The sequence below is a fragment of the Patiria miniata genome, unplaced genomic scaffold, assembly GCF_015706575.1.
Source record: "Patiria miniata isolate m_02_andy unplaced genomic scaffold, ASM1570657v1 HiC_scaffold_10, whole genome shotgun sequence".
In the NCBI taxonomy this organism is placed as follows: Eukaryota; Metazoa; Echinodermata; class Asteroidea; order Valvatida; family Asterinidae; genus Patiria; species Patiria miniata.
The window spans coordinates 5,584,218-5,656,306 of NW_024037048.1; the positions used below are offsets into that span (position 1 = coordinate 5,584,218).

Consider the following 72,089-nt stretch of genomic DNA (forward strand, 5'->3'; position numbering starts at 1 on the left):
ATTTTGAGCCTTAATTACCCTGCCAAAATTTCAGACACTACGAAGGAATGTTTGCAGGAGCCACAATACACCGTCAAAGAGAACTTGTTAATAACAGTAATAGCATGTTTTAAGATGTTGTATTAATGTAAAAATACAGCTTTTTTTAAGTTGCGTGTTCCGAGCTCTTCAACAAATTCGATTTTTTTTCTTATTAGTAGGGGGCGGGACGTCTGCACCCCTCTGAAAAAAAAACCTGTTTTGTTTTGTGCATAAACAGATCCGCTTTGCGTGCAAACTGGCTCCCGGTCCGTACATTATTGATACTGCATGATTGTGGGGCGGGAACCAGCCAAGGGAATTAGTGTCTGGCAGCCATTACTTCGAAACCGTCCAGTAACTAATCAATGTAACTAAACATGGACCGATTTTTTTTTCGGTCGATAGAAGAAGCAATTCAGAAAAGGAGTTTATTTGCAGAAGGAACTCCAAACTAGCACGAGGAACGCAACTTTAACAGTGTATAATACTTTCCCGAAGTTCCAGGGTCTTTTAAGTTATTTTTTTTTTAACGAATTAAACTTCCTAAGAAGAAAATCGATTACTTTTAAAACTTGCTTTGTATTCTAGAACTGCATGTGGATCGTGGTAAAGCATACTGGTTTTCAGGCTATTGTGCTATCCACACTACTATACACCGATCAGTGACATCTCCATAACCTTATTCTGGTTTCCGACAGTCAATATCAACATTTCAAAAGTGTATAAAAAAAGATGCACAAACCAGATAAAAAATTCCAAATATTCAAATTCACACGAGATTTACATTGACAGTCTAAAATACAAAATTATGAAACACGTATTTTTTACACCATGGTTTTTATTATTAATTCCTTTTCATGAGTTGCACTAGCTTGTTGCCATAGTCTTTACTACAGGGCTGTACCACTTATTACCCAAATGGAAGCAAATTCGTTTCTACCCTCCTCCACACAAATGTTCAACAGCGCCCTCTTGCGGTGTCATCCAAAGAACAGCTATATGAAGCGACACAATCGAGATTTTCCCCCAGACAACATTAAATTAGAACTTGATTGACTCTCTTTCACTACAGATATAATTATTGCAGTCAATGTGTGGACATGCGAACAAAAGAGGTCCACACGATGCAGCAGCTTATGACGTTATGACTTGCACAGATCCACATAGTGATTTCCACTTTCTGATAAATAGTGTTGGAGGCATATTAAATTTTGGGTAAGGGTCGTCCGTAGCAAAATGAAGAAGATCTTGAGCTTGAAGGAAATCAAGGTCAAAATTCGTCTTGAATAAATTTTTGAAGTGCAAGTGGCACCGCTTTTTAACGGTTATTTCTTAACTATCACACCGTGCTTGTAACACAAATACATGTGTTAAGCAATGGCTTTTGGGTGATTTGTTTTCCTTCAAAGATCATGATTACCCCTTAAAAGTAGTCATGAAGCCTATCGACAGTAAAAAAAAAAAAAAAAAAAAAAAAAAAAAAGGTTCCCTCCACTCCATCGCAAAAACGGAGAGACTTTTGGGTCTTCTTCCATTCCAAACATCTCAGAAATGCAAGTTCAAAGACCGGTTTAGAGCTCGGACTCTTGGTTGCCACGAACTCTCAACGGCAGGAGACGCACACGTCTCCATTATGCAAGAAATCGACAGTATACACACATTGTGATTTGGTTTTCGTATAGTTAATTGTGGGCATTCTGTATAACTTTTTACCATATAACATAGCCTTTATGGTTTCATACTCATTTGGGTCGAGGTTGTGATTAAAGTTGCAGTCAAATCTGGCCCGGTACAATTCAATCACACTTAGACTCAATTACGGAATCCAAACGATACCTGGATGCCAGCAACGTGTATATAATTAGGCCCATCGCTCCAAACGTTCGGTCAATTCCTTTAAAGCATAACTTGATCGATGATTCTACCCCCTTGGAATCGTGTTTTCTTTCTTCTGTTAACCATCAAAACTCGGTTAAATATAACCCTTCCCATGGCGTCATTAAAAGCAGTCGTCATCCGTCGGGCCAAAGGAACTGCCTGAACTGAGCCTGAAATGACCTGGCTTGGCACTGCTATGCCATGCTCAATTAGACTGGAAGTGTTATTGTGGAAATAATCAATCAAGAAAGTTCATCCGAGCGGCTTCCATGTTGGTTTTAGTTTCGGCAGCTTGAAAAGTTCAGTAGGGGGATGCATGCAATGACTAATATCAAGGCTCCGTCCGGGTAACAGGCCCTAAATTAGTAACCACAAGATTTTTTTTTTTAGTCAGCAAAAAAAATTGATGTAAAAATGCAGGAGTGCAATTTCTGCATGAACATTTTAACCTAGCGGGGAGAATTAATATAAACAAGTACAAATCTTTAACCGTATTGGGTGAGAGATCATGTAAATTAAGAGATATTATGTTTTATTCCTGTAATAAACGTAAACTGTTAATGTACTTATGGTGATTTACAGATTAAAAAAAAGGTCACAAACCTGACTTTTTATTCGATAAGGAAGAAAAGTAATATTAAAACCTAATTTTAAACTACTGTGTCATCTGTTGCTTAAAACAAACATGTCGGTGCACATTTTCTACATGCTTTGGCACAACTTATAATATCTTGTAATCGATAACAACTCTTCAATATCGTATTAAGGGAATATCTCCAAAGTTTGTACTTCCATTTGTTTTGTTCAGAATGAAATTTCACATGGAGTATAATAGTTTGCCTATAGATAATGATTTTCTTTAAGACAATTACCAATGTGTACATCAAACATCCATTCCGGGAATTCTGTGTGATAACAGTGAAGTTTCTTTTGCGAATTTAGCAATTTGTACAATTGTCAAATTGTTCACTATTTTCTAAGATGCGACTGCTGCCTATTTTTTTTAATGTAGAAAATATCGTCCACTTAAAGTTAAAAAAAAAGCTTTTGATATCGATTACCGAGCTAAATGGTCTATTTTCCTAATCTGTGCTTTTATTGGTCTACATTCCTGACTACTTCCGATAATTTAAAAAGAAGCTTTCTCTGATTTGTAATTTCTGTATACACTCGCCCTCCTTATGCCGTATTCACTTTCTTTTTTACATAGACTACGAACTCGTATACATTATATCCACACACCATAAAGATAAAACATGTTTTTTTTCATATATAGTTACAGATAAACTACACTCAAGCTTGAAAGTAAAAAAGCAAACTCAAAATAAAACTGTATATATACATATAAAGTTTATGACACTTTTCCAATATTTTATAATTTTTTACATTAACGAGGTAATTGAAATCATGATAGTTGGTACAAAAACGAAAACCAATTTAGCAAGGACAAAGCCTGCTGTTTCAACAAAATCACAATAACGTCCTCACCCCTAGTGTAACAACATTGGCCCCTCATAGATAGCCACAATAATCTAAAAAGTACTTCTGTTATAACTGTTTATAAAAAAAGGCAGCCATCGTGGAATCAACTATGGGGTTTACGGAATCTTGGCTTCGCCTCCGGTTCAGCTTCGACACCAAATCCTGTTACAAAACTCCATGCCAATGGGAAACTTTCGTTATTAGGTTTGAAAACATGGCAGGATTCTCATCAATTTTGGACTGGAAACAAAGCCAAAGCCGGAGACGAAGCGACCATCTGGTTCTTTAGTCCTTCTACATTCACTACCCCCCCCCCCTTTTTGGGGGCGAACAAAACCATACCCTGATCATAGAGCAAGGATGAACTGTCCAAGATGGCTGCCACATTCTGACATCTACTGCCCGAGGTTTCCGTTAGCCGCGCTGCCATTGACGTTGATGATGTTATCATTTTCATCCGGTGTCAGGGGTGAAGCTGACGATGAGGTCGTCGTCGATGGGGCCTCGGGATGCGATTCGGGCTCCTTCTTAGCCTGGGGCAGGCTGGACCTCCCGCACATGAAGGTGAAGCCCATGTCCACCCAGGAGGTGGGCAGGGCGAACAGCATGTGCAGGATGTACTGCACGGCGAAGGGCGCCGCCACATACCTCTCCCTGGGTTGCTGAACGGTGAGGGCGTCCTCCACCGCTGTCAGGACAGGCTGCAGGTCGGATGAACCCTGACCCGACCAGGAGCACATGGACTGCAAGACGTAGTCGAAGTACTCGGTACCGTACTCCTCCTTCAAGGAATCCGACATTTTGCTCCAGACTCCACGCAAGATCTTCTCGATGTTCTCCTTCTTGAAGAAGTTGGTCGCCCCTGTCAAAACAAAGTTCAGTATTTTGGTTGAACAAAATTGAACAAAGATACTGACTGCGGGGACAGTACTCCTATCAGTTCTCGGGGGCTCCTCAAGGCAAAAACCCCATGTGTTCTTAAATGTTGCCTCTATATGGCCAAATCTCGAAAAAGTTCATTCATACGGTAGTTGCTTTGGCGTTTGAGCCGTAATACCTGTATATGTGAAGCATTCATGCACTTCAATGAATACAATATTCGCGCTAACTCAATTAGCATCAAACAAGTCTCATTCAAGGAGAACAGGGATCAAGATTTTCAATGTTCCAAACTCTTTAAAAAACCCAAAAAAAGTCCCAGGGATTGGTCTGACACTTTATCTGAGTCAAAATTGATACTTTTCTCGAGTATTGATACTTTTCTCGAGTCAAAATGACTCTTCTCTGACTCATAATCCTCGGCAAAAGTGTCATTCTGACCCAGAAAAGTGTCAGTTTTGACCCTGAATCGTGTCGAGCCAAATAGAGCCTGGATTCCTGGTCATATCTGACCAGGGATTTTTTTAAGAGTGCACATTGCCTATTTTTTCTCCTCCAGATTGTTTGTCCACCTACTGCCCTGCTCTACACTGCCTTCCTCTCCAATTTTGTTCGATAATTTTGAATTAGATCTTCCTGCCCGTCAGGCTCACCCAGGACTAACCTGCAGACCCCCTTCCTATAAGCACCTCACCCAAAATGTGTTTTCGACCCCTGCCAGCAGACCCCTTTGGCTCCTGAGCACCCCATGGCCGCAATTTGTTTTGCCGCTCAAGCCCTCTCCATCGGTCTTCCAATTCCCACAGCACAAGTTAACCTCGTCCACTTTTTTACAGTCAACTAGGTATAACACTGCCCATGTGTGAGAAACATCACGAGATTCACGTCATATATCATGCGATTTTGATAATTTTTCACTGAAATTTGAATACTGTGTTCAATCAAATCATTGTTTACAAAACAGTAAATTCATCTTGTTCTGCCTTACTTGTGGCCGGCGCTGAAAATTGCGTTTGAAGGGAATCAAAGTACGAGAGCCATCCCAGTGGCGGATCTAGCGGTGGCGGTGGGGGTTGCAACCCCCTCCCCCGCCCGTCCCCTTCAACCGATGCCTAATGTTGTGATACTAGTAAAATGGGCCACAAATAATAAATGAGTTGAACAAAATTGACTCAAAGTTCCTTAATAAATTCTCAAATTGCCATAAAAGCAGGAGAAAGCATCGTAGATTTCGAAATTTTCCGGGAGGGGGTGTATCAACTCCCTAGCAGGGCGTGCCATTGGCACGTCTTCACTCAAATATCACAAATCTATCATTGGATCCGCCTATGCATGCATTGCCAATTCTGACACGTGTGCAGTAACAGAACTCGGTTGTAGAAACAAAAAAGCTAGCTTCCTGTCCACCCTCAGTTAATACTCACCAGCAAAGTTTGCCGGTTCCACCAGCACCACTTTGACGTCCCACTTGTACATCTCGTGTCGCAGGGAGTCGGACATCGCCTCCACCGCGTACTTGGTCAGGCAGTACGGGGAGTTGCAAGGGAAACTCATCCGGCCACTGATGCTGCTCATGTTGACTACGCGACCTGCAGAAGACAGCACGGCATTAACTAGAGCTTACAGCCACTTCTACAACAAAGAATGGCATGACAGAACCCAGAGCTATTCTATAAATCAGTGTTGTCATAGACTAATATTTTACATCCACCGCCAACATTTTGTGGTACACATAACATTGTAGGTGGCTTATCGCCATGTTCAAGGAAAGTCGTGCGCACGCGCAAAACGTCGAACCAGTCACCAATTAAAGAAAGTCAATTCATTGAAAGCCTGAACAAAATTCGTAGAGGTTACAAGCATAAGTTTCCTTCTTTTAAAAAAAAAATGTTATACCGTCACTGCCGTAAAACCCCAACTTATATACCAAAAGGGTCGGTCTTGGTCATGCTATTGAGGGCGCTGTGAAGCTGCAATTTTCCGGGTACAGACAGTAGAAGCATCACGTTTATAGATGCAAATAAGCAATTTTTCTCCAATCTCAAAGTTAACAAATTGTAAAAATGTAATGTTACATTCGCATTTAAATACAGCCAATTCTTTCAGAGGAAACAGAACGTGACTCTCTTGGAGCGATAGTGCACTAGGGTCTATGAATTGTACCCTGATGTCCACCCTGAAGTTACTCACAAGTCGATTGATTCAAGTGATAATTGATTCACACGAACTGTAAAAAAGGCTGTCATTTGTTAATGATCACCCCTTGGAACATGTGACTTGATATGGGATTGACTAGATTACAAATTACTCTGCTTTGTAGTAAGCACACCGCAGAAGAGCAGTACAGGTATAGCAATAGGGACGACCTTATCACTTACAAAAGTTATCGCCCCTAAGTTCGAGCCTTAGAACCAAGCCTCATTATGGACCGAATACCTGTTCCCATTTTGCTGCTTTGGATCCACCATCGACATGAAAACAACGTGGAGAGGAATCTAGGTGTCTAAAATCAAGGCCTGGCCTGTCGAAGCTTATAAAAATCGCGGCTGCTGAAACTATACAAGAAAATTCGCGATACAGTTACCATTGTTCGAGTCAAATTATGTGTGCCGGGCAAAATGGAGCAAACACCTGTGGTTGATGATATGAAGCCTGGAACGCGAGTCTAGCCTTTAGTGACCGATTACAAAAAGCAGAAACAAAACACTGCACACCTGTGCCCAAGAGACTCCGTGATCCCCTTTTGTCTCCGCCCGATGACCCATTTAGAGGCACTTCTGACCCCCTAGGCTGACCCCTATAACACCTGGTTGAATCTACCCCTTTTCCTGTCATTTCCCCCAACTGAACTCGGGCCTAATTTTGAACTCCTTCCGGGGCAGGATTTATCGCTTCGCGGCTCTGTCTAAACTTAGAAATCCGGGTAGTTTTTCTCACAACAGAGGTTATTCCTTTGTGTTTGCCCATTTAGGAAACTTCCGCATCCGCTGAGATAAAGCAAAAGATTCGTCCTTTGCTCGGCATTGCTATAAATTAATTAGGTTGCTGACCATGCGTAAGAACTCATTCAAGACAGTGATCAAGTTAGTTCAGTGATCAAGCCAGTTCAACATATCATTCAGTGTGGACACACACACAATGATGAATGAGCAAAACTTTTTAGTGCAGCAAATGGATTCTTAAATTTGAAATGATTCGAAACCTCCGATCAGGCAGGCCCGGGTTAAGTGTTTCGTAGGCCCCAGGCACCATGTGTTCCGTAGGCCCTACTCCGCCCTAGGCACCAGCACAAATTACATGCTATTAAAGTACAAAGCACTGTAAAAAAAAAAAATCAAGCCGGGGCAAACTGGTGTAGGTCCTAGCTCTAAAAGCCTGTTGGCACAAAGGGCGTCAATCGTTTCTCCACAGTGGAGAAGGTACATACACATGTACATGTGTATCTTGATCAGAACTAATGTGAGTGCAAAGCTTAACGGCATGGGGGCTACATGCATGCCTACATACTGTACAGCGTCAGTTGGTGAAATCAAAAATTCCGAGAGAGACCCTCAAACTTAAAAAAAAAAACCTTTTCTCTGCGTATGGGTGTGTGCAGGGCAGGACTATTTATGTGTATGCATTTTCGTAGGCCCCCGAATTTTTCGTAGGCTCTATAGGCACAGTGCCTACTATCCTGTTGGATAATCCGGGCCTGTAATTTTGCTCGAAATTTAATCAGGCTGCAAATTTCGTGGAATTGCTAAAGGTGACCGACCAGGTTCAACATTGTTGGAAACTTGTTATAGAAATAAGAGCTACCGATATATCAGAAAGTTCCTCCTAAATATTTTATAACGGTTGCAGGAGAAATTATAGTGAGACTGTAATAGTCTAGGTGAATGTAATCGCGTAAAATTAATAGCGTTATGCCTATACTGACTTGACTTGAGACTTATACCAACAAATAAACTGCCATAGACCCCAATGATAAATGCCCCCATTTCAGAAGTTCAGGAAAAATACTCACAACTCTCCAAGGTGTTCGAGACACACATCACTTATTTCATCACCTTTCATTTTCTTTTCAATTCTTTTTGGGGGTAATCTGATGACTTTTGGGATAAATGTCCATCCGAAGATGATCACCCCATATAGTCCTGAAGCCCATCGCCATTTTGAAAAAAAAACGGTGCTTATACTCCATTGCAAAATAGAGCACTTTCAGGGCCCCAATATCATCCAAAATGTCACAGAAATACAAGCTCACGATCCTGTGCACGGCTTCCGCCCTCATTATTTTGTTTACAAACCCTCAAGTTCATGGCCCACAATATGCTCAAATACTGAAAATTGGAGGGCATGCAAATCGTGATTTGGCCAGCGTTGGCAATTTTGGAGCGATTTACTGGCGTGCACCCCGAAGGACCTGTGACGAACTTGGACTTGCATCGACTCGACTATAGCACTGGGACTTGACAACTCCTCTGAAAAAAGTTGTTGTTTTTTCTTCAACCCCTCTGTCATCCATAGACAAACCTCAAGCATGACGCTTTCCCTTGGTCAACCCTTCTATAAACCAACGGTCGTTCAAATCAACCGCACTGCTCCAGATAGCCACTCACCTTTGCTCCGGCGGATGAGGGGCAGGAACGCCTGAATGACCCTGATGCTTCCCCACAGATTCACCTCCGTCACCCACTTGAACTGGTCCAAGCTGATCCACTCCAACTCCCCCAGACCGTTCACGGCGGCGTTGTTGACCACACCCCACAGACCTGCCAGAAAAATGCGCAAAGGTATACACAGTTTAACGATGTTGGAAACTGAATTCGACTGACTCATTAATTAGGGAATATAACAAATAGGTGATGGGATTGTGCCTTTGATGATACAAGTCTGGCATTTGGCACACTGTCAGAGTTTGTAATGAGAAAGATAATAGGCTATAGGGCCATCGCAGATTTTTCCTTTGAAAAAAAATATAGGTAGAAAAACAAGCTGTGGCAGCCATTTTGAAAATTTTGAAATTTTGAAAATTGCTTGTTTTTCTACCTATATTTTTTCAAAGGAAAAATGTGCGATGACCCTGTAGCCACATATCTTTCTCATGACATACTCTGACTGTGTGCCAAATTCATGCTTGTATCATCAAAGGCACAATTCTTCCAAATATTTTCCCCATCTGCCCCACTGGGCCAGGGTAACCATCCCCTGTTAAATCACCACTTTTTCCTCGGTTACTTTATCGGGTTAGGTAACGTGCATTTCACATCGAAATGTCGAGATGTAGATACGTATATATGCCTGGTGAAATCATTTCACAATTTCATGATGAAATCGAAAATGTGTCACAAGCCATAGGCCTACGTCCTCCGCAATCGCATCATTTCTAATCTAGTGATGTGAGTGCGGAGGATGCATCAAGATCGGGAAAAAAGTTAACAGTGCCATAATGCCGCGTATTGTCCTCCACGTGCATCACACTTTACTTATAATGTCTTGCAGGCCATTATGGTCAAGTCTGTGAACGCACGATAACAACTTAATGGGCTGCACTTCAGGTGTTAATTGAACTTTAATAATGCATCTATACATTGCATTCCTTTTCTGTATACATTGCATTTCTTTTATGTTACATGTACATGGCGGTCGTGATGACACTGAGTCAGCAAAACAGTTCGGTTGTTAGAATTTGTGTTGAAAAGATCTTTGGCGGTTTATTGTTTGAAAATAAGGGAATATGGTCGATTCCTGCACATGTTCCAGGATCGGAAGTAATTTACCCGGGTTTTTGTTTTCAAACACTAAAACAAGACTAAAGGTAAAGCTTTCAAAGGGATGCGTTGTTTCAGGAGCAAAATTGATTTTTTTTTTCACCCTAAGACACATCACGGATTTCCAACTGAATTTGACCTGAGAAACTGCATTCTTTCAAACCAGCTGTTCTGCAAAAGAACGACTTTTCGAAGTCTGTTTACGAAAGGGCTATATAGATTATGATTATTAGTGTCGATAGTGGATGCAAATAACCAGTCACCACCGGGTTTATCTATTAGATCCTCGGGTTTGGTTGAAGAACTCTGGCTATGTACTTCAACCATTTCAAAGTCCATGTAATTACCTTTTTTTTCTTTAATGCGCTATTTTTTTCATTTCATAAATAAATATTGTAAAGACCTGAACTGCTATAGCAAGTGCATGGGGCCTGGAAAAAGCACCAGCTGTAGCCGGGATGAGGTACCGTGCCTCGACGGTCGCTGACACGCCGGTCGTTCAACCCGTGTCCTGCTAAACCGTACGAGCGCACCCGCTGCCCAAAACAGTTTTGGGCAAGGGCCTTCAGTCTTCCATTGTGCTGGCATCATGTACGACAACAAACGGAGGGGCGGTACCCCCTGAACCCTAAGAAAAAAACCGTCAAGGTCTACTCTTGAAAAACTTGACACCAACACCCAAAGAGGAGATATAGACGGGGCCTGGAGTGGCGGGGTTATGGATACCCCCGGTGTCTTTTTGTGAAAGGTGTTGCTGGGCCCCCGGGGCGGGGTTTGCGACGGAGCTGAACGGCCTTGTATCCCCGGTCCACGCGGTGACGGTGCAGGTGTGCAAACTCCGTACTCGCTCATTGGTTTCTTTTAAATTGAGGACCAGCCGGTACTTTTGGCCCGGCAGAGAGGGAGCCGGTGCAATGTCCTCAAAAAATTCCCACTCTTTCTTTACTTTTAAATAAAAAAAATTAAAAGGTAGAATGATTTGTAAAGTAGCATGCTTGCGTATACATGGTGAGTAAAAAAAAAAGAAACCCAAATGTCGGGACCATTGTTTTAGTGATGTTCTGCAGGTAGCACTTTCAAAATATAGAATATGAAAGCCAAATTCATAAGCTTTCTTTTAGTATATAATAATCATTCAAATCATACTTGAAATTTTGAAGTTACGGACTTTTAAACACAACCACCGTTTTAAAAATCTGTCCACGGATCACAAAAAGGTAAGTGTTCTTTCAGCAAAACGAAAACAAATCACATAGAGATGTGAGTGAATTGTTTTCGTTTTGCTGAAAGAATTTACACCTTTTTTGTGATCCGTGGACAGAACTTTAAAACGGTGGTTGTGTTTACAATTCCGTAACTTAAAAAGTACATGAGTGGTTTGAATGATTCTTGTACTAAAAGAAAGCTTATGAATTGGGCTTTCATACCATTGATTTTAAAAGTGCTACATGTACATGCAGAAATTCACTAAAACAATAGTCCCGACATTTGGGATTGTTTTTTTTTAACTCACCCTGTACAGTAACTTGGCGACTTGATAATACATTTTCGGACTTTCGTTTGACTATACATCACTTTTGACCAACCACAGGCCATCATCATTGATTTAGAAAAACTAGTCAAAACAATTTATAAAAATAAATAACATTAAACTACCTAAAACACTGAATTATCAACAACCAACTTCCAAAAACCAAACACCTCTATATTTAATACCGAGGGACAAAATACGTGCAATTGTCGAGTTTCACCCCAAAATACTAAACACATTTTGAATACTTTCGCAGTGTAGACTGGTTCCCATCCCTATCAGGATCAATAACGGGGAGACCGGAACCAGTCTATTTGCAGGGCGGTCTGGATCTGATAGTGCGCAAAAGCACCCCAATTAAATGCCCTTTTTTCATCAGGTTGTCGTTTCAGTAGAGTAAAACACAAAGATCGAAATTCGTAGGGAGAAAAAACAATTGTACCTGAGAGAAAAGGATCCACCATTTGCTGCTTTGAAAAACCTAGAATCGTTACTATACTGTAGAAGTAATGCGAAGCGGCCATTTAATAGAGCATCTTTTGTTATTTTATTACAGCAACAATGAATGGGGCCCCACCGAACATTATGGCCAAAAATTGAAACGCCCGTGAATATAGGAAACTATATAGGAAACTATATAAGAAGTTACTAGCACACGTTTATAGATTGGAATTATTATACATTATCTAAACCTAGTTAAATGTCTTGCTGATATACTTCTGAGCTGTAATGACAATATGCACCCTAGCCTGCGCCAGTGCCCCAGTCAAAATCAATTCGAAAGCACGATTTGCAACTCGATTGCTTCAGTTTTGACTTCGTTGTCAAATGTGTAGTTCTTTTGGCTAGTGGATTTACGAAGCCATGGGCGTCGCCAGGATTTTGTTCTAGACGCCGGCAAACATATTTTTCCCAACACAATCCTGTATTTCTCAACATATTCTCGATTTAGGGGGGGGGGGCAGGGACATTTTGCCCCCCCCCCCCCACCCATTAAATTTACACCAATATGACTTCGCACCTCTTTTTTTTTTTTTTTTTTGCTTTTCTGAGGGTGGGGGTGGGGGCAAGCCCCCCACGCCCCCCTCCTCACTCGCGACGCCCATGTACGATGCCATTAACTTCAAATCAAAACGTAGCATATAGATATGGTGTCAAGTGTACGTCCACTTTAAAGAAGGTCATTAATTAAAATATCATAGTTAACTCCAATAAGCTATACACTCATTGATATAGCTGGATAAAATATAACTAACATATGCCTACACGTATTCCGGACACATACATGTATATACACTGTTCCTGTTACATGTACATGTACATGTACATGTACATGTACATGTATATATATGCACACGAACGGTAAACGCTTGTTTCTGCGATGATTGATTTGTCCACACAACCCCGAACGGGATATCAATAAATCACCGACACGTACACGTCGGAAAAATTCTTTTATTAGGGTGTTATTGCCTCCTGACTTTTTGAAGGTTAAAGCGAAGCTTCCCTCCCCACTAGTTTTCGGCTTTCAACTTATGAACAAAAAACACAGGCATCTTTACAAGATAGCAGACGAAGCGTGAAAAGACGTGCGCCACTCTGGGGCCTATCCTGTCGTTTCCTTTTCATCTTTAGTTTTCTCACCCTTCCAAACGAACTTTGTTTTGTTTTGTTGTGTTGGTTGTTATACACGTTTCCTCCTGGTGAATCGCTTGACTGAGTTTTATTACATTTTTTTAAATACCAAATGTATGCCCAAACAAATTGGTTTAGCCTACATGCATTGGGCCCTGTAGGCCCAATGCATATAAAGTATATACATTTTGTACAACTAAAGCATGCCACTAAACATTTCATAAAAAAGCACTTGCAAAGATGACAAGCAAAAAAATACATCATTGCAAATCTTTGGTATGGAAACACACAAAAAACGATACATATTTTGTGCATTCTAAAAAAAAATCACAACTTATTATATAATTCGTTGATTGCAGTATAAGGGGAAAACCTGTCGAAACACTTTTGCACGCATGGGGAAAACCACAGAGAACTTCAGATCCTAATCCAAACTCTCATGGCAACCACGTTTGTCGTAGATCAGCACAATTGATGATTTTTTTAAAAATTAAAACTGATAATGCTTATATTTTAGTCGGATCATTCATACTCGATTATTCGAGTGTTGTATACCAGTTGCCACTGGTATCTCGTGCTGCTGAAGCTTGCCGTATACTGTGCATGCAACGACCACAATTTTTGCTGTCCAAAATTGTATCACCGCAGTCGTTTGGAGGAGTTTTTCCTCATACGACTTCTCTTGCAATAATCACATAAAGTCCATGATATTAGCGTGGAACGTATTGAGCTGCAGACCCATACATATACATATACACGTGTAGACCGACTTCAAGTTCAATGCATTGCAATAAGATCAGATGTTCTACAGCATGTCGTGGTGAAGATCTGGACGGGAAAGTGAGTAACTGGACGTAGAGGGCGGAGAAGAGGGGAGTGGTCAAAACTTAACTTAGGACGAGAAAAAAAAATATACTGTGCTGAACAAACCTCTTGCAGCTTTATAAGCGCAACAAGATTCCCCTTCAGTACTTCGAAGTTTCGAATCAAAATGGGTTCACTAACTGAGCGATATCTAACCCTGGACACATCGCTTGCGACCCGTAACCGTTGCCCGTCCGGGCACTGAAACCCCCATAACTCAAGTAGCCTATTACTAAAGCACAAACAAACAAGTCTTCTTCTTTTTTAAAGATAGCTCAGTTAGTTTCAACCGTAGTAAATGGGTAACTCTAAAAGCAGACAAGAATAATCCCAGTATGACGCACGGTCTTTCACGCCACACGCATGGTCGACTTTTTCTTTGTACACGTAGGCAGAGTTTGTCTTTTGTCTCCTTCGCGCAAAGCAAACACAAAGCAAAGCAAACAGGGACACGGAAGGCAATGACATTCAAAAAATAAAAGAAACCTTGGACATCAGTAGGGTGTCTATTTGTTCAATTTCTTTTCAGACCGAAGTTGTTCACCTGATGAAAAAAAGAAATGGTTCAATCCCTCTCGCACAAGCGTCCATTGACTTAGTTTCGGGCCTTGGAAAATCATTATGTATGCGATGGTGGATCGAGACTATACTATTTTGTCACGATATCGGTACTTTAACTTACTTCCAATGCATACTTCTGACTTGTCGGTCATTAGCCTAACATCTTTATGTCATAGAAGGCCAATCCAAATTCTGGCGCCAAGGATGGCTTTATGATTGATCGTAATAAAAAAGAGATTGTATATTCCTGTCAAGGCCCGAAACTAAGTCAATGAACGCCGGGGCGAGAGGGATTGAACCGTTTCTTTTTCTCTTCAGGTGAACAACTTCAGTCTCCCTAGTTTGAAATAAAGTTTTTTTTCTGTGAGTTGAAATCAGGCCAATTCGAATTGTGGTGTTCACGATAGTTTCATGGTTTATTACAGAAACATTTCTTCTTCTTTTTCAGACTTCTTAAGACATTGTGCAAAATATGGACAAGGCTCCCTTGCTCTAGAACGAAAGCATATCTGCATCTCTGCACGGCTGAAGTTATAAGAGGACATCACAACATTGGCGGCATGCAACAGAGACAATCCGACATAAGGGAGATCGTGTCAAGTAGGCACGGGTGCGCCTATCCGAATGATCGCTTTGCTGGCAGTATATATAATGAGCCGACAAAAGTCGGTGCATTTTATACCAACCAAATATTCGGCAAAATCAAAAAGGATAATGAAATCATAACGTGTAATACCTATTAAATCAACAAAAGTGTACTCTTGATTGAACACCGTACTCGTACTTTTATCAAACCTATAGCAAACTTTGAAAACTTATCTGGAAAAATGGACCTAGCTTGTGTAGCAGTCGTTCGCATCTTAGATGCTATACATTCAAGGGCGGATCCAGAACATAATTTTTTGGGGGGGGCCAAAAATTTTTTTGGATTCTAGATGCTTTGTGGTGTGATCTGAGGCGATTTCTGACCACTTTAACCAATGGGTTTTTTTGAGGAAAAGTGGTGGTGTACTCATTGCCTGCCGTTATTGCGATGTCACATAAAAAAACAAAAAAATTGATTTCGTTTTTTTTTTTTGGGGGGGGGGCATGGCCCCCTTTGGCCCCCCCCCTGGATCCGCCCTTGTATACATTTTACGCAACTAACCACTGTAGTTTTGTATAAACGTAGGTTACCGAAGGCAAAACAAAGTTTGCCACCCGTAAAGCCACATACGTCGCATTATAACTCAAAAAAATACCTTACACAAATTGTAAATCGCTGTGCTAAATTGGGGCTTTATTATTGCAGATCAAGCCCCCTGAAAATATCAAAAAATGGGACAACAAGGCCTGTTTGCAGAGAGAACATCGAGATTGGATAGATATTAATAAATATTAATTGTTTTTCCTTAGGAAGGGCATGACTAAGATGTTGTAATGCGGTGCTCAGAATCTCACTTCTGAGTAGGCCAAAGCAAAGCCCTGCCTTGCGGCGATTTCCCAGCAGTTAGATCACACCGAGTTAACTGTGATGCAAGTGCGCAGTCATGGACCACGCCATTGGCCTGAAATCGCTTCACTAGCCCCCATCGATTTCTGTCGGCCCCTGGGCCCACTCTGATCTGCCAGGGTGTATTAACCGTGCATTCGAGGTTTTTTCCCCTCAGCCTCTGCTTCTGAACACGTGCCCGTTCAATCCTTCTCTTTATACCGGCATATATGTCACACCTTAGACCCGCCGCGAGCGGGCATGGCAATCAATGAAACGCTCAGGTCATAGGGCAGCGACCAACTCGACCCCTCGGCTCAGATTTATAAGCGCCTGTAGATTTGTCGGCAATTAGGCCAGAAGCGCGCGCGTACGCACCGACCAACATTGCATAAGAGAATCGTATAACAATACCCAACAGACAAGAAATCACCAACAATGCCTCGCCACTAATCTCTAACTCTCTCCCTTCTCTCACAAATATACTATGCATGTCATCGCGTTCATCGCATATCCATATATTTCTGTCAGTGTGACATAAAGTGACATGTTACGTGAAAACACGTCTCCCTGTGGTCAAATTAAACGGTCATAAATCCATCAGCCTGGCTGGCCCAGACGTTTCATCAAGGCGTTCCAGACGCTGTAAATAAGTCAGGTTGCAGCCCCGTAAACTTGTCACTCGGTACAATGACGGCCGGGCTCATACGAAGGTCAGCAACTTACAAACCAGACTTTCAAAATCCAATAGCTCTGTATTCAGTTTGTTTTCATCAAAGTTATGTTTTACACAATTCAATCCAAATTGTCCCCCAGAAGTTATATATAAAATATCTCAATTAACAGCAGAGTAAAACAGGAATGAAATGTAAGGAGCAAAGAATACTAAGCAGAGTATTATATAGAGCAGAGTAGCTGAGCTGAGCAGAGTAGCTGAGTTGAGCAGCTGAGCAGAGCAGAGCAAGTAGCTGAGCGGACCAGCGCTGAGCAAACCAGCTGAGCACAGAAAACAGGAGTAGAGCTGACTAGCAGAGCAGAGTAACTGAGCAGAGAGGCTGATCTGAGCAGAGCAGAACAGAGCTGATATGAGCTGAGCAGCTGAGCAGGGCAGAGTAGCTGATCAGAGCACATCAGCTGAGCAGAGCAGAGAATAGGAGTATAACTTAACAGAACAGGGTAGCTGAGCAGAGCAGAGCAGAGTAGCCGAGTAGAGTAGAGTAGCAGCGCAGAGCAGATTAGCTGAGCAGGGCAGAGCAGGGTAGCTGAAAGGGGCAGAGCCGAGTAGCTGAGCAAAGCAGAGCAGAGCAGAGCAGTGATGAGTGGTTGAGCAGGACAGAGGAGCTGAGCAAAGCAGCTGAGCAAGGAAGAGCAGTTCCTGAGCAGAGCAGAGCTAAGCAGAGCAGCTAAGCAGAGAAGAACAGAGTAGCTGAGCAGAGCATAGCTGAGTAGCTGGGCAGAACATAGCAGTGGTGAGTAGCTAAGCAGAGCAGAGTAGCTGAGCAGGGCAGAGCAGAGTAGCTGAACAGGGCAGAGCAGAGTAGCTGCAAGGGGCAGAGCCGAGTAGCTGAGCAGAGCAAAGCAGTGAAGAGTAGTTGAGCAGGACAGAGTATCTGAGCAAAGCAGTTGAGCAAGGAAGAGCAGTTCCTTGGCAGAGCAGAGCTAAGCAGAGCAGCTGAGCAGACTCGGAGGAACAGAGTAACTGAGCAGAGCAGAGCAGAGTAGCTGGGCAGAACAGAGCAGTAATGAGTAGCTGAGCAGAGCAGAGTATCTGAGCAGGGCAGAGCAGAGTAGCTGAGCAGAGCAGAGCACAGCAGAGCAGAGTAGCTGAGCAGGGCAGGGCAGACCAAAGTAACTGAGCAGAGCACAGCAGAGCAGAGTAGCTGAGCGGAGCAGGGCTAGAGTAGCTGAGCAGAGTAGCTGAGCAGGGCAGATCAAAGTAGATGAGCTGCGCAGAGCATAGCAGAGCAGAGCAGACTAGAGTAGTTGAACAGGGCTGAGCAAAGCAGAACAAAATAGCTTAGCAAAGCTGAGCAAGGCAGAGCACATTAGCTGAGCAGAGCAGATCAGACTAGAGTATAGCTAAGCAGAGCTGAGCAGAACAGGGCACAATATCACAGCACAGCACTGCACAGGTTTGCACATCCCTGCCCAGCACTGCAAAGCATATAGAAGAGTAGAGCGGAGCAGAGCAAGGCTGGTTAGATTTATATGATCACACCAAAGAGCACACACAAGTCAAGCAGGATAAAGTAAAACGTCAGAACAGGGATGAGTATAGTTTCCCTGACTTTTAGGATCCTCATAAGGTGTTCATGGATAACTGATAAGCAACCCTTTAAGATGTAACCATAAACAAAAACCATTATTTTCCACACACACACACAAAACACCTTCATATACATGTCGTATTTCGAACAACTTCGGGATCGCTTTTTAAAGAAAACCTCTCGCACGACCGATCAGCACCCATCCACAGAAAGCCGGCCGTTGACACGGAGCGCACTGACTGAACATCATCAACCGAGGCATCAGATGCCATTCACCCCTCTACCCTACCTCTCTCACCGTGTCACTCAGCCCTGTATACATGTAGTTTGCAATAATCGTATCACGCCCGTCCTCGATTCGGTAAATATTGTAATAGGGCCTGTTTAACCCATATAATTCACTCGCACGCCCCGCTGCCGTATAATTAAAATAATACGCCCGGGCGGTAATCCGAAAGGGGGTAAGTGAATCAGATACCGGTGTCGGTTTCGCAAAAACAGAAAGAGGAAAAAAAATCCTCAGCGAGAGAGGCCGCAGGGAGGATGTTGGCAGGATCGAAGCTAACCAGCCCGGTGGGTTGCGCCCCGATGAATGAAGAACAAAGCGCATGGGAGGAAATGCTCGAACTGGCTTGAGATGATATGGCCAAGCATCTAGAAGCGCTTTTGCTGGCGTGCGTGTGATGTGAGAGAGCGCGTATAGCTGGCGATACACGGTGAGGGGGGGGGGGGGGGTATAAGTACCCAAGCAGATCGGGGGCATGCATGCACGGAAAGCAGCTCGAGAGGGGGGAGAGAACCCGTGCGATAGGGTGGGGAGAGAGAGCGAGAGAGAAGAATAAAAACCTCTTGAAATTCCTCGCCCCCATTGATTGATCTGGCCTAAGCAGGCCGTTGAACCTGGCCTGCGGAGGTGAGTCGGGGAGGGAGAAAGGGAGTCAATACATGGGCCGGGGGTCATGGGGGAATGACCGGCCATCTAAGGTAAGAGAAAAGGCACAAGGAAGTGTGCTGAGTTCATGTCTTACCTTCCTTCATTCTTGCCGGTTTCTTTAATTTGATTATTTCCAAATTAATAAACCCCAACTGCGACGAGCAAGATGCCAAATTATTGCGTAAACACAATAATTAAAAGCACACCAACATGGGTTCATCCAAAAATAGGGAGTAATTTTTTTAGGTATAAAAAATCCCATCAATCTCATCTTTTAATAATACGTTGGCAGTACAATGGAGCCATAACAAATTCAACTTCGTCAGTTTGTTGAACAAATTCGGGAGCTTTTTCCTCGGAAAATGACCAATCAGGAGAACAAAGTACAGTTGCCCGGCTTACGATATTAATACATTGTGAGTACTGTACTTTGCATGTCACGCGCAGGTCTTAATTGAAACTGACTTGGGATGTCTCCATCCTCCCAGCCGTGTGAAATGACTAAGTCTCCCCACGGAAACTTGAGATACCGCAAACAACCTCTTCGTCACTTCACTGATATTGTCCGCGTGTCTTCTAGGAATCTCGACCGTTCTTGGTCTGGTCAACAAAGCATATCACAGGGTTCGTAATAACAAAAATTGCCATAGTTGATATGATATTATTGTATTATAATGAGAACCTAACATGGCTTATTATATAATAGTAAACAATATGAACTAGCTAATCAGAAATCACACACAACAAGTAAAAGTATACAATTTGATTATTTATCTACCAACTTTACAATATCAAATCGATTTCCGTTGAGTGAAAAGCAAACACTCGAAATTGCGAGTGATGCATTTTATCCTTCTGTAGCGAATGGTAAAAAAAAAAATCCAATGTCACCATGAGAGAGGGCGCTACGACGAATCTGAACTTGCAAGATCCAAGTCAACGACGTCTTTCATGTTAGGCGAAGGACTACATCCATCACAAACTCGGATATATGAATTGACAAGTATAGAAGCGCACGTTCAATGCTCTTTGCTCTTTCTGTTGTATTATTTCAATAAAGACGCTGAAGTACCACAAAAAAAACCCAACTTCATGTGGTGATCGACACATCTTGTTGCTCTGTTGTACAAAATTTGAGGCGAGAGTTGAGTCACAACGGCCGCGAGAAAAGAAAAACGATGTGTTTACATCTCATGTACAAAATTGTAAAATAAAAAGCAATCAACGGGAAAGAGCTATACCATGTGCTTATGATGAGACAGGCTGAAAAACAACAAATTCACAGTTTAATTATTTCTTTTTAAGTTGCACACACGGCAGGAACCGAAGTACAGACCAGACCAATGATTTGCATTGTTAAGCTTAGCCATAACCAACCATCGAGGAGAAAAAGGAAAAAAAGAGAAAGGTTTATACAAAAATAACGAATTGCAGAATCACTGATGGCCTGCAGGGGGCAATGACCGCTTGGTCATCGACACGGGATCCTATACTCATACAGCCAGGGTGAGTCCGTTTCATCTATTGTGAGGAACAATGTTTGAGTTGATATCTCATTGTGTAGTATTTTCATCTGCATTTTCGGATTGGGTTTCGTCTGCGCGAAGTGACCATGGCTTGAAAATTGAATCTAATTAATGACGGTAATAACAGCAGTGGTCAGTGCACGATTGTATTATGTGTGTGCATTCTATAGGCCTTTGAGTGGCCTTGCAAACAAAAGAAATCAAATCTATAGCTGAAAGGTTATTCAAGTACATTTGGATTGAATTGAAACATTTAGTTGGAATCGCACTGTGTTTATGAAGATATGAGTATATTTTCAAATTTTTTTAAATATTGCTCGAATTAGTAATTGCTCAAAAATAACGAGAGGAGTAAATCCATCAAAGCACAGTGCTTATATTCATTACCACAGTCCCAAAAGTCGGAGTGTTTTTCTTTTTTCTTTTATTAGAAAATGTTTTGTATAGGAATAATTTGGTGCAAAATGTCGTTTTAGCTAAATCTGCAAAACATGCTGGCGGATTTAAATCAAACCTCAAAGATACACAACGTTTCAGTGTTCGAGAATGCAGAATAATTTGGCAGGTTCACTGGCTTATTCAGATTCTATCAGGCCGATGAATACTGTACTGTGATGCGATGGTTTTGAATGGACATGTAAAGTTATTGTTTTTAAGAGCTTGACTTTTTACACCCCGGCTTCACGCGTCCGATAAATATACCCCGTTTAACACTATGAACTCTTCAATCAAACAAACTTTGGCGGGCAAAAGAATGTCCAAAACAAACTGCCAAGATCGGCAACATTAGTCCCAGCGGGGCGATGCAAGTACGCCTAACCCCTCTATCGTTGAGACACCATCAATACACCCATTAATTCTCCCCATGAGAGAGGAAGTGCGGATTAACGTCTATTTGTCTCAGAAAACTACAAGCTTTTGTAGACACTTTCCCCTGAAAATAACAGGCAGGTGCTCGGCAATCTTCGACCGTGGGCCGACGGAGAAACAGACCCCCGTAAATCACTCAAAAAAAATCATCATGGCGGTGTTGAGCGGTCGTATTAGCATATTACACCACTGTAAATCACGACAAAATACCGCCTGAGCCCTTCTTAGAATGTGAAACACTTGTCGTATTTCATCGGTGATTATACGAGAGAGAAAAAATAAAGTTATTTTCGGTGGAAAGCGTATAATAAGCAAAGACTAAAAAGATTGGATTTTAAGCTTGTTTACCCGACGCGCCAATTTCAGACTTTTCTTTTCATGAGAAAGAGGCCGGTTTTTATGAAGAAAAAGTCGAGGACAAAACTCCAATTGCTATATCCCCTGCTAATTTGGATTCCAAAGTTTTCCTTTTCTAATCGGAAAGGAACTACGATTTTTCTTCCATCAGGAAAGGTAATCTTTGATGAGAGTTGTACAACATGAAGAGCTCCAAAAACTATGTTGAAGAAACGAAAATAAGTTACTTAAAATTTGCCGTTATCGGTGCACCTTTTGTTGTTAATCTTTCAACAAGAAAGTCCTGGAAACTACAGTTTCAAGTTGGCATTCGACAGGAGTTTAAGTGGTTAACAGCTACAACAAAATTATTTTATGGAGCCGTGAAATATTGTGCAAAATAAACTAAACAGTAACCAAACAGTCGTCTTTGTCACGCTGCCATAGTTCAAATTTTTAGCAGAATATTTCAGAAAAAAAGTACACAGTTAATATTTCACACCAATCAGAAGTCGCAGCCTGGAAAAGACATTGCGTTAAGGCTTTGACAAATTGCAATGGCTTGTTCAACGATGCACAGAACGAGTTTCTACGAGAAAGGTACCACAAGTGAGAACTGACTTTCATACACTAAATTTTAGTTAGGACAATTTCAAAGTACGATCACTCACCACACGTGCTGTTATGATAAGAAGTAGTGGCTTAAACTGGCTCTGGCTCGTCAAGTATGAGTATAGTTGTTCACATTAAGTTCGAGTGCTAAGTTTCTTCGTGACTAGTAAAGGACGCATGCGTGTGGATGTTCCCCAATCTCATACCACGATCGACAGTGTGATCATAGCATAACTTATAATCTTAATAAGATGTGAGAACAAACTCTCATACATTCCAGCTTTTCATTTTTTTATGTGAGCGTAGCAACATACAATCAGTGAATTCTGAACCCCTACCACAGTAACTCGTATAGTATGCCAGCTAAACTTCGTGGAGAAGTTCTACTGCTTAATACGAACGGCGCAGGCTATCCAGCACGTACACAAAAGAGAGAATCTTTACAGGGTCATGTAAAAACATCATAGTTGGGCAAAAGTTAGCACACATAATAATACTCAAGGAAGCTTTTTAAGTAAGACCATGACATGTTTATGTTCATCAACAGATTGAGCAGTTTTCTGTATGCTCGTTCTATCGAACAGCCAAATGTAATGCTGTAAACTTTCCTCGGAAGCAGCAAAGTGGTTTATGATCTCATGGTAGTACTTATATATAAATGCTTGGATTGTAATTAAAATTCATGCAAAATACTACAGAAATCCAGGAAGATGAACCCTAAGCCACTTGTTTCAACCTATAAACCCCCAACCAACAACAAAAGTCAAATCCTTTCTGAATGAGGTCTGACATAATTGCCAATTTACGTAGCTCAACATTGATCTTCCTGGATCCGCTTCCTACTTGGTAATGAAAGACAGGAAGAATGATTTTGCACATGCGTACTTTCACTGTTGTCCCGGACGATCTTGTGCACCTGAGCTGCCGCAGAAGACACCTGGTGTGCGTCGGTGACGTCCATCTGAAGCACATGGAGACGATCCGAGCACTGCCCACGCAACTCTGTTGCCCCCTCCCCGTCGGCGTACAGGCACCCAGCAAACACGCGGTAACCCAGCTTGTCCAGGTAGCGGGCCAGTGCGTTACCGATCCCCGTGTCACAGCCGGTAACCACCACGGCTTTACCGGCAGATCCAAGGCGCTTCTCGGGCGGTCCCAGCCAGGTGAGCAGCAGCAAAGCCACCGCCGGCACGGCCGCTATCAGCCTGACCCAAAGCGTACACGGCAGCAGGTACACAACGAACAGGTAGATGAACAAAACCAGGCTTCCCATGGCTGGGTTGTAATGTATACACAATCACAGGTGTGCTGTATCGGAATAAGTGACGCGTGGTCCGTCGCAACAGGACTGACTGTTTGACAGTTGCCGATAACTCTTTATATAGCTAGAGACCTCCTGGTTGTGTACAGGTGGGCAGTATACTCCGTACCTCATATCCTGAGGTCAAGCGAGGACACGATGCTACGATTGGGCAGACAAGCAAACGACGATTATACAAACGCCCCACTCGGGGGGGGGGGGGTGAAAGAGAGACGCACAGCAAAGTCACCGCTCTTTAAATCAAAGCGCATCTATCGATCCAAATAGTTCGCAAAATAGGGATGAAGAGTTGAAACGAGGACGAGCTACACATGCCGGGCAGGGAAAAACCCAGTTGGATTGAGAGCAAAAAAAAAGAGCGGCATGGGGAGCAAAGAGAAAATGTGTCAAGCTTTTGTTGCTCTTTTTCCCCTGGATCTCGTTGTGTGTGAGTGACACAGCTGTCGGCAAGGGTTTTTTTTCCCTCGCTGGATTGTTTGAGGCAGTCACGCACGCGCGCTCCATTAACAGCATTGTGTGGATCACCGTGGGAGGGAGTATCGTGCCGGCCATGACAATGCTTTTAATAGGGTCACACAGCACAGAGAGGGAGAGAGGGGCCCGGATTGTTGGGATATATATCGAGGGAGGTTAGAACTCCCAGTGATAACACTGCCAAGTGGCTTTGACCTCCTATACGGGGGAGGGTTGGTCGACCTCTCAGCCACTAACCCCCTTGGCTGCCTGACGTCAGACCGACAAGAGCTACCCCCGGGAACACGGGCCATCCTGGGTTGAGATAATCCATCGCAGGCCCATTAATTTGATTAATCCTAAACTTTGCCTCTGTGTGTGCGCTTTACGGAAAGGGGCCGGCCCGCGTGCGACGGTGTTTACCGATCTCCAAAGCCCGGCATATAATACAAACGGTTATCGACATTCGAGTTCAATGGTAATTATTAACAGGTTGGCGACAACTCCCTGCATGCTTTGCCAGCGATACAAACCGGTCGCACGTTATTAGTAACGTATGGTAATCAGGATGGCTGCACTGCGTTCTTCAAGAAAACAAAAAAAATCGAAATGAGAACAATCTGGCTTCCGTGGGAAATTTAAAACTGTCTTTGGACAAAACGGGAAATGTGACCGACATGAGTTGGCATGCCTCATCAATCACAGTTGCAAAGTTTTAGTCCATTGTGCCACTTCAGCGGGTGTCATTTCTGAGACTTGTGCCTAGATGTCATTGTCGTGTATAACATTCCTTGGATTATCGTTGTCTTGATTGGTGTCATTTTCAACGATGTAACTGTCGTCAGCGTCCGTTCCAGCATCCATTGTCGGTTTTATCATCAAGTTTTATACCGTGGACACTTTGTTATTGATCCCGTATCCACCTCAAAATGCCAACATCATCATCCTATTGTCCACTGAATACGGTGTTCGACTCATGCGCCGTGGTACGTGGGTTCGCACCCTGATGGAGAACATGGTGCTTGTGTTCCTGGGCAAGACGCAATTGCCTCTTGCCACCCAGGAGTGGGTACCTGTGAAGGTAGAGACCAAATTGTGCTAAAGTTCGAGCTGCTGCAGAAGAATGGTCTCATTCCTGATGAACGTGGATAATAATGTTGTATTAAAGCGCATTTAGAAACCTTAGGCATAAAGCATTTTATAAGCACCACACTACATCATTATTATCCTCCTGGCGAAATTCCTACCGTCTTCACGTTGGTTTCTACCTCACACTCAAATTTTGTCAATTGAATTACCACCATACCATCGTCGTCATTACAACTCAACCACCTTACTGTGATTCTCTTCTTATTAAAAAAAAAACACGTAAACCTATCTTCAAACATTCTGGTGCCCCCAAAAAAATCGTTGTTGAAATATCGACACTGAAATTGTTTGAAACATTCTAAATATTTAGACTTATCTTAATTCCGGTACTTTACCCTTCGGGCAATATTTATAACAATTTGGCTGGTCCAGGGTTACATTGACGTCGAGTTAAGGCCCATAAATAATGCAACTGTTCCGTAATCTACGTGACCCGTTTTGTAGTCCGTGCAGTCACCCTGTCGTTCCAAAGTATGTCATGTCACGGGAACACATCAACACATCGAGAGCTCATGTTGACTTAAACTGTGCATCATCTTCAAAGCAGGTCGTTGCCTTTTTAAATTGTAGCTCGAAATCAGACCGTGGAACACAAAAGTGCAAAGGGGGCCAACGGCTTGGTACCAAGCAAGGATGCATGAGATTTCGTGGAGTTCATTGAACGGTACGTTTGTATTTTATTGAATCACTGTAGTCGTGTACGCTCGCCCGGTATTTAAACGTCGTGTAGTCAAAATGTACGGGTTTTTTCTTGATTTATGAGTTCGATGTGTACATTGGCTTAACTAGGGGGGAGGGGCTAGGGGTATTTCCCACACTCGGAGGCCTATGCCCCGTGCCCCCCCCCCCCCCCCCCCGAGGCCTATTCCCCCTTCCCCCTCCCCCGCTCAGAATGTGGCTTAACTAAGGGGGAGGGGCTAGGGGTACTTCCCACACAAAAGGCCTTTGCCCCCTAATAATTTTGGGGATCGGGAAGGTAGAACTATATATTTTGTTAACAACTAGTAGTGCCTCATCCCTTAAAAAAATCCCCATGTGCCGTGGACCGCAGTTACGCCACTTCATGTATGATTGCCTCACATTGTTTCTAGATTGGCATCAATGCATTGTTGTAGGCCTACATAACTCTGTTATAGACTCGTGCTGGATTCGTATTCAAATTCGTATTCAAACGCACGTTTACAAACCCTCGATCGACTGATGTCCTCATTGGGTATAGAATAATTCAGAAGTTACCCGTGTGAAAACGAACTTCGCACGGGGCCAATCGCAGAGCGTTCATTGCACCGGGATGGACGATACCGAAACTACACACTTCCGTCATGAACCCAATAGTCAATGGACTTTTCATTCCAAGGCTTCATGTTTTCCAATAAAGTGCTTTGAAAATCGCGTGTCATGGTTAGGTACGGGTAGGCCCTATGCCTTTTTAATAATGGCCTATTTATGTCATTCACAGTCATGCAGACCCCTATATCAACATTGCGCAACAAAAGCTTATGTGGGTCTTTCATGTCTGTCCCGTGGCTTTCTAGTTCGGTATTCTAAATGCGCATGCTCATGTCAAGATTTTACGGATAATATATATTTGTTTCACATCGGGATAAACACAGCGGATAAAAGAAGGACTACCCAACTCTAATTGGCAATAATACCGAACGTGTTCTTATTCCGTGCGATCCAATTGCCCGCACATAAATGTACCAAGCCTGAGTACTGTATAACATGGACCAGTCAAGGTTTTTTTGGAATTTGAACTTCACAAAATTCACATTTTCCGTTGGAAGGCCCCACCCTCCACGATTTTGCTCGCTGTGAACATCTTCCAGACTTGATCAAGTTGATGCGCGTACGCGCAGTCGGAATAGCAAGTGGCTCATCATAATGAACGTTACTAAAGTTGCTTCCCCGAGTTTATTCGGTCCAAGTTGCAGGAGAGGGGGAACTTACGGAGTGCCTCATAAAAATGGTTTTAAAAAAAAGGTTTGCCTTCCCCAAATTCCGAGCGGGCAGGGAGCACAGGCCTGCTGGGGGTGTTTATGGGGCAGCCCCGCCCCCTTTAGTTACCCCTGTGGGCTAATGCAACATTTGGGGATCAATTAATGAAGTCTACCAAAGCAAACCGAAAGAAAATTAATATCCAAATTAAAACAAAGCGAGGTGCAGATTGAACAGTTTAAGAGAATGGGGGTAGAGAACCTTGAGCCGGGCTCCTACCAGCGATCGGGCTTAATTAAATTATAATCTTCATTGTTTTAAATGGAATGTTCCGCTGAAGAGTGAAGGATGGGACCTTGCCAAGACATACACATACCGGCTGGAATGTCTTGAAAGACATACAAGGGGGCAATAACCGGGCCCCGCGCGAGGTGGGGGAGCGAGGGTGTCCCGCTCAGAGTCCTTCGCCTCGTCAAATTGGACGTTTATGTAACCGTTTTGCTATAGCAATCATAAACCCATGCCTTGATTCATGGATGGGTTGTTCAAACAAACAAGCACGCGGCTGACTCGCTGAGATTGACGAGAAGGCCGTGTGTGCATGCAATGTATGGCACGGGTCAAGAGCAGAAACGTGCAATTTATAGTGTTACCTCTCCATGTTCGTGTGCTGCAGCGTAGCTAGCTACAGAGACCATTCATGCAGGACTTTTTTTCTTGATAAATCAGAGGCAAAGTATCACAGGACAAAAACAGTGGTTGATTGCCTTTTATTCCACAATTCCTGGCTTTTTAAGACTTGCAAAACCGTTTAAACAGTGCCAAATATATATATATATTTTTGGTTGGTTGGTTCATGGTTGCTTCAAGAGACCGACTCACTAACGCACTGCATGAATGCCACTTGTGAGATGGGCAGCGCTATTGTACAGGGGGTCAAAAAAAGTTTACACTTTTTCAGAGGCATTTTTCTCAAAATTTAAGAGGCATGTTGAAACTGTTTTAACATGCTCCTATACTACAAGACCATGGTGGTATATACATGTAGTGAAAACAGCATTGACAATAAAGCTCAAGTTAATTATATAGCAGCCATTTAGAGAAAAAAAATGGTCAAAAACTAGTTTTCCGCGTCAACGGCAGTCATGCAGTTCTTTGTGCGTGCAGTACTATGGTGGTGGCCATATTTCACATACTTGCGTGTGGACAAACTGGTGATTGACTATCTTTCTTTAAACTATCGCCGTAATGTTTTAAGCCACATAAAAAAATGAAATTGAGGGTATAGAATACATAAATAGTCTGGCACCATCCCATTCAACAGTTCACAATTGATAAATACATTCAGGGAACACGACAAAATGGCTTCCTCGCAATTAAGGTCAATTGGAGATCAGATGATGACAAGCCTTCCACAGCTTAGCCATTCTGAGTCAATGGAATAAAACGGTGTGTTTTCTGGGTCTAGCTGTACTACAATTTAGACTTGCCTGCAGCTTATTTCTCGATAAGTCAGAGATAAAAATATCAAAGGACATTTAATAATTCCAGCTCTTTTTTTAGACCCGAATAACTGTTTAAAATAAAGGAGAATGAAGATAACTTAATCACTAAGTTTAGTTCACTTTCTAACGAAGATGACGACAATATTATTTTTCCAAACAGGCCAAAATTTAACAATACTTTCTGCGTGGAACTATAGCCAGATGATCAAAGCAAAAAGACTGCGAATGTTGTTGACATGTGGCCATTGCGTGTAACCACAGAGAGAGATGCTTCAAGTTCAACCATCCTTACTCTTCATTTGAACCGTTGTTGCATTATGGTTGAACCGACCACCGTGCCTTGCAGCGGTCACGTCACAGTGGGGTGGTGCGATCTTCAACCCCCGGCCCATGCCCGCGGGCTTTCGCCCCAATACTAACAGACCCGCTAACAATACCACCACCACCTCGCTCCGGAACCAAAAGGAATCAAAGGTACTTTTTTTTCTTCCTTTTACCAAGTTCCAACAAACTTTTCCTTTTCAACTGACGGAAGTTGTTGACAAACAAAGTGACTTGCGTATACCTTGTGCAACACGCCGGGTGTGCATTGTTGCGGGCACGTCCATGTCGTACAATTAAGAAATGAAGTATGCCATGTGATACCGTGGGACGGGTCTGTTTCGGGGCAGGCGACACTGGTTCGGTTGACACACGAAGCGATGGCTGGAAGACGAGGGAGTTGGCGCCTTGCTATGGGAACTCTATACGCTCTTCACAACTTTGGAGGCAACCAACAAGTCGTGCTCCATACGCCACCTTGCACATTACATTAATTAACTGCGGCCGCACCAGACTCTTTTTATAAATTCAATCTCAAAGTTAACATAAGAATATTTATGGAGCAATAACATATAAATGAACTTATACAGTAAAACGTAAAATGCATACTTCAAAAAAGCACATACAAGGTGACATAGCACCTTTTTAAATGGAGCCCCTTTAATTTCATCAATTTGCCCAAAAGGAACGTCGCCCGAGGCGACGTGTGCAGTGACCGAAATACAAAGAATAGCGTTTCGACATCAAAGGGGCCGGCGCGGCCCAAAACACACATCCAACTACCTACATCATTCTTTCAATATCAAAGAAAGAAAAAAAACGAAGTAAAGGAAAAAATACAAATTGATTTTGGATCGGAGATACACCAAGCGCACAAATCGTCATGGTTCAAAAAAGTGCAAAGAAAAGTACACGCGGATATGCAATTTCATGGGTTTTTTTTCACGGTGTTCCCATGGATAGTTTCCCACACGAGCGCAAAAAATGCAGAGAGCGGGTCACGGCGCTACGGTAAGAGGGGAGCTCTCTCGCTCAAGGCTGGTCAACTTCACGCTAGGCTTGTACTTGGCATCGCTGGAATGACAGGGACACTGGTCGAACCGAAATTAATTGGCTCAACGGAAACACGGATGAATGGGGGAAATGAATGCAATTAATCTCTTCCGGCAGTCAAGTCCATCACAAATCAATCGCACGTCATAAGTGTCACAAGTCAATGACAAGGTCGCACTTATTATTGGGGATGAACAATGACAAAGGAATGCCATTGCCAAAGCTTGTCACTCGACTTGGATTGTTTAAATTGTGGTTGACGTGATTGACTGTAGAAGTTGACTAAATGTCTGCATTACCCGAGTATTTTCTTACACCCCCGCCCCAAAATGACCCTACTCTTTGGGGACAGTAGTAAGAGGCGTATGAATAATTTTGCTGACCAAGCCTCCGAAAAAAAGGAAGGGGGGGGGGGGTTGAAGACAATCTGACTGATGGGGGAGCTGTTCGTAGCACACGATCTTGGACACTATCAAACACAGTTGTGTCCACAGGACGACGATTTTACCGACAAAAAACATTAAGGGTAGTTCACCCTCTCATATACAAGTGTGTACATGTATTTGCCTGCAATCGGGGACCCCTATTGTCCCTCTTTTGTTTGTACTAACCTTTTTTTAGGAAGACCTCCCATATATTTTGTACACGATGGCAAAATTGGGGACCTTCGGGAACTGGGGACCCTATATTGTCCTCTATTGTTCAACGTCCCCAATTGAATTTGTACACTAGGTAATATAATTTGCAACCATGATTGTGGGATGTTGTCAGCACTCCACATTGCAAATACGAGGCTTCACACCCCCCCCCCCCCCCCCCCCCCCCCCCCCCCCCACACACACACACACATCTATTGGCGGCCTAAGTGTCCGGAGAAAAAAAGGTCTAGATTTCAGCACGCCTGCCTGCAAAAAAATCTGGATCCACCCCTGCTAGCCCCCCTAAAAAATAGGCTCTAGAACCGCACCTGCTCTAGCGACATCCGTGGAAGCACCATTTTTCTTTAAACACTTCTAAGGGGGCAAGGGGAAGGGGCACCTTACAATGGTGCCCCCAATACGCAACTGACAGCAGTAAACAATAATATAGCAACATATTAAACTTCCACATGTTACAACAATAAAAGAATAACAGTATGGAACCACGACCTCTGTAAAATAATCATTTGTATACTTTATAGTCACACTTCAAGCTACATGTATATGCCTTTGGTACAAACATAACTTCACACGCCACACTATGGCCTTTTGCATACGGCAGCCATCTATGAGGTTTGTTGTTGTTGGCTCATACATATAGTTGGGTACTCCTGACTATAGGCTAATGTTACACATGCCTAACTGTATGGTGCAACCCTGCAAAAAAATCCCATAGACACTAGTGCTAAATGCGCATACTTCAAAATTATTTTTAAAATAGTCAGAACTCTCACAGGTATTCAAGCTGCACAGAAAAATGATGATCAATGTGTCATCTTTCATTTTCTTTTCATTTTTTGGTGGGTTGACCATTGACTTTTCGAGATATTCTCACCCAAAGAAGACCACCCCTATTTTCCCCAAAGCGGAAAAGTAGCCATCTTGAAAAACGATCCCTCCACAACATGGTAAACATAGCGCCACTTTCGAGCCCAGTAGCATCCAAAATGCTCAGAATTGAAAGCCCCAAGTCCGGGCCAGAGGTTCATTGCCAGTATCTCTTCAAGTCCCCAATTGTATGGCTCTCAAAACTCTCTAATATAGAAAATTTTGAGGGTATAACTTTTATTCATGAGCTCGGCGGACGGATTTTTGGCCTATTTACAGGCGTGCACCCGTATGGTCAAATTATAGTTAGGACTACCCAACTGTGGATGAGCCATAGTTGGTGCAGTGGCACAGTTGGGGTGTAACAGCTTCATATCATGATATCAATGAATGCACCAGAAGTCTTATCATCATGCATACCTTGCGAAACAAAAGCCCACCCTTCAAACATGGCTGCAATGGAAAGGATTATATTGCTTTCTGTTTGAATTGCTTGTTTTAATAGTTTGCACACAGTCAAAATATACAATATCTTATGGAAGAACCAAGTAGGGCCTATAAGTTATAAAATGACCAACATTGTATAACACATGATGAATTTCATGAAATTCTATTATCTAGGAAATTATCAAGGTACAGTTTATTAATTTTGTGCTCTTCACAATAGATTTTTTTTTCTTCTAACGAATTTTTAATTTGTATGGTTTGGTTTTCACGCACACAAAAAACTACTTTCCCCGAGTTTTGGCGTCGCAACCTCCGAAAAAGAGCTTTCATTTTGCGCAAACAATGAACCTGCCTGGCAAGAGCCGAATTATTGTGGGCAGCTAATATTTCGAACTTTGAAGACATTTGTTTGACTGAAATGACGACTATAGCGCTCCAACTGCTCAATTTTGGAGGACCGAAATGTTATACCACTATCATTCATCCTCACGGTTATTACACGAAAACAGCAAATTTCCAAGGTATGGTTGTGTGAACATTCATGTTCTACTTTTTAACAATCTTATCCAACTATAATCGTTTCGTGGTTTTCGAGCCCCAAAAGGCGCATTCTCTCGGAAGTCTCCTTTAAAAACCGCATGTCTAACTGCATGTAGGCCTATTCACACTGCACACTTCGCATAAGTATGTAAAGAATAAAAACAAAACTCAATGAAATTATTAGATATTCCACCACAATGCTGATCCATTCTGTATTTGTTTTCAAACATAATGATTCATGACTAAAATGGGATTTACGAATCAAGAATGTCTACACTACAGAACTTGGCCAGAAAAAAAATGCAACACTTTTACCAAAAGAGGGCGCCATTGCACAATGTTCATCACAGCTACCCACAGATTGGCAGGGTCATGTTTACCAAACCTCGGTTTTATTCTGGTTAAGCTTTAGAATATTTTCCCTAAATCTGGCCCATTATGTAGACCACATGCATGAACAGATTTCCAGTGGATTGCCATTCCTGCAGTGCGCCTCCAAGAGTTTGCCATGGAGAGTCCATTTTTCAAGTTTACGGTCGGCAAAACACGGCCCATTCGGAGATTCAATAGACAACTTCAGCTAATTAGTTATGATTGAGGCATAGAATTCTGCCGCCTTACAAAAAAAACACAATATTGATAAAAAGAAAAGAAAAGGGCAAACATATACTCGAATCAAATCATAAGCTTTCGAAACTACTGGCCGGAAAACAAACTATTTCAAACACCCCGCGCTGCGAATTTGTCGACCATCTTCCACAATGCACTTGCTTGGAAAAATTAACTCTCCGTGGCAAACTCTTGGTGGTGCACTGCATTATGAATCGTCGAGAATCAATGCACTCTGGGACCAGCACTACTAGGCTTTACCTTGTCTTGCTTTTCAAATGTACAATAGCTTCTACAGTCATGATACCTTGTTTAAAACAACTTTTATCCTACTTTTAAGCATTCTACAAAATCCTTCAAAAAAATCTTACTAAGAACTTAAAATTTAATACATATATACAAAATAAAAATTGTATATATATTATAGGCATCTTAGTAGTAAAACTTATTTGATTACATTATTTTGCACCATGATCAGTTTTGACTTTTAAATATTTCACTTCAATCGTGCATTTTCTTGCATTTGTTGTGCATTAAATTATATATTTTTTGCTTAATCAACTCCTTGACACTTCCTGAGAAGCATACACACACACCCTGAAAACCTAGCAAATAGAAATCTTCTAAATAGATACAGGTTACTTAAAGTTAAAATTAAAACTCAAATTGCAAAACAAATCTAAAACCCAGACTACGCAGAGAAAACTACAACGAAAGAAATACACTTTAACTAACTGCATACAGGGTACCCCCTCCCCCCTAAAGATATGTTTTCTTGATTTATTGTATCTACAGTTTATGAGGCTATCAAAATTGGTCTTTCCACACGGCATTGACCAATTATGTTAACCTCCAGCAATTGTTTTGTTCATTTCCCTAAAACCTTCACAGATCCTTCGAATCCACCAGCCCCATTTGGAGGATTTTGTAGGATTGGGGAAGGTACAGCCATGCCACTTTTACTTGACATACGGCTTTTTATGATCCATGGATGCTGGAGTGTATGGGCTCCACCCGTTACTAAAGAGAGGGAGCTTTCTGACCACTTTTGAGATTCCAGTGAACAGGACACACAGAGTGTGCATAGTCTCTTGTTTTACTATTCTCCTGAGGACAATGCTTTGTGTTTCCCTTTGTCCCTGTAATGTAACACTCTCCCATAGACTAAGCACACAGAGGATATGACAGAGGAGTGTTTTCAACAAAAGACCCAACTCCTGAGGACTGAAAGGATCTGTTGTTCTCCCTTTGTATGTCTGTCCTCGGGGGGTTATGTAGAACATGTACATACTGGTTCACGTACGTACAGGTTCATGCACGTATAGGGTGAAGTTGGCACGACTAATTAAATTATGAATGTGAGCAAAGCCAAAGCGTCTCAACATGAGTGTCAGGCGTCATTGGCAATGCCTTCTAATGTCTCTCCCAGTGGTCTCCCCCAACTCTCCCTGTCTTACTGTTGAGGGGGTTCTTGTGCACAGAGCCGGTACTCAGGATATACATTTTTGTTGTTTGAAATTAAGACTCCTTATTATTTTTGCTAGCAAGCCTTCAAAATAGAAAAAACTGTGCATTTAAACCAAATGGAACACTCTTTGCACTGAAAAACATGGGACCACAAACCCCACTGTAAAATAATGGGGTACGGGCTGTACAAACCTGAATAGATTAAATTATTGCAAACATTTGTGTTGGATGTTGAGTACATGTGTACTTGAGGTTCTTAAGGTTATGCAACTTAATAAGAAAATGAGCTGATGAATCGGTTCATATTCTTTCAATTTAAGCCAACACCACATAATGTACTAAAAAGTCTTCTTTATGGGGGGGGGGGTGTTTTAGATACAGTATAACTTAAATAGAGAAACACTTCAAACCTTGCTAGTAGAAGAAATGGAACAATTGCATTGCTCGCGCATAATTTAGCTACACTCGACTACTTCCTGAGTATTTGATGCGTCACTTCATGAAGTTCCTGGTAAAACAGAAAAGAAAGATGTTGGCAATTAAACCTCATAATAAAGAAGACTTAAGACGTCTTTGCTGACGTTCCCAAGGTTCCATGAACCTAGGCGGTTGTGCTAACCCTAACTCCCTAGGCATTTTTGCTTGGAAGTAGCCTCAATCCTGCAAAATCCTCCAATTGGCATCCTGGAAACATAGCACATATCCTCAATCCTGCAAATTCCTCCATTATTTCTTGAATATGGTCCGTGGAGGGGCGACCACTGCCTGAATCCTGCAAAATCCTGCAAAATCGTGCAGCAGTGACTGTCAATATGTTGAGGCTTGGCCAGTGACATCCTGGAGCAGTACGGAGGATTTCAAGCATAATCCAGGCCTATATTTATGCATGGCTGAGCAAAAACAACACAAGGTCCGGCCCCAAGACCTTGACATACAGACCTTTGGACACATACAGACACCACTTTATTCTGTTTTACACTTGCACTCTTGGGATGACTAATTGTAAACTAACACTTGCTAGGCTTTAGCTATCGTCCACAATCCTGCAAAATCCTCCAAACCTCCTGGAGGGTTCTGAAGAAAGTGGGAGGGTAACGGATTGCTTCCAAACTGAGTAAATAGGAATGGAATGTCTCCCGTCCTTAGAGGTGATGCAGTCTTTTGCCCTTACTGACTAAAATGCATGAACTGTACAGGGTGAGTAAAAAAAAAGAAACCCAAATGTCTATTGTTTTATTGACTGCATGTAACACTTTCAAAATCTAGGACATGAAAGCCCAATTCATAAGCTTTCTTTAAGTACAAGACTCATTCAAATCACTCATGTACTTTTCAAGTTACGGAATTTTAAACACAACCACCGTTTTAAAGTTCTGTCCACAGATCACCAAAAAATGTGCGTGTTCTTTCAGTGATTTGTTTTCGTTTTGCTGAAAGAACACTGAACTTTTTTGTGATCCTTGGACAGAACCTTAAAACGGTGGTTGTGTTTAAAATTCCGTAACTTGAAAAGTACATAAGTGATTTGAATGATTCTTGTACTAAAAGAAAGCTTATGAATTGAGCTTTCATATCCTAAATTTTGAAAGTGCTACATGCAGAACTTCACTAAAACAATGGTCCCAACAGTTGGGTTTCGGGTTTTTTTACTCACCCTGTAGATGGCATTTTTGACAATTTTCGGAAGCCCAAGTGGTAGGGATACACCGCGCGTGCGTACTGGTTCGCGCCAAATGGTGGGAAACCAGCACGCCCGTCTGCTTTCTGCAAAACTTGTTAGGTCTAAACGTGAGCAGCAGGTGCCCTTGGAAATGCGTTTGAATGTCCCTCACAGTGGTCCCCGTAACTCTCCCTATTAAACCATTATGTGGGGTTACTTGTTCGGGAAGTTCATGTAGAATTGGCATAGTTGAATATTCACCTGATGACTTCAGGTAGATCCGGTGCATCCACAATGTGCCTGTGCCCGAATCCTGCGTCTCCAAAGGAGTGGAAGGTCACTGGTGGTAAGGACTTAGCACGGTGCTCAACACTGTAATCGTACAGCTAAACAGATACAGAAAAATCAAGATTGTTAATCAAATAAGGTTTTGCCCTTTACCGACGTTTAAACACTGTTTACTCGGTGTGTTACCTCCCGAGGGAAAGTTGGAAAAAAATCACTCGGGTGGGACTCGAACCCACGACCTCCTGCTTTCTAGTGCAGATGCTTTACCACTCGACCACCGAGCTAACGGGATCGGTTGGCTGGTTCGAATCTGATGTACATAGCAGCGGGTACCGCATAAACTATTATAAGATGGAATTTTGCGTCGGGGTGATATAAATCAAATTAGGTTTTGCCCTTCAATTTATGCGGTACCCGCTGCTATACATCAGATTCGAACCAGCCAACCGATCCCGTTAGCTCGATGGTCGAGTGGTAAGGCATCTGCACTAGAAAGCAGAAGGTCGTGGGTTCGAGTCCCACCCGAGTGATTTTTTCCAACTTTCCCTCGGGAGGTAACACACTGAGTAAACAGTGTTTAAACGTCGGTGAAGGGCAAAACCTAATTTGATTTATATCACCCCGACGCAAAATTCCATCTTACAAGATTGTTAAGTTTTCTACCACAATATGGGGTTAACAGAAATAGGACAAATGCTACAAACTGTTTTAAAACAATAATGAATATTTAAGAAATAAATATTTTGGAGTAATTATGTGTTTCACATTCATATATCTTTGGTGGAAGTAGAGACCACACACCAGTGTTACAACAGGCGCGTGGGAACCAAAAACCCATAACTCTGTCTAAATTGTTCTATTACCATGATAACAATGGAAACTACCATGGGCCCAATTTCACAGCGCTGCTAAGCACAAGAATTTGCTTAGCACAAAAAAGTCTGGCTTATAAAAGCAGGCTACCAGCCAAAACTCCATGTGATATTCATGCTAAGCAAACAACAGCTGAATACTAATCACGAGCAATATACATCACGTGGAGTTTTGGCTGGTAACCTGCTTTTATATTAAAGCCAGACTTTTTTGTGCTGAGCAAATTGTTGTGCTTAGCAGCACCGTGAAATTGGGCCCCGGTTCCAGGCAATACTTACTCTTTTGCCCAGTTTGTAAGGAACAACAAAATCATCCTCCGAATGGATAATTAGCACTGGACATTGGACATCAAGGAGGCTAGTAAGGAGAAAAAAGAAAGAAACACATTCACTCAAGGGAAAATTGAAATGGAAAAGGACAGACAGCTTTCCATATGGATTTTAAAGTTGCATACCCCAAACTCTTCAAAAAATTGATTGGATTTTGTTTTTAATTTCAAATTTTTATGTTTTGTTTTAAGGAAAAAAAAATTAATCTCCATTATGGGCATCTGCAACCTATGAGAAATGCCTTTCATTTTGCGCTTATTGAACCAGCCCTGAGAGCCGAATTTGTGTCTGGAACTTCAGACAATAATTGGACATTTGTGAACACAAAATTCAATCAAACTAAAACCTCAGTGGATTTTTTCGTTCAATGTCTGATTCATAACCTTTATATTGCTACGAAAATTGCAGTTGAATTAAAACAAATCTATTCTTCGAGATGAAACTCGAAAATAGTATGGGGAAGACATCTTGAAGCTGTTTCCTGATGTGCATGTTGGGTCTAAAGTGTGACATTTTCCTCTTTCTGTTACCTTGGTACTTTGTAGTTTGTCATTCAAGTATCATTATATGAATGACTTCACACAATTTTTTATTTGTTGGGTTTGTAGTTTGCTGTTAATAATCACTCTTGGAGCACGATCGCATTAATTGGATCCCTAATTTATCGAATGACCCATATATAATTAATGAATGTTTATGAGTGCAAAATTGCATGAGCCTCCTGATATTTTGACATGTTGTTATCACATGGTACACAAAGAGTTGTTTCCTTACTTCTCCTTACTGTCGAACATTGCCTCCTCTTCCTCGTAGGCTTTGCTGATCAGCGCCAAGCATCCTGGTACAAACCGCCATGGCTGGGGGGTTATTGAGAAACATTCAAGCACTTTACGATAAAAACTGAATGAGCAGTTGAAGGATACTTTACAATAAACAATGAATGAGCAGTTGAAGACTCCTGGGTCATAAAAGGCTAAACTTCAGGTAGCAGGCATGCAACTGGCAATTTAAAGGGGAAAAAACGAGGAAACTCCAAACCACACAAGACTTTGTGCACTGTTTTTCAATTTGTAATGGCATTCATGAGAAGTAAAAAAAAAACGAGAAGCAGTTGAAGACTCCTGGGTCATAAAAGGCTTAACTTCAGGTAGCAGGCATGCAACTGGCAATTTAGAGGGGAAAAAACGAGGAAACTCCAAACCACACAAGACTTTGTGCACTGTTTTTCAATTTGTAATGGCATTCATGAGAAGTAAAAAAAAACGAGGAAATCAGCGGATCTAAGAAAAAGTTGCATTCCTGAGGTAAGAAAGCTCCACGTTAAGTACATGTATTTTGCAGTGAGAAATGTGAATAAGACAGTCAAGAATATTATCACTCACCACAGTGAATGGGTGGTTCATCATGGCGTCGTGCATGCTGCTGTACGGAGATTCTAGGATCAAACCCTGTGGACACAACCCTGCAATGTGACAATGCACAGACATTTGGCAGTCATATAGTTTGCTCAAAGGAAGGTCCCAAAAATGTAAATGCAGAGTTAATATTTCATAGTTCTAGCACAAAATCTTATCTGACAGCACAATGTCAGAAATCAATCAATAGATTTAGCTCTTACACTAAACACTTTCAGATTTCCACGTGCTCCCATTTTGAATGCACAATACATATACAGTCAACTCTCGTTGGTACAAACTCTGTTAATACAAAATTCTGGTTATAACAAACATAAAGCCTTGGTCCCGACTGTGCATTTATGTGCACAATGAATGGGACTGATGTTCCTCTTAATATAACATTCTGATATAACAAACAATTTGGCTAGGTCCGAACAAGTTTGTATTAAAGAGACTCGACTGTAGTTTAGATATCAGAATTGTGCTTTTTCGGGGCAGCATGAGTTTGACATTAACAGACAACACTGACCAACTACATGTAGAATCGTACCTGATTTGCATAGTCTTTTCACCATTGCGCTCCCAATCCTAAAAATGAAAAAAAAAAAGTTTGGAGAAATGACACAAACACAGAATTGGGATACAATGCAGAGTAGCTAAGGGAGCAGAATTTTTTTATTTATTTATTTATTTATTTAATTCTTATTTTAACTGGAGGTGGGTAGCCCACTCAGTCTTGAGAAGACAATGTGAAGAAATTTCAGTTTTAAAGAGGTTGTGGAATGCTCGAAGACATTTCCCTCATTTGTCGGGTATATGTAGCCTAAGATGTGATGAAATAAAAACGACTATTGTTTCTGTCATAAAATGAGTACAAAAGGTACTTTTGAGAGCTGTTTTTCAAGTCCTGTCATGCTTGTTTCGACCCAAACGTGCAATTTGTGTAAAAGTCGTCGTTGCGGGCAGCAAACAAAACACAGTAAATCGTGACGTAATAAACAGGACTCCCGATGCAGAGTAGCATAAACGAGTCATGTTTATTACGTCACGATTTACTGTGTTTTGTTTGCTGCCCGCAACGACGACTTTTACACAAATTGCACGTTCGGGTCGAAACAGGACCTGAAAATTAGCTCTCAAAAGTACCCTTTGTACTCATTTCATGACAGAAACAGTAGTCGTTTTTATTTCATCACACCTTAGGCTACATACATCCCAAAAATGACGGAAATGTCTTCGAGCATTCCACAACCTCTTTAAATGTAACCAAGTCATTGTACGAGTCAATCACATTTACAATGTAGGTCACAAGAAACAGGGGACAAACTAGATCAAAGGAATGCCTTTGTCATATTTCACTTGAGAAGCTTGACGTTTGACTTGAGATTGGACTTTCGATGGGCCTTGTGATGGACTGAAAGGTGACACTACACCTAGAGGACTTTCCATAAAGGGCCATCAATACTGCCACCAACTGTCAGATGGCGTCCAGCTGCCACTCACATTGAGAAGTGTCCTCACCTGTCAGATGCCCCCACCCTAGGGGTGTAACTATGCCAAAGTTCGTATATGACACGTATCACAATACTAAGGTTACGATACAATGCATAAAGCAATACATATCATAAACTCAAGTTCTGGCAGCTATTTGACATGTACATGTATGCAATCCTTGTATTCATTTAAAGGTTGCTCATATTCTGTACAAATATGCATTGTGTTATCTTTTTCTAATGTTAGCAATGCTTAACATTGCCACAGCTGCTTTTTTGAGTTCTAGACTTTCGTTTTTGAGGTACAACAGCGCCAGCAGAAATTGTTTTGTTTTTTTTCCTCAGGGGAAACTTATTTATTCAGAAGAAACGTTTCTCTTCAGAAAAAACGTTTCTCTTCAGAAAGATTCTGTGCCAATCCTGTTAGCACAGAATCATTAGTTATGGGCTGTACACATGCACATAAGGCAAAAATTCCCCTCCAATTCATAAAATATGCTAACCGTAAACACTGAATTTTCTGCTACAGTCAGTGGGAATGTTTCGCTTTTGGTAAGTAGAGCAATGAAATTGGGTCCCGATCTTACCCACTGCCCATGGAGTGGCCCCATACATAGATGGGGGCGCCCTTGCTCCTCTCCAGCACCCATCTATAGGAAGACTCAGCGTCATCTACGACTCCCTCAGCTGAGGGCCAACCACTGGAATCACCAAAGCCTTGAGGAAAAAAAGCAGAGGACGGAATCAGAGAAGGAAGGTGTGAATGGATCAGATAATGGCCAGTAGGTTTAACTTAAATGCATACAAGTTAAACTTACATGGACAGTTTGCACCTATTCAGTTTCTGTTTGTGGATTTTTTGAAAATTTGTATTAAAAGGCGTATCCTCTCTGAGTGATCCCTGTTGGTTATTTCCCACTTTGCAGCATCGTAGCTTTGGGCGTGATCCCTGCCTACACTGCATATGAGTTTATGGCTGATGTACATTAAGTCATTAAAGCTATAGTCCATCATTTGCAGCTATCCGAAAAGTAACTGGCGTAATTATTGTTGAAAAACATACTTGGTTGAAAGATAGTAAGGGGACTAAACTCCCTGTGAAATTATTCTTAGTCATTTTGAAGTAATCAACGAAAGAAGGCCTTTCCAACGGTGCTTCTTAAGACGCACCGTAGGAAATTTAAATTAGTAGTTCGTTTTGTTATTCGGTGAAGCGCGTGCAAGCATTGGCACGACGCACACGCACGCGCGGTTGTTACAATTCGTCGGATCAGTGCGTGACATAGCGTACCTGCAATCGGCTCAGTGAAAACGTGTCTCGGACGCTGAATTCAGGCCCAATTCAAAACATGATTCAGCAACTTTTGATTCGAAATTGAGATCCTAGAATGCTGTTTTTCTAGGAATCTAGAGCTGAAGCTGAGCTGAAACTTCATCGGGTTAGTTGTTCAGTACCCTTCTTTAGATTTTGAGCACTTTTTGTTGCTTCAAAAAAACAAAATGCACAAATTACAAATGATGGACTATATCTTTAACATATTAGATAAATTATGTACATGTACATTAACATATTAGATCAAAGGTGGATTACTGTACATGTTAAGACTTGACAGTTTCTATCATGGATACGCTGTGACTTTTGAAATAAAAAAATAAATAGACACTGTGGGATTGATAAATCAAATGATAACTCAGAAGTCTTCTGAGGTTATGCCACTTTATCTTCAAGCCATCCTCAATCGTCGATCAATGGCAACAACAGTGTGATTTCATTCCATATAGCACGGTCCGTATTGCACTCCGTGCACCACTCTATTCTAAGGTGCGTGCGCTATTTCTGCTGCACGTGTGTGAAAAGGAATCCGCGGAAAACGTTCGTACAGCGCGCATCAATTTTGCTTGAAGATACATTTGTTATCCCACTCGGGCTTGTGGAAAATGTAGAGCGTCGTGTTCCATATGGACACAGACACACTACATTATTCCGTGTTCCACTCAAGCTCATGGGATAACTAATAGCATCAAATACAGGTCCTGTTTCAATATTTCACTCATGCATGCAGTGCACACGTACCTCTGTAGTCGAGGGCTACTACATGGAAGTCCATTCCAATAAGGAGACGGTACAACAGCAGACGATGATCTGCAGCTCTGTATTGTTCAGGAAGAAAAATTCTTGTGAGTAAACAAATTATTGTTAAGCCAAACCTACAGGAAAAAAATAGCACTTGTGCACCATTATTTTCATGTATTGAACTGGTTTGAGACAAAGAAACATTTCAGTACATTTCTGCAAAATGAGAGTTACTTAAGAAGGCCTCAAAAGGGAATCTACCGCTCTGAGAAAGGGCCAACATTTTCCTGACAAATTAAGGGGCCTTTAATCTCAACTCCCCAATATGTTCAGACACACTTTATCAAAATACAATTAGCCAAACTGTGTGAATGACTGAATGTGAACACGAATTCCACTTTTTTTTTGCAGTATCTTATTAACTACATGTATGCACACCTAAATGTATCAAAGGTGCACACTAAACATGTGGAAGATCTCAGCTTATCAAGAAGATCAGCCTTGAGGAAATTCTTGTGACCGTTTGGTAATGAGAGAAGGGAAACGTCCAATTTACTGGGCGTGTTGTATCATTAAGATGAAACTGTTCAGACCATGGCAGGTTTGGGCCCTCACAAAAAAGGAGTAAACATCAACTAATTTTGTAGTCCCAATTTTATCAAACGAGAGCCACAAGCGAGCTTTCCTTAAATGTTAATCTATTTGATAATTCTGTGGACAATGCAATCAAAATAACAAAACTTTATTATATAGAAATGATAGCAAAACAAGTTTATAATTATAATCAAAACTTCAAACATGTTTAATCTATTGAGATCAGCTACATGCTGTACATGTTATCAGGGTGTTTCTAAAATAATTTTGTGATATCAGTACACGTGTGTGAATAAGATGTCCCACATATGCAATGATTGCTTAAAGGATATATTACTTCCAAATCCATCCAAGTGTATATACATGTACATTAAAATGCTGAAAAATTATACCAACCTGTATTTTAAAGGCATATATCGTTTGCTTTACATGCATTTTGTTCATTTCCAATAATAACACCACTCAACATGCAAAGAAGACTATTAAAAACCTAACCTGTTGAAGTTTCAGCTCAGTGGATAAGTTTTTCAAGAAAACAGTGAAAAATCGTGCACAACCTTTTATCAGGAAGCACGATTTTGTCTACCTTATTCTTTATTTCCAAAAATATGTCAATGGACTGATCTTTGGACATCATGTTCATTTCTTGTTTTCTTCCAAATGACAGCAAGGCAGAAGGAATAATTTCAAGCCGTGTACCAGTACAAGTACGATCTTTAAAGCTACAGTCCATCATTTGCAGCCATCCGAAAAGTAACTGGCGTATTTATTGTTGAAAAACATACTTGGTTGAAAGATAGTATGGGGACTAAACTCCCTGTGAAATTATTCTTTCTGGCAAGCTGTCATTTTGAAGTAATCAACGAAAGAAGCCCTTTCCAACGGTGCGTCTTAAGACGCACCGTAGGAAAATTTAAATTAGTAGTTCGTTTTGCTATTCGGCAAAGCGCGCGCAAGCATTGGCACGACGAACACGCACGCGCGGTTGTTATGATTCGTCGGATCAGTGCGCGACATCGCGCATAGCTGCAATCGGCTCAGTGAGAACGCGTCTCGGACGCTGAATTCAGGCCCAATTCAAAACATGATTCAGCAACTTTTGATTTGAAATTGAGATCCTAGAATGCTGTTTTTCTCGGAATATACAGCTGAAGCTGAGCTGAAACTTCATCAGGTTAGTTGTTCAGTATCCTTCATTAGATTTTGAACACTTTTGTTGCTTCAAACGAACAAAATGCACAAATTACAAATGATGGACTATATCTTTAAGACTATATACAACCATGTCCTTTCCAAGTTTGTTCATTTCCCTCCAACACTGATCACTACAAATATCCAGTCGCAAATCTTTTACAAGGACTTTTTGTGAATGTCTTGTTTACCTTGACCCTGCGTTGCCATGGAGATAGAGTATTATTGGTTTACCATCACCTAGTGCCTCATCAAACTGGCTGTCGTCTTGTATACTGCCACCATTTTGCAGGGACTGCGGTAAAATTTGCCTGAGAAAAACAACATAGATAACAGAATGTCAACATGTAGGTTATGAAACTTCTGCATAAAAGTTGAGCTGTAAATATCTCTGTTCAGAGAATTTCCTCGGTTCCCTGTTCAAACACAGAACATCCATGTACATGTATGTATACTATGTTCTATACTGTGGACCGATCCGGTCACGCTATCACTTACCACAAAAGGCACAAGGGAGCCTCCTGAGTGTATGGTGATCACATCTATAGTAATAGTTTTTTTATACTATACTATTAGAAGCTGTTAACATACATGGTACTATGCTCACATTTTTGAAAAAGAAATTATTTACTGGGATTTAATCGACAACACCTTTCAAGGTTTTCTTGAGTTAGTGCCCTGTTGAGTCCAACAGAATTCACAATTTCAAAATTTGCTGAATCTTGGCTGAAAATGGTAAGCGCGCCAAATATCTGAAGCCGATAGGAGAGTTAGGGATATACATATGTAGTTGCACTTAATAAAATTAATGCTGCTTATCTCAACAGTATAAAGCTGTCAATACAAGGATAATACACTGAACAAGCAAGGTTAAGTTAGCCGAGTGTTTGAATTGAAATCTCATGTTCCAGGTGCGAAACGGTATTTAGATGATACATACGTGTATAAAAAAAAGTTTGCCCACGGGCACATGTTTTGGTACCATTTACAAAATGTAATATGTGGAATATGGAGCAGTTGATACCAGCCGTACCAGTATCTTCACTTTGAGGAAAGATTTTGTAATTTAACTGGTAGGTACAACTGTACTATAAATTTGTAGGTGATTGCAAATGATCTACATACATGTATGTACGTACATTGTTACTGTACCTTTAACACTGTACAACTGCAAAAAAAAAAGAAGTGAGTAATGAGGCTATCAAATGTTTCCCCCAACCCTCCCCCCGCACTGCCCCAGGTCCGATGTCGGGGTTTGGTCACATTTTTCATGCCCCAGGGTGCTGATTTTGGTCACTCAAAAAGGTTGTCACCATTGGCGTACTACATGGAAAGGCAAACAATTTTGTCACTTCAAAAGTGACAATCCCCACTTCTTGGGTGGGCAGCCCGGGGAGGGGGTGGGGGGGGGAGGGGACAATTGATAGGTGTATAATGCTATAACAGCTTCAGGTAGAGTGTTGACATTGAACTCTGCAGATCACAGGGTCCAAATCCATTTAGTGCCGAACCGCCGAACCGAACTAAAAATAGCCGAACTTGGCCTTCTGAACCCAACCCGAACCCAACCCAATTATTGCTACCAAGCAAGTTTTAAGTGCTCATCAGGGCAAGCTTGGATGGGATGGAACTCGTCGGGAAAACCGTCAGCACGTGTGGGAACATTTTTTATCATAGACTGCCAGGCCGGATGGGGCTGCGATAGGTAACACGGTAGCAATACCGATGTTCATTTCTCAACGTCATCAAGTCGAATTATAACGATATTTTGTTTACACAACAAAAATTAGATTCATCCTTCAACTTGTGAACTTGTATAGCATGTGGAAATTGCGGAGCCTATTTCTGTCAGACGTGCGCGCAACACACATGTTTGTTTGAACAGGGTAACGGCCTATATGCTTTTCATTATAGCCCAATACATTGTACGGTACCATGGACATGATGGACATGTACATTATGAATGCACTTCCGAAGCTGACCCAAACCGAAGTTCAGAGAAAAAAAAATCGATCCGCAAACGAACTGAACCGAACCGAACTTTGAGGGTCAGTTCCAGCACTAAATCCATTTCAGTCTTTGTTTCGACAAAAAGAGTTCAAATTTATCTATAGATAAAACTCACCACATGCCCAACCGAATGCTGGGGTCAGGTGGTAGGGTGCCAATGTGGAGATTCCTGGCTCCTGTTAGGTTCTGCTGCTCCGGGTATTGCAAGGACGGCGAGAAAGGGTTTTTCACTGGTTATCAAAGTAAAAGAAGACACAAACGTGGTTAGCTTCCATAAAAAATAGTCTCACTGTTTCTCTTGGAAAGATTTCCATATACGAAGTTCACTCAACACCCTGTGTACAAACCCTATGAGATTGGACTGAAAAATTCTAAGTGTTTTCTAAGAAAATGCTTGTATTTTCTCACTGCTCAAATTGACTTTGATGACATGAAATTGCTATCTGGGGGCTTGTTAGTCAATACAGAGGAAAATTAGTGACCTTCGTATATGGAAATCTTTCCTTTCTCTTGAATACACTGACAATCACAAAGGCATATTTTCAGCAGAAAACCACGTGTGCAGTGTGTATGTACTCATCAAGATGAAAAGTGTATGCCTGTATGAACACCCATGTTTGTTTAGGCCAAAAAAAAAAGTCTCCGGTTTCTGGTATGGAGCTTGCCAAAAAAGTGGTGCGGCGACGCGGCTTTTTTTTTTTTTTTAACCTGATTTTTTTGCTTCAAATGTCGGCTGATGACTGCAAATGGTGCCCGACTAAACTTAGTGCAAATATATGGGAGTCCAGAGAGGCCACATAAAGCTTATTCTCGACCATAACCCAATCTAAAAACACGTTAAAATTATGCAGCAGGATTCCATTCAAACCAGTGTTTGGCAGTTTTGAGACATCATCTTTCATTGAAAAAAAAAAACTTTTTCATTTTGCCGACGCGCATGGCTACGGCGACGCGTGTGCATACCAGAAACTGGAGATTTTTTTTTTGGCCTTATGGTGTAAATCGAGGATTTTCTATTGTTCCTCTTCCCTTTTTCCTTTGTTTGTACTCAAACTTTTTTGCAACAGCTCTCATTTGTTTTGTACATGTTTTCTAATGAGGAGTCCTCAATTTGGTTCCTGTCCTCAATTCATTGATGATGTTGTGTCGTGGATTTACACCATAAAACAAACGCACACAGACTGTGCTGATTGGCAGTTCTGTTGAAATGAAAAAATTTCTAAGTGAAACCTGCAGTATAAAATAAAAATAAGATTAAAGTTTCTCATTATAAGGTTTTAGGTTGAGATTGGACAGTGTACATGTAGTCGAACATGTGCAACTTATTTTCTTCACCCAAATGTAGTGCTTAAAATACTCCTAAATTTTCTAAGTCATTGTTGACTATATAAAGTGTACACAAATAAATAAAATGAAGCCATTGATCAGTACAAATACACAAATCACCATTTTGACACCGACACTGTACTATAAAGGTAATACAACCGAACGAATGCCACCCCCCCTCCCCCCCAAAAAAAACAAAAAACAGCCGCAGGTCTGGTCCATTTTTCCTCACAATCAAACTTTTCTAGTGCAAGATGTCTTTCCACTTGACCACCGAGCTTGCGAGATCGGGTGGCTGGATTCGAATCTGATGTACACACAGCGGGAAACCGCTATTGAAGTATTCACAAGATGGAATTTGCATTGGGGTGAAGTAAATTAATAGGTTTGGACAGATTTCCATATACGAAGTTCACTAATTTTCCTCTGTATTGACTAACAAGCCCCCAGATAGCAATTTCATGTCATCAAAGTCAATTTGAGCAGTGAAAAAATACAAGCATTTTCTTAGAAAACACTTAGAATTTTTCAGTCCAATCTCATAGGGTTTGTACACAGGGTGTTGAGTGAACTTCGTACATATGGCAATCTTTCCATAGGTTTGCCCTTGTTGAAATTGGTAGGGCACTCACCAATGTTTAGGTATAGGAACTGCTTTGACATAAGTGGTACCACCGGTGCTAACCCGGGGATAAGGAAATATACAGCCACACAGCACAACACCGTCGCCTTGGCAATGGTCTTCCATGATGCTGGTCGGGGCCTGAGGGAGAGTAAGAATAAGTCAAGAATGAAATTTACTGCTGCACTGTTTTGCATACAGGTATCTGTATCTGTCTCTGTATGGCTTCGTAAGTTCGTTGCAACTTGCAGAAACCTATTCAGGCATTGGCGCAACGGAGTACTGAGGTACTCAAGGCACTGGGAGTTATGTCTTTTGTTAGATGAATGAAGTACATGAGAGATATGAGACCCATTATGTGGCACCAGGGTTTACAAAGTGCTGTGGCCACTGCCAGAAACACCAGGGCAAACCCCTTCTCTTAGCGACAAGTGTTACTGGGTTCTATTAGTATTACACAACACACGTGTGTTGTATAATGTCTAATGCACGTTAAAGAACCCAGTACACTTATCGCTAAGAGAAGGGGTTCGCCCCGGTGTTTCTGGCAGTGCGATTATCTTCAGCCATGAAGTCTGCACTTGTAAGGAAGGAAGGAAGAAAGGAAGGCTTTACATCCCATCCGAACATGCCGAAGGATGAAGCAAAAACATATGATGAAAAAAAAATATTATTAATTTCTAGTTATGACACATAAAGTGAATTCTTGCTGGTTTTTTCCTTCTCTGTGGCAAAATAATATGAGATGAAAGAAAATGTGTACTAACCTGCTATTGCTACACAAACTCTTTGAGTTCGAATCGCCATTCACCACGCGAACTGCTCTATGATCATCATGATCATGTACACTGCCGCTGTTCAACACAGTGTTCCCATTAGCGACATTTTCCCTCCCATTTAATGTGCTTTTCTCACGATTTCTCCGTTTAGTTGGCATCACTGATCGTGTGTATAAATTATCTACGAATATTAAAAGAACTGGGTAAATTCCCTGTTTTGCCGGTTGTAACCACGCGGACAAGTTGAATGAATGATCAGATAAGTGCAGTTATGTAAATTTATCGCAGATAAAAAAGATAAACAAACCGACTAGACTCCTTTCAAGCAATTCAGCGCTGAATTAGAGATTGGGTGCTAGACATGAAAGCGTAGACTCCACTCTAGTCGTCTTCCACTTCCATGCAATGGCTCAACATAGTAGGGCTCCATGGTTCTAGCAACGCCGTGGGCTCATATTTGAAGAGGCGTATTGGCTAGTCTATGCACATGCGGAAATGATTAATCACTGTGACGTCGCTGAATATTGATAAGTGGGCAACTACGCGTAGAGCATCACGAGTGGATGATTATTATAGAGCTATATTAAATCAATTTAATACAGCTCTATGTGTGAATTAAACTAGGGGGAATTTTTTTTAAGACTTTTTTTTTAAATTGTCTACAGCCCACAGTTTTACTCAGCAAATTAAGCAATTAACAACTCGTTATAAAACCCATGATACCGCCGGTTAATATAAATATCGCGCAATTTTGATACGTTCTTTTTTTGTATACATGTGCCAAATTATACTCAAGTTACATGACCAAACGTACTCTGCATGCTGGCGGAGTGCAAAACCCACTCAGTTAATGTTGGCCAGCAGAACGTTGGCTAGTAACCATGATTTTATAGACATCGCGCAGCCTATTGTACCCGTTTTCTTTGAAATATACTTGTATTGCGATAAATGTGTTAATTAGATTTAATGATAGGCACCTTCTTCATCATTAAATCTAAAGACTACAATGTATTTTCGTTTTTCAATCTTTGAAATGTTATAGGGGGTCGGAATTGAGACTCCATTAAAACTTAGACTATCATCAACTACCTCGTAATACTATAATTGTAATATTTTATCTTTCCCTTGTGGTTTTGATATTTTTCTTTGACATCTGGTTTGAATAGGCCCTAATGATGATTCTATCTCCGCTCTTAACGACCACCCGATACACTGTCTTTTTTTTTAAGATTTAAACTGGACCTAGCTTTTATTCGCTGTACAAGCCTCAATGTTTTTTTTTTTTTTTTTGCTCGTCCTTTTTCCAATTGCAATAACCGGTAAAATACTTCTTTCAACTTAAATTTGATAGAGCTGTCTTATTAGGAGCTCATTTCATATTATCATATATTTTTTAATTTAAAGACGCGCCAAGCGTCATTTAGGCTACACAGATTTTTAATCTATACTAACTGTGAAAGACTGTTCTTTATTATTTTTCACACTGTGTAGACCACAAAGGTAAATAATATTTCTGCTATAAAGAATATTGCATTTTAATTTGCAAGCAAGGTTCGACAAAGACGAAGATTGCCAAGGCTAGGAATGGATAAAGCCGCACTCAAGATTGTATTTCCAAATATAATTTAAGAACCCTTACATTAAAGACGCGCCAAGTGTCATTCAGGCTACACCGATTTTTAATCTATACTTGAAAAACATAACAGACGACAATTACACCAAAACGTCACTATAAAACTCACGTTTACAGGGCTACGCTATTCGAATGTGGCCGTAAGGTGCGACGGTCGAAAAATACGTCAAAATATCCAAAGATGCAGAGTTGCCACAACTCATGTTATAGAGTCGCTGATAGCTGAACAGCAAAGACGTTAACCTCATACTATTAAAAAAAAATCAAACTCCTGTTCGCTTTGCGAACAAGGATTTACCCCACTTCTCGAATCTTTGTCAGTGCGACCAACACCAAAAAAACCCCAAGACGAACCAAATAAAAATACATGTACTTGTTTACAAATAAAAGGGAGTTTAAATGCGTAAACTGCAAATAGAAGATTAACAAATTCAGATTAACAATTTTAAATATATAAATTCAGAAAGGTCAGAGACCACTCTGCCACGTTATGGGCAAATATAGAGGCGCTGCGCATATGCTATCTAAATAATAAAAAAAAAAACTTAAAACAAATTAATAAAAGAAAATCCTTATTGCTGAAATTTAGGAATGCGTGAAACCAAAAAGCGAGGGGTGGGGGGGGGGGTGGATGTGAAACGATCATGAGCACTGTCCGACAACAGGTGGCGATCTTCGTGGCGGCAGAATTGCCGACGTTGGCGGAAAATATCACTCGTGAAATAAGGCACTTTTGAAGAAAAAATTAGGGTACTTGTCGAAAAATAACATTCGTGGGAAACGTATACCTCCCCGGTCCCCGGATGCTACGACACTATGTTAAAACGCTTTCAAATCCAACTGGGGGAGGAATATCGAACGTCGGCAGCACGAGATAATTCTATAGGCAAACAACAATACCTGCCAGACTACGACCCAGACAAGTAGTCTTCGTATATAGCCTATTATTGTATCTCCATATACCAATCATTTATACGGTAGGGCCGTGAGTCAATAACTATCTTACAAACAAATGGATAAACTCAAAGAAATTTACGAGTTTGGACCGAAAGTCATCATGGCGACTACATCTTCAAAACACGAGCGTCATTTTTCACCATGCACGATCTACATTAAATCAGAAAATAACACCATTTACACCGCGTCACAGACTAATAACTGTCATAAAGTCCGTTAGACACAAAGAAACACTAATTAATACCGTCTGGACCAGACGATATTAATTAGTACCCTCAGACACCCCACGAGAATATGAATATTTAACTAAATAATATTTTTCATTCTATACGGATGCGCTGGGCATGCCTACTTCAATGTAACATTCAAATTTCAAAAAGATCGTATTCTGATACCCATCATTTGTCACAATCTGGAACGTTAGGATGCACATTTGATTATGCCAGGCAGTTCTATACTCACGACGGCAAATTGACGCGCATTGCTAAAAGAAAAACAATCCGAAAGGTAGTAGGCCTGTATGTATGTGCTTGTATACATGTCACTTTCAATCATTCAATCGAGATTTATAGACTTGTTTAATTTGATGGCGACGTCGTTAAATAAATTGATCAAAGCTTGTCCAAAAGAGTCGCTTACTTTATTCAGAGATTATTTATATTATACCGATGTGCTTCTACAAGAAGGCGTTTATCCGTAAGTATATGGACTTGTTTGATATATTTAGGCCTAATCAAACCTTCTTATACCAATTGTCCAATTTTACAGCAATCTCAAAGACGAACATACTTCAAAAGATGATGACGTCAGAGCTCAACAAATATAGCTGCAAACTTTAACGTGGCCAAATATAAATATCACGCCTTATACGTGACTAGACAGACACGCTTGGGTGTACTTGCCGGTGTGTTTGAGAATTGTAGGCAAGTGTGTAAAATCGTCTACAAGTTCGATCCGGCTTGTTGCTCAGCCCCGGGTTATCGCAGGCGTGTAGCAAGGACATGTTTTCCCCTTTGAGGGGGGGGGGGGGGGGGGGGGGGGTAGACGTATAAGCAACCTCGTCCCCAGTGCTTACTTTATTTCCAACCTCGTTTCCAATAGTAAGCCTTGGATAGCAAACTTTCTTCCTGTATCGTGATTCGATACCGGAATTTGCTAGTAATGGATTAATATCGTGTAGTTGGCGTTGTTATTTCCGTGCATTACGTGTTTTCACGATTATTGTGATTATAACGTCCACGCCTTCTCAAAAATACTCCTTTCCTTTCCAGTTTGCTCATATTAATAGGAAATGTGATACTGCATATTGGCGGGCCAGATTGTAACATTTTAACTTAAAAAAACCCGTATTTTCATAACTCACGGCGCGAAGAAGTGATGCTGTTTTTATCCCAGACACCGTATACAAAAACAAACGCTAATGTAGCGCACATGCAGGCACCAGACTATTCTCATTTGCATACGTGTTCAAAAATCTTGCACATGCAAATGATCCAATACCAGGGTGAGAGAGCAGGTAGTGGTGGGCGCGTACTGCTCGACACCCTGGGGACGAGGTTGACGTAAAAGGGCACTTTGACCATAACTAAATCATCCGTGCTGAAATTTAAAAAGCATATAAAATCAAACCACCGGGGGGAGGCGATCACGGGCACTACGGGACAATAGGTGGCGCTCGATCTTCATTGCGGCAAAACTGCTGTGGGAAATTATGGGGTTGGTGGGTTAAATACATACCACTTACCCCCACTACTCAAATCAAATCAACACTCTGAACTCCAACTGGAGCTGTTGACGGACGTAGACAAGTAGGCTATTTGTTTGTCGAGCAATCAAAAAGAAAACGAATATCGAGCGCCGGTAGCACGCGATATTTCAAGGCAAAAAATCAAATACCTGCCAGACTACGACCAAGGCTACGACCTAGACAAGCCGTCGTCGTACATCATGTACATGAGTCTCGATACCAACAATTTATACGGTTGGGCCATGAGATACCTTTTGCAGAAAAAGTTAAATGGGCTAACCCAAAGCAAGTCACTACCGAGTAGGCATACATCACGTCGCTTCAAACACGGGGTACATGTTCGAGGTACATCGCATAAGAAGGCACTCACGGCTGATATGACGTCGTATATTGATAAAAAAAATACTCGACACGACAAAACAGAACAGAAAGTCGGACCTGGAAACAGATTTCTTCACGCTGCACTGATGAACAACTCGGTGCATGTTTGGCAAGAAAACTCAAACATGACTGTGTCTAAACCAAATAACAATTCGATCACCACATTCGAAGAATGTCAATTATCATTTGTTGAAATGTACAAAACTAAAACGGTGTTTAAATCAAACCGATGTACTGCTGAATACTCATCTTGGATTTGTCAAAAACTACTTTCAGTCACATGAAAACTATGTACGGATACCGAGTCAGATTAATGTACACCGACACAGACTTATTCACCATTTATACATACGACGCACACGAAAATATGAAAAACTTGAACTTGTACGATTTCTCGAACTACAAATCGCACCACAAGTTGTACAACGCTAACAAATAAAAAGGTCATCGGTCATTTGAAAGACAAGTAGGACGCAAAGACATTAATTATTACGACTACATCTTCAAAACACGAGGTCATTTCACAAGATATGAGTCAACTTAATCAGAAAATCACATTGATTTATACTGTGTCACAGACTTAACTGTCATTAGGTCCGTGTCATAAAGAGACACATTTCACCAGCAAGTCATTTTCCGTTCGGCGGTAGGCCTAACTCGGTATTATCCAGTTCGTTTCGAAGCTCTTACCTTGCGAATGAACGATCCGTCATTTATGTCCATTTTGAACCAAAACCAGAAAAGTAACACTATACATTTACACAAAAAACGCACTTTCATATAATAGAGCTATGCTATTCGTACGCGGTCGTGAGATGCGACGGTCGAAACATGAGTCAAAAGACCCACAAAAGAAGAGACGCCACAACTCATTTTATAGACTCGCTGATAGATGCACAGCCAGACATTAACCTCATATTTGATAATCCACAACCCATGATACTTTACTCCACAAGATGAAATCAATTAAACAATCAAACACCTGTTGACTATGCCAAAAAACGGATTTACCCAACAAATTACTTGAATCCTTGTCAGTACGACCAACACCAACAAGTCGATACGAAAAAAAAAAAAAAAAAAAAATACTCGTTGACAGAGTTTTGCGTACACAGCGAAAAGAAGATTAACAATTTCAGCAAGATCTGAGATCGTTGTCACGTCACGGACAAATATAGAGCCGCTGCGCATGCCTACTTCAATCTAAATTAAAAATTTAAAGAGATCGTACGCTGATACCCATCATTTTTCTCACTTTAGAAAGTAAGGATGAACATCGATTATGCCAGGCAGTTCTATACTAACGACGGCAAATTGACTTGCACTGCTAAAAAAAACCGACAGGTAGGCTTAGGCCTGTACATCTCATTTTCAATCATTCAATTGAATTTATTGGGTAAATTGGTCAGGGCTTGTCCAAGAAAGTCGTTTACTTTACTCAGAGAAAATTTTACAGCAATCTCAAAGGCAAGCATATTTCAAAAGAAAATTACGTCAGAGCTCAACAAGTGTATCTGGAACTTTAATGTTAAAAACGTGGGTCAGTATCACGACTTGTACGTGACTGCATACAGGCTTGTACTCGCCGGTGTATATATGAAAATGTTAGGTTAGTGTGTATATCGTCTGCAAGTTAGATCCTGCTAATTATTACACAGCCCCAGTGTATGCTCTGCACGCGTGTAGCAAGGACTTTTGTTGGGGTGGTGTTGGGGGGGGGGGGGGGCGAGCGGGGAGACGTAAAAAAAAATGATCGTGTTGAAATTTCGAAAACGCAAAAAATCACGGGCATAATCGGACAATAGGTGGCGCTCTTCATTGCGGCACAACTGCCGACGCTCGCAGGACATTAAAACAAAGGACGCTTGTGAAAAAAGGGGCAATTGTGAAAACAAAAACACTTGTGAGAAACTATATATGGATGTGGGTGGGTTAAATATACACCCCTTACCCTCACTACTCTGTTAAAACACTCTCAAATCCAACTGGAGCTGTTGACAGACGTAAACATGTGAAGCATTTCTTTTTCGAGAAATATCGAGCGGTCAGCACAGCACAAGCTATTTCAAGGCAAACATCAAATACCTGCCAGACTACGACCAAAGCTACGACCTAGACAAGCCGTCTTTGATTATTTTTTATCTCAATACCAACAATTTATACGGTTGGGCCATGAGTCAATACTTATCGTATGGATTTCAATGGATACACCCCAAGAAACGTACTACAGAGTAGGCCTAAATCACGTCGATATGAGGAAAACTTCAAACACAGGGTACACGTTTGAGGTACAGTGATGAAGACCTGGATTACAGGTCACCCATCACCAAATCAAATTTCACGACACACACGTCTATTACTAGCACCGGGTACCTGTTTGTGACAGAGCTACATTACAGGTAGATATAGATTACCTAATCAAAGTTTACTTCACACACAAATATTTTACAGCATTAAAGATGATTATTTAAATAACGTCAGAGCTCAACAAATGTGGCCGCAAACTTTTTAACGTGAAAAAACGTGGGCGAATATCACGACTTGTACGTGACTACACACAATCTATATAGTACTTGCCGTTGTATTTTTGAGAATTTTAGGCAAATGTGAAAAATGGACTGCAAGTTAGTTATTATTACGCAGCAGGGTTATCGTGTGATGCTCTGCAATAGGGTCATTTTGATTGGGGATAGACGTTAAAAAAGGCATATTGAACATCGCTAAATCGTCCGTGCTGAAATTTAGAGAGCGTGAAATCAAAAAAGCGGGCGGGGGGGGGGGGGGGCGGACGATCGTGGGCACTATCGGACAAAAGGTGGCGCTCGTCTTCATGGCGAAACAATTGCCGACGGTCGGCACTATTGGAGAGAAAGGCGCTTGTAAAAAAAAAGGAAACGCGTGAGAAACTACTCGAAGGGGGATACATAATTATACTCCCCTACCTCCCCATGTTACGGCACTGGTCTGTTAAAACATTATAAAACCCAACTGAGCAGGAATACTGAACGTCGGCAGCACAAGATATTTCTGTAGGCAAACAACAATACATGCCAGACTACCAGACAATTAGTCTTCGTATAGCCTATTACGTATCTATATGCCAACAATTTTTACGGGCGGGCAATGCGTCAATACCCATCGTACAAAGAATTTAAATGGATAAACCCAAAGAAAACTTACTACAGAGTAGGCCTACATCACGTCGCCGATGAAAACATCAAACACGGAATACATTTTTGAGGTAGTGATGTAGACCAAGATTAAGGCACACCTGGATTATCCAATCAAACTTCACGACAAACACGAGGATTACCCACTATAGCACCGGAAAATATAACCACACCGGATGTTTTTTCCTCTGATTATCAACGAATTTTATTGTCGATCGAGCCGAGTGCCAAAATTTACCGTCACTAAACCCCGTACGCAAAATACGTAATACACTACGCCACGTTGCAGCTGTTTCTAAAGGTAGGGTTAAAACTTTAAAACGTACACAGGTACATGGCGTTCTAAAAAATTAAGCAGGTACCTGAGGACGGCGCGTCGTACATTGACAAAAATATATTAACACAGAACAAAAGCAAAGTCGGACTTCAAAAAAAGTCGTCAAGCTGATGAACAACTCCGTGTTTGGCAAGACGATGAAGACGTGAGAAATACTAACATCCATCCTGGATATGTCCAAAATTACTTTTACAACATTCACGTGAAAAAGATGTACGGATACCGACACAGACGTGTATTTAATTTACCATTTAGGACACAAACGATGTATACGACGACATCGAAAACACTCGGTGACTGGGACTTGAATTGTATACGATTTCTCATTCTACAAATCAGACCACATGCAGTACAACGCTAAAATAAAAAAGTCATTAGTAAACTAAAGGACAAGTTTGGACGCAAAGTCATTATTACGACTACATCTTTAGAGAACCAGCATCATTTTCACACAATGAGTCAAATTCAATAAGAAAATCACACCATTTACACCGTGTCACAGGCTAAACTGTCATTCCCTTAGACACCAATATATACAATATACCGTCCGGTATAAACACGATAGCTTTCGGTCAGTTTTCGTTGGCCGGTATTAACTCGGTATTATCCAGTTTGTCTTGAAGCTCTTGCCTAACTACGAATGAAGGATTCGGCCCATTTTTGAGATAATGATAAAGCAAATTGGCCAGCATCTTTGGAAATCTGATCAATTTATATACATAATATTTTTTTTTTAAATCAACGTTTTTAATTTCAACACTTTTTAAAATTTGCCATACAATTCTTTACCGGAGTCCACTTTGATATTTTTTTGCCAAGTTAATGCCGACCTCTTATACATGTTAGTAATAGTTTCGAAGACCTCAGTATTCGTTCTCTTAGGGAGAAGCTCTACCTCCTTATATCTGGTCGCCACGTCTACGACAGATAACGCGAACTTGAATGATTTCCTACAGACGGCTTGATGCACTTCATCAGAAATAACCGGTGATTTTTTTTAACTCGTTGGGCGAGGTATATAATACTTGGGCGGTGGGCGAATATATGTTCCAAACTGTTTGTTTTCAATTATCTTACTTCTTTCGACACAGACCACCTTTCCCGATAACCTTTTGACGGCTCCTTCACCCTTCCAATAGTATCTAGGACTGAACACTATTTTTGAAGTCCAGCTTCTATATCCGACTGTGGTGGTTTTTTTTTATTACTTATGTACTAACATAACTTTATAAATAACAAAAAACCTAGTGCAGCTAAACCTCCTAAGATATTATGATCTCGTCAGTTCTTTGTTCTTCGCTAGGCGTATAAAAGTCCAAAACCGTTGGTTCGTGTTGTAGGTATATAGGCAGTTGTATTAAGGGCATCGTCAGTATCGTTAAACGTCCTTCGCGCTTAGTTTCTTTTTTAAGTTGTTTTTTGATACAATTTAAATTGTGGTCCATTTTTTCCCCATTTTTTTGGGTGCTAATTTTTCTAAAGCTAAGTCGTGTCTTTGACGCTCTTCGTCACCTTGCCGTTGTTTAAATATTCGAAATTAAAAAAAACGGGTTTCAGCCAGTAAAGGCTAAAGGATTACCGATAGCGCATCCGATCATCATAGCAACACCAGCCATATTTTAAAATAAAAAAATACTTTCAAACAATATCCGCACATACTAAAATGAACGTGACAGAAAAGTACTGGAGGTATTACAGGTACTATACAAACGGTAATCATCACTCACAACCAGAGCACAATCAATGCAAATAACATTTTAATAGTTAAGTTTCCCAGTTTGAGTCCCGACGATGCAATAGTTCTGAGTACTGAAGAACTGGCTTTTAACATCGATCTAGGGTCTGGAGGAATCTGTACAACAATTTTGGGACGATACCTAATCAAACAAAATGAGAGTGTGTCTCGAAGGTTACGAGTTTCTAACTTGACTGATGCCGACGTTTACAACTTTTTTGTTTAAACATGTGCATACCGATCAATATCATCCATTATTAAAAATCACAAAACCATCACAAAAATCAGAAGTAAAGCCAGTGATGCAGATCATTTGCCTTCAATTCTGGGGAAAACAAGGCAAAGCAGATACCAAAGCTCTTCTTTATGGCAAGGACAAAAGAGTTTCGAACAATGTCTCGAAGAAAAATGACGTCGTGCCTTTATAGAGGAAAAACAGTAGGACCATGTCAGAGATACAATTTACAGCAAGTTGATTTTAAAAACAAGTCCCACAGTTTGCTGTACTTTGCAGCTAGTTGTATTTTGCTATGTATTTGCTACGCAGCTAGTTGTACAACTATCGTGTTTTTTACGATAGTTGTACAACTATCGTGTTTTTTACGATTTTGTTAGACAGCTATAGTTGTGTAAACAGTTGTATTAAAAAAAACGCAGCGTTTAATTAAATGATAGAGCACTTTTATTTAGTAACCATGTTGGATATTGCGTACAATTTGAATTTGTCTTACGAGTACATTTCTTTCAAGTTCACGTTTTACGATACAATAAAACCGATGAAATAATATTAAGACTGTTCAAAAATAAGCACCAAGATGGATTCTCTAAAATACATTGCAAACGCAAGATGCGAAAAATGTAAAACAAAAATAGACTATTAAAAGTGATTTCAGCCGGTGATTCTAAAAAAAGAATCTCAATAAAGAGTAAATGGTACAGTTAGACTTTGAAAAACAAGAGTAGTAAGCTATACGGCAATTACAAAGCTAATTATCTGGGTAAAGAAATGATTACGAGTTTGGGTAGATGTTGAGTCTTTATACTAGAGTTTTAAACGCGACTTTACGTAAATTTTAATTAAACCCCGGGCTTCATCATAGGTAGACTCGGAAGATTCTCTTACGAAAAACTTGCAGTAGCGGCGCTACGGGTGGGGGGGGGGGACTGCAAGGGGAGGTGGGGAGGGAGGCATTGGGGGCATTTCCCCCCAAGTCTTTATCCTTGCCCCAGTTTGCCCCCCCCTTCCCAGTTTTCTCCCAACACTTTATTAACAATGAAGGAATTATAAACAAAACACGTCACACATGCATTCATACAGCCGTAGGTAGTGTGCAGCCAAACGTCTTTTGATACATTTCTCATTCATAAAATACGACTACACTTCTAAGTTGCTCTAGTGGCTTAGTTCCGGACCATTGGCACGCGCCACTGAAGACTTGACTTGGAAAATTATCCGGTGGTATCCATCGGTATGGCAAGTTTACTGTGCTAAGTCTACTATAATTAAGGTCTTTTATTTGTCTCCATCAGTAGGTTTGTTGATAACTGTATATAATCAATCTACTAAAAAAACATATAATACAATAAAAGGTGACTCAGACATCGCAGTCAAAAGTGGAACAAAGTGTGCCACACAAGACGACGGAGACGGTAAAAGAGACAACAAATATTTTTACGAGTAAAACAAAAAATCCCAATAGAGTAAAACAAGATAAACTATTGGCAGAACACAACAAAAAGAGAAATGTTCGCAAGAGCTTGCAGGGAGATCACGAAAGTACTTAGCCAAGTGCATGTAGAACCATCACTCCCACCACCAAAGAAGTTAGAAATTTAGAATTAGAAATGGAATATTGTTTTTATAATTCAGCTTATTACATATTTATTTAAAAACTGGCTACAGATTTGAAGACTATATCGCTTATACTTTTTAAGGCACCGTATTACGCGCGATAACCGTAGGTAATACCATGTTGGTTAAAAGACTAATTTGAAAATCAAACCGGCAGATGTAGGAAAACTAGATAATTGATAATTGACACCGCAAGATAACGGCCACGAATGCGGTGCGATTTACATAAAATCCTGGCAAGCGAGTAGTAGTAGTAGTATAGAAATGGCAGAAGGTGGAGCAGATTTCGAACGGGATCCCTTTGACACTCTACAAACACAAGGCCTCGGGGATTACACCGAGGAAACTAATCTTTGATGGGATGACACCTGTGACAACACCTAACCTGCACCATTCGATACGGAAAGCGTTATCGACACATGTACACTTGGCGATCTTAGGAGAAGTGTACTGGAAGATGATGTCCGTGATTTTTACGGCGTCATACAAACAAAATAATATAAAGACACTCCCACATTCGTTGATTTCAACGATTTTATAGTGGGTGTCGATATAAATTTATACATTTAAACAGGGAGGGAGTGGTCCTAGGTAATTTTCCTACAGACGGGGTGGGTAAAAAAATATGCTACAAATTAGAAACATCAACAAATAGATACCATATCGCTTTAATTCGCGTGGCATCAACCTTTCAGGCTGACTATCGAATAATAACACGCAATGTCTAATAGAGAGAAAAACTCTATCCACGACAAACCCGAGAGTATCAGGTTGAGAGAACTAACCCAAAGCCGCTGATGACATAATTTAGAACAAGACACCGAAACTCATTACATCTTCATCGTTTTAACGTTCAGTAACCAATAATCGCTGAATAAATCCGGACAACTCGCGATAAATAAGTTGCTATTAGCCGGGTTGACTATGATCTCAAGTTTGCTTAAGTCCACGGTATTAATCATTAATAAAGTTTATTAAATTAAGAAAGAAAAAACAACAAGTGCAAGTCAGTGCACAATAAGCTCTGACCGTCTTGCATGAAGTGCAAGAAAACTATCAAAATGATCCCTGCCAGAGCTTAAAAGAATTTTAAAAGTGCGACGCCCCAAAATGCGACACCGATGGCACATATTACGGACCACCATACCTTAGATTTTTACCTAGATTTATAGTGAGTTATGATAAATACCATGTGCGTGACAATTAGCATTACCACTATGGCTATGACCTCAAGTATGCTTAAGTCCACGATATTAATAATAAAGTTTATTAAATTAAGAAAAAAAAAATAAACAAGTGCGAGTGCACAATTTTTAGCTCTGGCCGTCTTGCACAAAAGTCTTGCATGAAATATATCAAAATGATCCCTGTTAGAGCTTAAACGTGCGACGCCCAAAATGCGGCACCGATGACACATATGGACCACCATATACTTTAGATTTGTACCTAGACTTATAGTGAGTTATGATAAATACCACGTGATAATTAGCATTATTGCACATATTTTTTTCTCCATTTACACACACTTTTTATAAACATCCTTCCAAATTGTGACAAATAATTTGTTATGCTAAGTATTAAATCTATTTGTATGCTTAATTTTTAATTCAAAGTTATATTTTGGTAGTTATATATTATGGGAAACTCTGGGGCTTTTGGGGTCATTTTTTTCGTGGTCAGACCGACCGAAACCCAAGTGACATGTAGAAGCTCCTGCTAGAGCTTAAAACAATAGAGAAATAATAGATTAATGTCACATACGTTTGACGTGACAAAGTTCGAGCCAAGCCTTCAGTTGCCAGAACCTATACATAACTGTCATGATGGTGTTTGTATCAAATTAAGCGTAACTATTTACGTGGACTTTTACTAGGTCGCTATAAGAGAAGTCTGGGAGTGGGGACAAAGAGCTTTACTAGCAGCACGGGGTGCGATTTACAGACAATTCTGGCAAGCGAGTAAAGGTATACTACCACCAAATATTGTTAACTCTACCCAGTATATCATAGTAGTAGTATATAAATGGCAGAAGGTGGAGAGGATTTCGAACGGGATCCCTTTGACACTCTACAAACACAAGGCCTCGGAGATTACACCGAGGAAACTAATCTTTGATGGGATGACACCTTTGACAACACCCAACCTGCACCACTCGACACGGAAAGCGTTATCGACACACGTACACTTGGCGATCTTAGGAGAAGTGTACTGGAAGATGATGTCCGTGATTTTTACGGTGTCTTAAATACAAAGTATATAAAAACGCTCCCATATTCGTGGATTTCAATTATTTTAAAGTAGGTGTCAATATAAATTTATAGATTAAAACAGAAAGGGAGTGGTCCTGGGTATTTTTCCTACCTACGGGGTGGGTAAAAAAAGGCTTCAAATTAAAAACATAAACAAACAGATCATAACATATCGCTTTAATTCGCGTGACCTCAACCTTTTAGGTTGACTATCGAATAATAGCACTTAGTGTCTAATAGAGAGACAAAAACTCGACCCACGACAAGCCCGAGAGTATCAAGTTGAGATATCTACCCACAGCCGCCGATGATATTAGCGACATAATTTAGAACAAAACTCAACCAGAAGTACTGCAAGACACTGCAAAATTTAAATGGTTTGGATAAAATGAATCAGAATTGTATCTCATTACTAACTTAATTGTTTTAATGTCGCGTAACCAATAATCGCTGAATAAATCCGGACAACTCGCGATAAACGAGTTGCTATTAGCCGGGTTGACTATGATCTCAAGTTTGCCCAAGTCAACGGTATTAATAATAAATACAGTTTATTAAATTAAGAAAAAAATTAACAAGTGCGAGTCTGTGCACAATAAGCTCTGGCCGTCTTGCATGAAAGTCTTGCATGAAATCTATCAAAATGATCCCTGCCAGAGCTTAAAAGTGCGACGCCCAAAAACGCGACACCGATGGCACATATGGACCACCATACCTTAGATTTTTACCTAGATTTAAAGTGAGTTATGATAAATACCACGTGACAATTTGCATTACTGCACATATTTTGCCTCCATTAACACACTCTTTTTATAAACATTTGTCCGAATTGTGACAAATAATTTTAATGATGCTAAGTATTTCATCTATTTGTTTGCATTCTTTTACATTTAAAATTAAATGTTGGTAGTTTTATATAAACTTCGGGGGTTTTTTTGCTCAATCTTTTTCGGGGACAGACCGACCGAAAACCATGTGACATGTAGAAGTTCCCGTCAGAGCTTTAAAAAAATGGAGGGTTTAATGTCGCATACATTTAACTTGACAAAGTTCGAGCAAAGCCTTGGGTTGCCAGAACCTGTGCATAACTGTCATGGTGATTTTTGTATTAAATTAAACCTTAATTTTAACGTGGGCTTTTATCAGGTCGCTATAACAGAAGTCTTGGAGTGGGTAAAAGTACTTTATCAGCAGCACGAAGTGCGATATACAGAAAATCCTAGCAAGCGAGCCAAGGTATACTACCACCAAATATTGTTAACTCTACCAAATATTTTATAGAAGTGGTATAGAAATGCCTTAAGGCGGAGAAGATTTCAAACGGGATCCCTTTGACACTCTACAAACACAACACCAAGGGGATTACACCGAGGAAACTAATCTTATGATAAATACCACGGGACAATTAGCATTACTGCGCATATTTTGCCTCCATTAACACACTCTTTTTATAAACATCTTTCCGAATTGTTACAAATATGTTTTGTTATGCTAAGTATTTAATCTACTTGTTTGCTTTATTTTTAATTTCAAATTAAATTTTGGTCGTTATACATTATGGGAAACTTAGAAGCTTTTGGGGGTCAATTTTTCGGGGACAGAACGACCGAAAACCAAGTGACATGTAGAAGCTCCTGCCAGAGCTTAAAACAATAGAGGGTTTAATGTCACATACGTTTGTCGTGACAAAGCTGAGTTGCCAGAACCTATACATAACTGTCATGATGATGTTTGTATCACCTTTAGCGTTACAAGTACTTTTTACATGGACTTTTATTTGGTCGCTATAAGAGAAGTCTTAGAGTGGGACAAAGAGCTTTACTAGCAGCATGGGGTGCGATTTACAGACAATTCTGGCAAGCGAGTAAAGGTATACTACCACCAAATATTGTTTACTCTACCAAATATATTTTATAGTAGTTGTATATAAATGGCAGAAGGTGGAGAGGATTTCGAACGGGATCCCTTTGACACTCTACAAACACAAGGCCTCGGGGATTACACCGAGGAAACTAATCTTTGATGGAATGACACCTTTGACAACACCCAACCTGCACCACTCGACACAGAAAGTATTATCGACACATGTACACTTGGCGATCTCAGGAGAAGTGTACTTAAAGATGATGTTCGTGATTTTTTCGGTGTCATAAAAACCAAATATACGAAAACCTTCCAAACTCGTGGATTTCAATGATTTTAAAGTGGCTTTCGATATAAATTGATACATCAAAACAGGAAGGGGGTGGTACTGGATATTTTCCTACAGACGAAGTTTGTAAAAAATATTCTACAAATTAGAAACATGAACAAATAGATACCATATTGCTTTAATTCGCGTGACCTCAACCTTTCAGGTTGACTATCGAATAATAGCACTCGGTGACTAATAGAGAGAAATACTCGATCCACGACAAACCCGCGAGTATCAGGTTGATAGAACTACCCACAGCCGCCGATGATATTAGCGACATAATTTAGAACAAGACACCGAAACTCACTACATCTTCATCGTTTTAACGTCCAGTAACCGATAGTCGCTGAATAAATCCGGACAACTCGCGATAAATGAGTTGCTATCAGCCGGGTTGACTATGATCTCAAGTTTGCTTAAGTCCACGGTATTAATGATGAATAAAGTTCATTAAATTAAGAAAAAAATAAGCAAGTGCGAGTGCACAATTTTTAGCCCTGGCCGTCTTGCATGAAAGTCTTGCATGAAATATATCAAAATGATCCCTGCCAGAGCTTAAAAGTCCGACGCCCAAAAATGCGATACCGACGGCACATATGGACCGCCATACCTTAGATTTTCACCTAGATTTATAGTGAGTTATGATAAATACCACGTGACAATTAACATTACTGCACATATTTTGCCTCCATTAACACACTCTTTTTATAAACATCCTTCCGAATTGTGACCAATAATTTTTGTTTAGCTAAGTATTTAATTTATTTGTATGCTTAATTTTTAATTTAAAATTTTATTTTGGAAGTTGTAGGCCTATATTATGGGAAACTCTGGGGCTTTTTGGTCTTTTTTTCGGGGACAGACCGACCGAAAACCTGACATGTAGAAGTTCCCGTCAGAGCTTAAAACAATAGAGGGTTTAATGTCACAGACGTTTGACGTGACAAAGTTCAAGCAACGCCTTGAGTTGCCAAAACCTATACATAACTGTCATGGTGATGTTTTTATCAAATTTAGCGTTACATGTACTTTTTACTTGGACTTTTATTAGGTCGCTATAAGAGAAGTCTGGGAGTGGGGACCAAGAGCTTAACCAGCAGCACGGGGTGCGATTTACAGACAATTCTGGCAAGCGAGTCATTGTATACTACCACCAAATATTGTTAACTCTACCCAATATTTTATAGTAGTAGTATATAAATGGCAGAAGGTGGAGAGGATTTCGAACGGGATCCCTTTGACACTCTACAAACACAAGACCTCGAGGATTACACCGAGGAAACTAATCTTTGATGGCATGACACCTTTGACAACACCCAACCTGCACCACTCGACACAAAAAGAGTATTATCGACACATGTACACTTGGCGATCTTGGGAGAAGTGTACTGGAAGATGATGTCCGTGATTTTTACGGTGTCTTAAAAACAAAGTATATAAAAACGCTCCCATATTCGTGGATTTCAATTATTTTAATATATAAATTTATAGATTAAAACAGAGAGGGAGTGGTCCTGGGTAATTTTCCTACCTACGGGGTGGGTAAAAAAGGCTTCACATTAAAAACGTAAACAAACAGATCATAACATATCGCTTTAATTCGCGTGACCTCAACCTTTTAGGTTGACTATCGAATAATAGCACTCAGTGTCTAATAAAGAGACAAAAACTCGATCCACGACAAACCCGAGAGTATCAAGTTGAGATATCTACCCACAGCCGCCGATGATATTAGCGACATAATCTAGAACAAAACTCAACCAGTAGTACTGCAAGACAATGCAAAATTTAAATGGTTTGGATAAAATGAATCAGAATTGTATCTCATTACTTACTTAATTGTTTTAATGTCGCGTAACCAATAATCGCTGAATAAATCCGGACAACTCGCAATAAATGAGTTGCTATTAGACGGGTTGACTATGATCTCAAGTTTGCTGAAATCCACGTAATTAATAATATATAAAGTTAATTAAATTAAGAAAGAAAAAACAACAAGTGCGATTCAGTGCACAATAAGCTCTGGCCGTCTTGCATGTAAGTCTTGCATGAAATCTATCAAAATGATCCCTGCCAGAGCTTGAAAGTCCGACGCCCAAAAATGCAACACCGATGGCACATATGGACCACCATACCTTAGATTTTTACCTAGATTTAAAGTGAGTTTTGATAAATACCACGTGACAATTAGCATTACTGCACATATTTTGCCTCCATTAACACACTCTTTTTATAAACATCCTTCCAAATTGTGACAAATAATTTGTTATGCTAAGTATTTAATCTATTTGTATGCTTAATTTTTAATTTAAATTATGTTTTCGTAGTTATATATTATGAGAAACTCTGGGGCTTTTTTGGTCTTTTTTTCGGGGACAGACCGACCGAAAACCTGACATGTAGAAGTTCCCGTCAGAGCTTAAAACAATAGAGGGTTTAATGTCACAGACGTTTGACGTGACAAAGTTCAAGCAACGCCTTGAGTTGCCAAAACCTATACATAACTGTCATGGTGATGTTTTTATCAAATTTAGCGTTACATGTACTTTTTACTTGGACTTTTATTAGGTCGCTATAAGAGAAGTCTGGGAGTGGGGACCAAGAGCTTAACCAGCAGCACGGGGTGCGATTTACAGACAATTCTGGCAAGCGAGTCATTGTATACTACCACCAAATATTGTTAACTCTACCCAATATTTTATAGTAGTAGTATATAAATGGCAGAAGGTGGAGAGGATTTCGAACGGGATCCCTTTGACACTCTACAAACACAAGACCTCGAGGATTACACCGAGGAAACTAATCTTTGATGGCATGACACCTTTGACAACACCCAACCTGCACCACTCGACACAAAAAGAGTATTATCGACACATGTACACTTGCCGATCTTGGGAGAAGTGTACTGGAAGATGATGTCCGTGATTTTTACGGTGTCTTAAAAACAAAGTATATAAAAACGCTCCCATATTCGTGGATTTCAATTATTTTAATATATAAATTTATAGATTAAAACAGAGAGGGAGTGGTCCTGGGTAATTTTCCTACCTACGGGGTGGGTAAAAAAGGCTTCACATTAAAAACGTAAACAAACAGATCATAACATATCGCTTTAATTCGCGTGACCTCAACCTTTTAGGTTGACTATCGAATAATAGCACTCAGTGTCTAATAAAGAGACAAAAACTCGATCCACGACAAACCCGAGAGTATCAAGTTGAGATATCTACCCACAGCCGCCGATGATATTAGCGACATAATCTAGAACAAAACTCAACCAGTAGTACTGCAAGACAATGCAAAATTTAAATGGTTTGGATAAAATGAATCAGAATTGTATCTCATTACTTACTTAATTGTTTTAATGTCGCGTAACCAATAATCGCTGAATAAATCCGGACAACTCGCAATAAATGAGTTGCTATTAGCCGGGTTGACTATGATCTCAAGTTTGCTGAAATCCACGTAATTAATAATATATAAAGTTAATTAAATTAAGAAAGAAAAAACAACAAGTGCGATTCAGTGCACAATAAGCTCTGGCCGTCTTGCATGTAAGTCTTGCATGAAAACTATCAAAATGATCCCTGCCAGAGCTTGAAAGTGCGACGCCCAAAAATGCAACACCGATGGCACATATGGACCACCATACCTTAGATTTTTACCTAGATTTAAAGTGAGTTTTGATAAATACCACGTGACAATTAGCATTACTGCACATATTTTGCCTCCATTAACACACTCTTTTTATAAACATCCTTCCAAATTGTGACAAATAATTTGTTATGCTAAGTATTTAATCTATTTGTATGCTTAATTTTTAATTTAAATTATGTTTTCGTAGTTATATATTATGAGAAACTCTGGGGCTTTTTTTTTTTTTTGGTCATTTTTTTTCGGGGACAGACCGACCGAAAACCAAGTGACATGTAGAAGCTCCTGCCAGAGCTTAAAACAATAGAGGGTTTGATATCACATACGTTTGACGTGACAAAGCTGAGTTGCCAGAACCTATACATAACTGCCATGATGATGTTTGTATCAAATTTAGCGTTACATGTACTTTTTACGTGGACTTTTATTAGGTCGCCATCAGAGAAGTCTTGGAGTGGGACAAAGAGCTTTACCAGCAGCATGGGGTGCGATTTACAGACAGTTCTGGCAAGCGAGTCAGGGTATACTACCACCAAATATTGTTAACTCTACCAAATATATTTTATAGTAGTTGTATATAAATGGCAGAAGGTGGAGAGGATTTCGAACGGGATCCCTTTGACACTCTACAAACACAAGGCCTCGGGGATTACACCGAGGAAACTAATCTTTGATGGCATGACACCTTTGACAACACCCAACCTGCACCACTCTACTCGGAAAGCGTTATCGACACATGTACACTTGGCGATCTTGGGAGAAGTGTACCAGAAGATGATGTTCGTGATTTTTACAGTGTCTTAAAAATATATATGAAAACGCTCCCATATTCGTGGATTTCAATGATTTCAAAGTGGGTGTCGATATAAATGTATATATTAAAACAGAGAAGAACTGGTCCTGGCCAATTTTTCTATACACGGGGTGGGTAAAAAAAAATACAAATTAGCAACGTAGGCCTAAACAAACAGATACCGTTTCGCTTTAATTCGCATGACCTCAACCTTTCTGAATTTTGAATAAAGACACTCAGTGACTCATGGAGAGAAAAACTCGATCCACGACAAACCCGAGAGTATCAAGTTGAGAGAACTACCCCAAGCCGCCGACGATATTAGCGACATTGTTGAAACTTTACAAGCCACCGAAACTAAACCAGTATACTGCACCACACTGCAACATTTTGTTGGTTTCGATAAAATGTCAGTGTCAGAATCGTATCTCTTCACATCTTCATCCATTTTAACGTCGAGCAACTGATGATCGCTGAATAAATCCGAAAAACTCGCGAGGATTGAGTTGTTAGCCGAATTGACTACGATCTCAAGTTTGCTTAAATCCATTTATTAATAATAAATTATGTTTATTATATTATGAATAAACAAGTACGCATGTACAATAAGCTCTGGCCGTCTTGCATGAAAGTCTTGCACGAAATCTATTAAAATGATCCCTGCCAAAACTTAAATGCGACGCCCAAAAATGTGACGACGATGGCACATGGAACACCATATACCTTAGATTTGTACCTAGATTTACAGTGATTTGTAATAATACCAGTGACTATAACACAAGTGCACATATTTTGCCTCAATTTTCAAACGTATCTTAAACGTCTTTCCCAATTGTCACAAACAATTTTTGGTAAGAATACAATTAATCTTGTTCGCTTTTTTTGAAAATTAAAATGTTGTAGTTATATTTTAAGGGAAATTTAGGGGCTTATTTTGGTCATTTTTTTTCGGGGGACTGACCGACCTACCACCAAGTGACATGTACAAGCCCCTGCCAGAGCTTCAAACAATAGAGGGTTTAATGTCGCATTCGTTTGACGTGGCAAAATGCGAGCAAAGCTTAGAGTTGTCAGAACCTGTATATAACAGTCATGGTGATGTTTGTATCAAATTAAGTGTTACTTTTAATGTAGGCTTTTATAGGGTCACTATAAGAGAAGTCTTGGATTAGGACAAAGAGCTTATTACCAGCATCACACCAGAGGCTAGTAATTCAACAGAAGTAGCGGTGAGATTTTTACCGGACGTGGACGATATAATTTCGGTTGGTTTCTACACACAATAGACACACACACATGAACTGGATCGAGGCAGAATGGTACAGTTATTTTCTCAGATTAAAAATGATAACTATTAGAACCGATGATCGTCGTTTAAATTTAACTACCCAAAAACAAAGCCGACCTATTTCAAATATTGAACTTTTCTTGAGTCTTCCTCTGTTTTCTTGAAATCTTGAAACTTCCTGTTTCTCCCCGAGTCCTCTTGAAATCTTGAAACTTCTTGTTTCTTCCCGAGTCCTCTTGAAATCTTGCAACTTCCGGAATCTCCCCGAGTATTCTTGAGTCCTCTTGAAAACTTGAAACTGCCTGAGTCTTCCTAAGCTTGCTTGAAATCTGTAAACACTATAAATTTTATCATTATAAATATGTGTTGAAATCTTTCAAGTCTTTAATATTGTATATCATAAAATCTAACAGAATTTCAAGGTCCATTACAGTTTTCATAAGACCTTTTAAAATCTTGAAACTTCCGGTCTTCCAGAGACCTCTTGAATCTTGAAAATCTTCTGTCTACC

General features: G+C 40.6%; 2 protein-coding genes across 2 annotated transcripts; both read right to left on the reverse strand.

Moving 5' to 3' along the window:
- Nucleotides 1–1,534: 1,534 nt before the first annotated feature.
- Nucleotides 1,535–24,342, reverse strand: LOC119736211 (D-beta-hydroxybutyrate dehydrogenase, mitochondrial-like). The gene is made up of 4 exons (XM_038210247.1): nucleotides 23,509–24,342; nucleotides 8,865–9,017; nucleotides 5,685–5,849; nucleotides 1,535–4,243 (listed from the first exon to the last, which is right to left on the reverse strand). The coding sequence occupies exons 1-4, from the start codon at nucleotides 23,894–23,896 to the stop codon at nucleotides 3,777–3,779; spliced, it is 1,173 nt and encodes a 390-aa protein (XP_038066175.1). The 5' UTR covers nucleotides 23,897–24,342; the 3' UTR covers nucleotides 1,535–3,776.
- An 8,024-nt stretch (nucleotides 24,343–32,366) lies between these two features.
- On the reverse strand, nucleotides 32,367–49,896 carry LOC119736221 (lysophosphatidylserine lipase ABHD12-like). The gene is made up of 12 exons (XM_038210258.1): nucleotides 49,577–49,896; nucleotides 48,820–48,950; nucleotides 46,977–47,091; nucleotides 45,043–45,162; nucleotides 43,067–43,143; nucleotides 41,580–41,709; nucleotides 40,050–40,087; nucleotides 39,485–39,564; nucleotides 38,877–38,959; nucleotides 38,052–38,130; nucleotides 36,874–36,998; nucleotides 32,367–35,460 (listed from the first exon to the last, which is right to left on the reverse strand). The coding sequence occupies exons 1-12, from the start codon at nucleotides 49,744–49,746 to the stop codon at nucleotides 35,445–35,447; spliced, it is 1,164 nt and encodes a 387-aa protein (XP_038066186.1). The 5' UTR covers nucleotides 49,747–49,896; the 3' UTR covers nucleotides 32,367–35,444.
- Between the last annotated feature and the right edge of the window lie 22,193 nt (nucleotides 49,897–72,089).

What these genes read in the sequence shown, in the direction of transcription:
- LOC119736211 (XM_038210247.1), bottom strand. Translation starts at nt 23,896, where the DNA reads ATGGGAAGCCTGGTTTTGTTCATCTACCTGTTCGTTGTGTACCTGCTG. An exon ending in CGTCCGGGACAACAGTGAAA is followed by an intron (nt 9,018 to 23,508) that starts GTACGCATGTGC and finishes TTTTTCTGGCAG; the next exon opens with GTCTGTGGGGTGTGGTCAAC. An exon ending in GGAACCGGCAAACTTTGCTG is followed by an intron (nt 4,244 to 5,684) that starts GTGAGTATTAAC and finishes TTGTTTTGACAG; the next exon opens with GGGCGACCAACTTCTTCAAG.
- LOC119736221 (XM_038210258.1), bottom strand. Translation starts at nt 49,746, where the DNA reads ATGCCAACTAAACGGAGAAATCGTGAGAAAAGCACATTAAATGGGAGG. An exon ending in GAAAAGACTATGCAAATCAG is followed by an intron (nt 39,565 to 40,049) that starts GTACGATTCTAC and finishes GTCACATTGCAG; the next exon opens with GGTTGTGTCCACAGGGTTTG. An exon ending in TGAACCACCCATTCACTGTG is followed by an intron (nt 38,960 to 39,484) that starts GTGAGTGATAAT and finishes ATAACCCCCCAG; the next exon opens with CCATGGCGGTTTGTACCAGG.